Source organism: Hemiscyllium ocellatum, chromosome 34 (assembly GCF_020745735.1).
Source record: "Hemiscyllium ocellatum isolate sHemOce1 chromosome 34, sHemOce1.pat.X.cur, whole genome shotgun sequence".
In the NCBI taxonomy this organism is placed as follows: Eukaryota; Metazoa; Chordata; class Chondrichthyes; order Orectolobiformes; family Hemiscylliidae; genus Hemiscyllium; species Hemiscyllium ocellatum.
This window is the reverse complement of record NC_083434.1, coordinates 4,582,910-4,654,998: the sequence shown is the minus strand read 5'-3', so window position 1 is coordinate 4,654,998 and position 72,089 is coordinate 4,582,910. Positions and strand designations below refer to the sequence as shown.

Genomic DNA, 72,089 nt, shown 5'->3' with positions numbered 1-72,089 from the left:
ATATGTGTGGAAAGTTCTTTACGCAGAGGCTGGTGGATGCTCGGAACGCATTGCAAGCGGAGATGGAAGAGGCGGGCACGATAACATACCTAAGATACATCTGGACAGATATATGAATGGGCAGGGAGCAGAGGGATATAGATTCCTACAAATTAGGTGACAGGTTTAGATAGAGGATCTGGGGATAGGCGCAGGGTTGGAGGGCCAAAGTGCCTGTTCCTGTGTTGTAATTTTCTTCATTCTTTGTTCTAATATTACCATTCTCTGGCTGTTACTGGGTCAAATTCTTTGAACTTCCTTCATACATCATTCAGACAGCAGTTGCTCCAGACAGCAGCTCTCCCCCATTTTCTCGAGGGAATTTATGGATGGTCAATAAACGTTGGCCTAGCCAGCACTGATCACAGCCCATGATTGAACAAATGAATAAAAAAATGAATGGATTGTGAACAGTCTATTTTAATTGTCATGTGATTCCTCTGATTTTGCTTTTTATTTTCCTGTGTACTCCATCACGATAGTGAAACATTGTTCAATTTTCAACAAACAATAATAATAGTATGGCTTTCAAGCTTTGTTTTCAATCAGCAATACTCCTGTGTCTTTCCAGCCTATTTTAAATGGTGTTATGAACATGCTTCATATGTCATATTTCTTGAAAACTTAATTTTTGAAGGAATGTAAGAAATTAGATTTATTTCAGATTATATGAAAGTGTCTGGAGCCAGGTCATTAAAATGTCACTGTGGACCATGGAGATGTACTTTTAACAAGGCTTCCTAGAAATCACTTGACTGATGATAGAGTCGGAGTCATAGAGTCATACAATATGGAAACAAGACTTTCGGTGCAACTTGTCTGTGCCAGCCAGACATCCCCATGTAACTAGTCCCATTTGCCAGCATTTGGCCCAAATCCCACTAAACCCTTTGTATTCACATATCCATCAAGATGCCTTTTAAATGTTCTAATTGTACCTGTCACCATCATTTCCTCTGGCAACTCATTCCATACCCACATCACCCTCTATGAAAAAGTTACCCAATCAGATTCTTTTAAAAATCTTTCTGCTTTCACCTTAAACCTAAGGCCTCCAGTTTTGGACTTGCCCACCATAGGAAAACAACCTTGGCTATTCACCCCATCCATGCCCAACATGATTTTATATACCTCAGCCTCTCTGCAAAGCTCAAATCTTCCAGGCTTGACAACATCGTGTAAATCTTTTCAACACCCTTACAGGTTTAACAACATCCTTCCAAAAGAAGGGTGACCAGAATTGTACACAGTATTCTAAAAGTGGCCTCAACAATGTCTGTACAACTGCAACATGAACGTCCCAATTCTGATCAACAGAGGCAAGCATGACAAACATCTTGAGGGAGTCGAAGGGTGGTTCAGTAAATTTGCAGATGATACGAAGATTGGTGGAGTTGTGGACAGTGAGGAGGGCTGTTTGTCGGCTGCAAAGGGACTTAGATATGATGCAGAGCTGGGCTGAGGAGTGGCAGATGGAGTTCAACCCTGCCAAGTGTGAGGTTGTCCATTTTGGAAGAACAAATAAGAATGCGGAATACAGGGTTAACAGTAGGGTTCTTAGTCAGGTGGAGGAACAGAGGGATCTTGGGGTCTATGTACATAGATCTTTGAAAGTTGCCACTCAGGTGGATAGAGCTTGTAAGAAGGCCTATGGTGTATTAGCGTTCATTAGCAGAGGGATTGAATTCAAGAGTCATGAAGTGATGTTGCAGCTGTACAGGACCTTGGTAAGGCCACATTTGGAGTACTGTGTGCAGTTCTGGTCGCCTCACTTTAGGAAAGATGTGGAAGCTTTGGAGAGGGTGCAGAGAAGATTTACCAGGATGTTGCCTGGAATGGAGAATAGGTCGTACGAGGATAGGTTGAGAGTTCTCGGCCTTTTTTTCGTTGGAACGGCGAAGGATGAGGGGTGACTTGATAGAGGTTTATAAGATGATCAGAGGAATAGAGTAGACAGTCAGAAACTTTTTCCCCGGGTACAACAGAGTGTTACAAGGGGACATAAATTTAAGGTGAAGGGTGGAAGGTATAGGGGAGATGTCAGGGGTGGGTTCTTTACCCAGAGAGTGGTGGGGGCATGGAATGTGCTGCCCGTGGGAGTGGTAGAGTCAGAATCATTGGCGACCTTTAAGCGGCAATTGGATAGGTACATGGATGGGTGCTTAATCTAGGATAGATGTTCAGCACAACATCGTGGGCCAAAGGGCCTGTTCTGTGCTGTATTGTTCTATGTTCTATGTTCTATCTTCTTTACCACCCTATCTAACTGTGATTCCATTTCAAGGAAACGTGCACCTGCTCGTTGTTCGGCAACATTCCCAAAATCCCTACCATTCACTGAACAGGTCCTGCCCTAGTTTGCCTTACCAAAATGCAACACCTTACATTTATCTAAATTTACTCCATCTGACACTCCTTGGCCCACTGGTCCATCTGATAAAAGTCCTGTTGTACTCTGAGATAATATTCTTCACATTTCATTACACCACTTATTTTTGTGTCATTTACAATGTTACTAACCATGCCTCCTATATTCAGATCCAAATCATTTGTATAAATGACGAAAAGCAGTGGACCCAGTACTAATACTTGAAACACACTGCTGATCACAGGCCTCCTGTCCATAAAGCAACCCGCCACCACTGTCCTCTGCCTCCTACCCTCAAAACTAATTTTGTATCCAATTTGCTAGCTCATCCTTTCTGGAGTTCATATGATCTAATCTTAACCAAACTACCATGCAGGACCTGGGCGCGGTGGCTCAGTGGTTAGCACCAGGGATTCAGATTTCATTCTAGACTCAGGTGACTGTCTGTGAGGAGTTTGCACATTATCCCTATGTCTGAGTGGGTTTCTTCCAGGTGCTGCAGTTTCCTCCCACAAGTCCAAAGATGTGCAGCATGGAAACAGACCCTTCAGTCGAACTCGTCCATGCCAACCAGATATCCCAATCCAATCTAGTCCTACCTGCTAGCACCCGGCCCATATCCCTCCAAACCCTTCATATTCAATATGCAGGTTAGGTGAGTTGGCCATGCTAGATTTCCCCTAGTGTTCAGGGATGTGTAGATTAGGTATATTAGTCATGGGAAATGTAGATTAATAGGGTCGAAGAATGGATCCTGGTGGGATACTCTTTGGAGGGGTCAGTATGGACTTGTTGGGCCAATTGGCCTTTTCTACAATTTCTACTGCTATGCCTTCATCAATCTTCTTTGTCACCTCTTCAAAAAAATTCAATCAAGTTGGTGAGACATGATTTCCATGCAAAAGCCGTGTTGACTATCCCCAATTAGTCCTTGCCTTTCCAAATGCATGTAAATCCTGTCCCTTAGAATCCCTTCTAACTTACCCACCACTGACATCAGGCTCACTGGTCTGTAGTTCCCTGGCTTTTCCTTCCACTTGTTCTTCAATAATGGCATCACATTAGTCAAACTCCAGTCTTTCGACTCTTCACCAGTGGCTTTCAATGAAACAAATATCTCAGGAAGGTGCCCAGCAATATCTTTCTAAGCTTCCCACAAAGTTCTGGGAAATACCTGATCAGGTCGTGATGCTAAATGTCTTCAAGGCAGAGATTGATAAATTCTTGATGTCACAAAGAATTAAGGGCTACGAGGAGAATGCGGGTAAGTGGAGTTGAAATGCCCATCAGCCATGATTGAATGGCGGAGTGGACTTGATGGGCCGAATGGCCTTACTTCCACTCCTATGTCTTATGGTCTTATGGTCTTATATGTCATAGGGATGTATCTACCTTTATGTGTTTTAAGACCTCCAATATCACCTTTTCTCTAATATGAATTCTTTCAAGACATCACTAATTATTTCCCCAAATTCCCTAGCTTCTATTGTACTTCTTTGCAGTAAATATTGATGTGAAATATTTATTTAGTATCTCACCCATCTCCTGTGATTCACACATCTATGGCCATGTTGATCTTTAAGGGGCTCTATTTTCTCCATAGTTTCGCTTTTACCCTTAATGTACGTCTAGAATTGGATTCTCCTTAACTCACTTTGCCAGGGCTATCTCATATCCTCATTTTACCCTCCTGACTTCCCTCTTAAGTATACTCCTACTGCCCGAATACTCCTCGAGGGATTCACTCGATTCCAGCTGTCTATACCTGACATAGGCCTCCTTCTTTTTCTTGACCAGAGCCTCAACTTCTCTAGTCATCCAGCAGTCCCTACACCTATCAACCTTGTCCTTCACACTAACAGGAACATACTGTTTCTGAACTCTCATTATCTTATTTTCTAGGCTCCCACCTCTCAATCGTCTCTTCATCTGTGAATAGCCTCCCCCAATCAACTTCCTGTCTAATACCATCAAAATTGGCATTACTCCAATTTAGAATTTTAACTTTTTGATCAGTTTTATCCTTTTCCATAACTATCTTATGATCAATTGCTCTAAAGTTGTTCCCCACTGACACTTGCCTTATATCCCCACAGAAGGTCAAGTATTACTCCTTCTCCAGAGGTACATCCACATATTGAATAAGAAAGTTTTCTTGTACATACTTAATAAATTTCTCTCCATCCAAGCACTTAACACTGTGATAGTCCCACTGGAAAGTTAAAATTCTCTACCATTACAATCCTACTATTCTTACAGATATCTGAGATCTCCTTACAAATTTGCTTCTCAATTGACCACTGACTGTTAAGTGACTTACAATACAACCACAATAAGGTGATCATTCCTTCCCTATTTCTCAGTTTTACCCATATAACTTCACTGTATGATCTCCCAGGAATATCCTCCCTAAGTATAACTGTAATGTGATCCCTAACCAAAAATGCCACTCCCTCTCCTCTCTTGACTTCCTTTCTATGCTTCCTATAGCATCTATACTTTGAAACATCAAGCTGCCAGTTCTGTGCATCCCTGAGACACATTTCTCTAACAGTGATGATATCTCAGTTCCATGTTTGCTACCATGCCGTACGTTCATCTGTTTTACCTGTCAGGTCTCTTGCATTGGAGTAAATGCAATTTATCAGTCTTACCTCGTTCGCTGCCAAGCTTTCATCTGCCTTGGGTATTTGACTTGCTGTCCTAATCTACTGTACCAGCCTCAGTTGTTTCTGTTTTCTCACTCTCGCTTTGGTTCCCACCCAACCTCCCTTGCTAATTTAAGGCCTCCTGAGTAGAACTAACAAATCGTCCCATGAGGATATTGGTTCCCTTTCAATTCAGGTGCAACCCATCCCTCTAATGCAGGTTGTTTCTACTCCTGAAGAGATCTCAATGGTCCAAAAATGTGAATCCCTGCCCCCTGCACCAGCTCCTCAGCCACGTATTTGTCATCTGTATCCTCCTGTTCCTACTCTCATTAGCACATGACACCAATAGTAGACCAGATATTACTATCCCCACGGACCTAATTTTTAACCTCCTGCCTAATTTCGGATATTCTCTCTTCAGAATGTAAGCCTTTTCCTTACCACCAGCCTAAGTCTCTCTAGCTGAGGCCGTTCCCTAGTCCCAGGCAATTCACAAATGAGGAAAACCTGTTATTTACATTCTGAGAGTTAACAATGGATGCCCATTCCCCCCACTCCCCATTCATCTTAACCACAGGTATAACCACCCCCAATACAAAATCAGAAGGACAGCAGTAAAAAAAAGGGCCCTAGATAATACCCAATCAACCGATATATAAAATAATTCTTGTATTACAACAAGGCTGTATGTATAAAGCCATTAACCACAGAAAAGAAAGATGGAGAGAGAAGTGAAAAAAAGGCGCAATAAAAAAACCCATAGCATTGTCCGCAACGATGCCCCCTCCCCTCCCACCCCGACTCAAGTCCTTCAATTCAAAGAATTCACAAAATCCTTTGCTTTTCTTCCCCCATGGGAGAAACGCAACACAGCCAGGTGCCTCAAGGAATATTGAATGCTCAGGTCCCTTAATTCTTTCTTGACTTCATCAAATGCCCTACTTTTCTTAATTAGGGCTCCTGAAAAAAAAAACATTATATTTGAGCCTTTGTACATTAAATCCTGTGAATTTTTCCCAGTCTTCTCGCTGTTTCCACTATTAACTGTTTTCCTCTATAATGTAGGAGCTGCACTAGGACTGCGCAGTGGTGCGGGTTCCCCTGAGCATTATGATCTCGTGGGCCCACTCCATGCTCACCAGGCCTGACTCCAACTCCAACCCAGGAACTTCGGGAGCTACACCTCCAGAAAGTCAATGAGGTTCTTGCCTACCTCGTGTTCCGGAAGACCCACGAGCCATAAGTTTTTTCTCCTATTTTTGTTCTTTAAGTCGTCAACTTGTTCCTGGAGGACCCGAACCTGGTCTTCCAGCGTTTGTATTCTTGCTTCTGAGACCTCCGTCATGGTCTCCGATGCCACGGTCCTCTCCTCCACTGCCTCCACTCTTCGGTCCAGCAGCTGGATTTCCTGCTCATGTGTTTTTTAACCTGGCAGATAGTGGCTCAACTGCGGCTTCAATCCACTCTTAGAGTTTAGCAAACTCCAAGAGTAACTGCTGCTGTCCTGTTGGATCCAAAGGGTCTGCCACGGGAGTATGAGCACTGGCCATAGACACCCCCCCAAGCAGTAGGGGAGTACCCTGTCTGCCTCTTTCCTTTATTCAATTTCATCCTGACCTTAAAGCTGTCACACACGATGTTAGCAGCTCCAGATGATCAGTAAGTTCAAATTAATACTTTTTTTTCTCCCGTGGGTAGTTGGTGAGGGGGTGTAAAGGTCCACTTTGTCCGAGGGTATGGCACAGAGCCCAGCACAGCCGACCACTCAGACCGCCACCATTTGGAATCTCCCATCCCTTTTCCAAACTATGTCGCTGGTACCAATGTGCTCAATAACTTCCTGCTGGTTGGTCTTTGCTTTCAGAATACTCTGTACCCTCTCTGAGATATCTTTGACCCTAGCACCAGGGAGGCAACATACCATTCTGATGTCTCGCTGATGGCTGGAGCAACATCTGTTAATGCCCAGACAGACAGTCCCCATTACAATCGATCGCTTGGAACCTGACATACCCCTCATGACTGTAATGCCAATCATAGTACTAGAAACCTGACTGTCAGAGCTATACTCCACTGGGAGGCCACTGACCCCTAGACTATTGAAAACAACATTCCTATTTGAGATGGGGATAGCCACAGGCGACTCCTCCACTAACTGGCTACCTCTCCTACATTCCTAGCAGTCAGCTATCTACCTGACTGTAACTGCAGTGTCTCCACCTTCCTGGAACCACCATCCATCACACTTCCTTACTCTTGTAAACTCCTCACTATCTCTAATTGCCACTCCAACTAATCCATGTGGTTTGATAGGTACATTCAAATTCTCTTTGATCACTCACATTTCACAGGAAGAGCACATCACCCTATGAAAAGCCATTTCTGTTTCCAAAGTTGCCTAAAAACAAACACTCAGAAAGAACAGAGGGAGCAGGGCAAAAAGTTATAAGACTAAGGGACTTGCAACAGAAGGACAAGACGATAAAAGATGTATGTGTGGATGTGTGCTCCGAAAAGGAGGTAAAGAATATTCCTGAGGTATTTGGGTTGGAGGATTTGAGATATAGGGAGAGGCTAAACTGGCTGGGGTTTTACCTGGTGCATTGGAGACTGAGGGGTGACCTTATAGAGGTTTATAAAATCATGAGGGGCATGGATTGAGTAAATTGACAAGGTCTTTTCCCTGAGGTGGTGGAGTCCTGAACTGGAGGCATTGGTTTAGAGTGAGAGGGGAAAGCTTTAAAAGGGACCTAAGTGGTAACCTTTTCACCCAGAGGGTGCTGCGTGTATGGAGTGAGCTGCCAGAGGAAGTGGTGGAGGCTGGTACAATTATAACATTTAAAAGGCATCTGGATTGGTATATGAAAAGGAAGGGTTTCAAGGGATATGAGCCAAATGCTGACAAATGGGACTAGATTTAGTTAGGATATCTGGTCTGCAAAAACGATTTGGACGGAAGGGTCTGTTTCTGTGCTGAACATCCCAAATGGAAGGTGAAAAATTACAGGTTACAGAATTCACCAGCTCCCTGTCTGATATGCTGTGAACAAATTTCCTGTTTGATTGTTTTCCTCTGTCCTGATCAGAATAGGTGCGCTACTTATGAGTATCAAAAATTTATTTCAGTGACAGCACAGTGAAGCAATTCTGTCTTTCATCTATGTTCCTGTGCTGTGCTGATCTGCCCATTGTTAAAAATGAGGCCGGAAGGGCACACTATCGCTCTAGGTCCACTACTCATTGGAATATAACAGAAATAGAAAATAGCTTTCATAGTTACCAAGATGACCAAGTAAATACATTATCCAAATCAGCTTTAAATATAAAGTTCTAATAAGGTTTCCTCAGTACATTCAAAACTGTTGGATTAGTAAATTTATTTGATGACAAAAAAAGCAACTGGTTAGCACACACAGTTCTGAATTTGAAAGAACAATAGCGCCTCGACATACGAACGACCCCGTTCACGAACAAATCGGTTTACGAACAGGATTGTACGCAAAATTTTACTTCAATGTACGTACGAAATTCAAGGTACGAACGCAAAACGCCCGTGTGTGTTTCAGTGTTCTGCTTTGCTACGCGCTTGTTGAATGCAAAAGCTCTCGGGCCCTGCGTGATCTCATTCAGTTCGTCTTTGGCGCGTGCGCTGTGAACAGCGTTTGTTGCTACGTTCAAGCATTCTTACGCTATTCGAACAATGGGAAAAATTGATTCAGTTTGTGAACATTTCAGTTCGCGAACTGGGTCCCAGAACAGATTCAGTTCGTAAGTCGAGGCGCTACTGTATAATGTTTTTATCCCTCTAAATAACCCAGAACACACACAAAAGCACATGCTCACAAATGCTTAAAGAGAAAAAGGCAAGAACCTCTCTAAGCAAAGACTAACCTTAAGAGAAAGAAAAACACTTTCTGACCATTAAGATTGTTGTTGAAAGCAAAACGTATAAGGCATAGAAGATTACAAGTCTGTTGTTCTAATCATAGAATCTCTGCAGTTTGGGTGCAGGCCATTTGGCCCATTGAGTCCACACCGACCCTCTAAAGAGCATCCCAGCCGTCCTGCTGCGTTGACACATGTGGTCAAGTCACTGATCATGCATGATTGTATCTGGAGTCTTGGTAAACACAGCTTGCTCAGGCTGTACAATACTGAGATCCTCCTTCAATCACTCTCCTGGAACAATTCATACCTTTCACCTTGAGCTCAACAAGGTAGGTTTCTTCAGAAATAGGTGAGATTGATAGATAGCTCTCCTTCAACTATTTTCAGATATCAAAGCACTGTCCGTCCTACTATTCTTGAAACAGCCCCAGCAGGAGTCTACAGTTCCAAAACAAGGTGGATGGGAGAGGATGGTGGCTGTGAGAGCTGCACTTGGTCTTAAGATTTTTTTTCAGTGCTCAGGTGGACGTATTCACGGCTTTGGGGCAGTAATTGCTGTTTTTCTAAGTTTTACATTGTTTTGGACTTTCAAAAAAATCAAAACAAAGGAAGTTTAAAAGGGAGGGGGGGGAGAGAGAATTTCATGCATAAGGCTAGGAGACAGCTTTTTATGAGGCAGAGAAAAAGTGGAGGTTCACACTTGTCAGACTCAAGTTAACAAGGACTCTGGATATCGGTTCACTGAAATAACAAGCAAGCGGCACAGTTTCATCGTTTACGAGGGAAGTCAACTATAAACAAGGTTCACATGCAGCTGGAGAGGTATTGATGATGAGGAGGATGACCTTCAGGTTTTGAGCTTAATCAGCTAATTATTTGATTTCAACTTTTTTTATAGTTCTATAATTGTGAGTAAGGTGAGGACTTTTTTAAAAAAAAATTATACTGATTGACTTTTAATAGTTAATATTAATAGTTAATATTGTACTTGCAAGATGGTGGGATAGGACTCCTCTGTTCCATCCATTTTTTCCTCTCTCTCTTTTCATGTTTCTTTTATCATTTTTGTTACCTCCCGACCTTGAGCCTCGAGTGAAGTCACCGTGGACTCCCGGACTCAGGGAGGACTCAGCCTTCTCCCGGCCTCCAGGTGAATCTAAAGCGGCCCCATAGCTTGGAGAGGTTCCAGATGAAGCCCAGCATGGTTTGGAGGGAAGGGCCAGTGCAAACTGAAGGTGACGCACAATATGGTCTGATAGGTGTCATCACGGATCAGGTTGGAACTACTATTACTCTGAACTTCTTATTTCTTTATTTATTGATTTTTTTTTCCTGAGGATTTGTACTTAAGAATCTGTACCTTGGCACATTTGTACCTCAATGGTGTTGTAAATGGTAACTTATAAACTTTTCATTGTAGTCATTTGCATACATGTAATAGTGGGCCTGGCGTCAATCCTTGTGACACCACTGGTCACAGGCCTCCAGCCTGAAAAGCTACCCTCCACCATCACCCTTTAGTCTTCTACTTGCACACCAGTTCTGTATCGAAATGGCTGGTTCTCCCTGTATTCCATGTGATCTAACCTTGTTATCCAGTCTACCATGTGGAACCTCGTCAAATGTTACTGAATTCCATATAGATCGCGTCCACCACTGTGCTCTCATCAATCCTCTTCTCTTCTTCTTCAAAACACTCATTCAAGTTTGTGAGACATGATTTCCCACACACAAAGCCATGTTGACTATTCCTAATTAATCCTTGCCTTTCTAAATAAATGTAAATCCTGTCCCTCAGGATTCCTTCCAACAATTTACCCACCCACCGATGTCAGAATCACCAGTCTATAGTTCTCTGGCTTATCCTTACCACCTTTCTTAAACAGTGGCACCACATTAGCCAAACTCCAGTCTTCTAGCACCTCACCTGTGACTATCGATGATGCAAATATCTCAGCTAGGGCCCAGCAATCACTTCCCAACTTGATCAGGTCTTGGGGATTCATCCACCTTTATGCGTTTTAAGACATCCAGCAGCTCCCCTCTGTAATATGGACATTTATGAAGATGTCACCATCTATTTCCCCACATTCTACATCTTTCATGTCCTTCTCTACAGTAAACGCTGATACAAAATACTCATTTAGTAACTCCCCCATCTCCTGCAGTTCCATACGTAGGCTGTCTCATTGATCTTTGAGGGGCCCTATTCTCTCCCTAGTTATCCTTTTGTCCTCAATGTATTTATAAAATCCCTGGGGAGTCTCCTGAACCCTGTTTGCCAAAGTTATCTCATATTCCCTTTTTGCCCTTTTAACTCAGTTCCTATTGCTGAACTTGTTTTTGTTCCAAAGTATTTTCTAACCTTATGTCTGCAAGGTCTGCATAGATCAAAGCATATCAGATTTGATCACAATGATTTGAGTAAGAGAAAAGCAACAATAATGCTCATGCCATTCAGCATTACTATTACAGTTTGAACAATATCTTTCTCAGTGAATAGATTTGTCTTGTCAATTCAAATACGAATAATTTCAAAAGTTAGTATTTCAGAAATAATGCCAGTGTCTGTTGAAAAACAAAGCATTTCAGTGTGCATTGTACTAAATACTTTGCTTTTGGCAATTTTTAAAAATTCAGTATTGCAACATCACTCGACTAACAAAATGGCAGCCTGAGGCTGAACATTTATTTGGCTGGTCCTTGCTTTCTCAGAATTTTTGTTTTTGTATGTATGGTTCACTGATTTTCCTTTTAGGCTTTGGAGCTGCAAATTATAGAATTTGTTTCCAAGTTCAATTGTATGCTTATATTTAAAATGACACTTGCACTGTATACATTTTACAATTGTAAAATTAATTAATCAGAGAGCTTTAAGAGCCCCACTGATTATCTTCAGCATAAACATGTGCCAATAACAAATACTGAGAAAAGTTGCTGCATGATAGTTCCCGGTTCAATAGCTGGATCCACAAATATTAAGCAAACACTATCATTTACCTAAGGAGCATGCAATCTAATAGTTTGGATTTTTAAAAAAATGATTAAAAAAAGACTCTATAAAAGATCTTAAAGTAAGGGAACCCTTAGGAAGTAGCGATCATAATATGGTAGAGTTCAGTCTGGAGTTTGAAAGAGAGAAGGCAGAATCGGATGTAATGGTGTTACAGTTAAATAAAGGTAATTATGAGGGCATGAGAGAGGAACTGACAAAAATAGACTGGAAGCAGAGGCTAACCGGGAAGACAGTAGAGCAAAAGTGGCAGGAGTTTGTGGGTATAATTGAGGACACTGTACAGAGGTTCATCCCCAAGAAAAGAAAGATTATTCGGGGAGGGATTAGACAACCATGGCTGACAAAGGAAGTCAGGAAATGTATTAAAGAAAAAGAGAGATCCTATAAAGTGGCTAAGAACAGTGGGAAATCAGAAGATTGGGAAGGATACAAAAACAAACAGAGGATAACAAAGAGTGTAATAAGAAATGAGAGGATCAAATATGAAGGTAGGCTAGACAGTAATATTAGAAATGATAGTAAAAGTTTCTTTCAGTACATAAGAAACAAACGACAGGTAAAAGTAGACATTGGGCCACTTCAAACTGATGCAGGAAGCCTAGTGATGGGAGATAAGGAAATAGCAGAAGAACTTAACAAGTACTTTGTGTCAGTTTTCACAGTGGAAGACATGAGTAATATCCCAACAATTAAAGGGAGTCACGGGGCTGAGTTGAGTATGGTTGCTGTTACGAAAGAGATAGTGCTAGAAAAGTTAAAAAGTCTTAAAATTGATAAATCTCCTGGCCCCGTTGGGATACACCCTAGAGTTCTGAGAGAGGTGGCTGAGGAAATAGCAGAGGCATTGGTTGAGATCTTTCAAGAGTCACTGGAGTCAGGAAAGGTCCCAGATGATTGGAAGATGGCTGTTGTAACCCCCTTGTTCAAGAAAGGATCAAGACAAAAGATGGAAAATTATAGGCCAATTAGCTTAACCTCGATTGTTGGTAAAATTCTAGAATCCATCATTAAGGATGAGGTTTCTAAATTCTTGGAAGAGCAGAGTCTGATTAGAACAAGTCAACATGGATTTAGTAAGGGGAGGTCATGCCTGACAAACCTGATGGAATTCTTTGAAGAGGTGACAAGTAGGTTAGACCAGGGAAACCCAGTGGATGTGGTCTATCTAGACTTTCAAAAGGCCTTTGATAAGGTGCCACACGGGAGGCTGCTGAGCAAGGTGAGGGCCCATGGTGTTTGAGGTGAGCTGCTGGGATGGATTGAGGATTGGCTGTCTGACAGAAGGCAGAGAGTTGGGATAAAAGGTTCTTTTTCGGAATGGCAGCCAGTGACGAGCGGTGTCCCGCAGGGTTCAGTGTTGGGGCCACAGCTATTTGCATTATATTGATGATTTGGATGAGGGGACTGGGGGCATTCTAGTGAAGTTTGCAGATGATACGAAGTTAGGTGGACGGGCAGGTAGTACTGAGGAAGTGGAGAGGCTACAGAAGGATCTAGGCAGTTTGGGAGAGTGGTCCAGGAAATGGCTGATGGAATTTAATGTGAGCAAGTGCGAGGTCTTGCACTTTGGCAAAAAGAATAAAAGCATAGACTACATTCTAAATGGTGAGAAAATTAGTAAAGTCAAAGTACAAAGGGATCTGGGAGTGCTGGTCGAGGATTCTCTAAAGGTAAACATGCAGGTTGAGTCCGTGATTAAGAAAGCGAATGCAATGTTGTCTCTTATCTCAAGAGGGTTGGAATATAAAAGCAGAGATGTGCTACTGAGACTTTATAAAGCTCTGGTTAGGCCCCATTTAGAGTACTGTGTCCAGTTTTGGTTCCCACACCTCAGGAAGGACATACTGGCACTGGAACGTGTCCAGCGGAGATTCACACAGATGATCCCTGGAATGGTAGGTCTAACATATGAGGAACGGCTGAAGATCCTGGGATTGTATTCATTGGAGTTTAGAAGATTAAGGGGAGACTTAATAGAGACGTACAAGATAATACATGGCTTGGCAAGGATGGACGCTAGGAAATTGTTTCCATTAGACGAGGAGACTAGGACCCGTGGACACAGCCTTAAAATTAGAGGGGGGTCAATTCAGAACAGAAATGCGGAGACATTTCTTCAGCCAGAGGGTGGTGGGCCTATGGAATTCATTGCCACGGAGTGCAGTGGAGGCCGGGACGCTAAATGTCTTCAAGGCAGAGATTGATAGATTCTTGATGTCTCGAGGAATTAAGGGCTACGGGGAGAACGCTGGTAAGTGGAGTTGAAATGCCCATCAGCCATGATTGAATGGCGGAGTGGACTCGATGGGCCGAATGGCCTTACTTCCACTCCTATGACTTATGGTCTTATGGATAACAGTTTACAATCTGTTGTCTTCATAAGAATATTCATATTATTAAACTGGCAAATTAGCATCTGAATATTAATACGGCTGGAGGAAGAGCGCCTCATCTTCCGCCTAGGAACCCTCCAATCACAAGGGATGAACCTAGATTTCTCCAGTTTCCTTATTTCCCCTCCCCCCACCTGTCTCAGTCAAATCCCTCGAACTCAGCACTGCCCTCCTAACCTGCAATCTTCTTCCTGACCTCTCCGCCCCTGCCCCCACTTTGGCCTATCACCCTCACCTTGACCTCCTTCCACCTATCGCATTTCCAACGCCCTCCTCCAAGTCCCTCCTCCCTATCTTTTATCTTAGCCTGCTAGACACACTTTCCTCATTCATGAAGAAGGGCTCATGCCCAAAACGTCGATTCTCCTATTCTTTGGATGCTGCCTGACCTGCTGCGCTTTTCCAGCAACACATTTTCAGCTCAATTTTAAACAGCATGGTGTATCCAACATTGGGACAGGGTCATAGTCATAGAGTCATAGAGATGTACAGCTCGGAAATAGACCCTTCAGTCCAACTCGTGCGCTACCCTCTGCATGAAAAAATTTAGTATTGTGACTAAAATAATGAGTGACAGAAAGTAAGGACTGAGACTGCTTGTAAATGAGGAATTCTCATTGTGTTGAGTAGAATTACAATTGCAGACAGCCAGGCCAGACTGGGTTGTCTAGGTTTCCTTTTCTCTTTTCCATCTTCTAGACCTTTCTTTTATTCCTCCTTCTCATTGTCCTGCTATTCAGCTGCTTGCCATGTAGCTGGTGACAAGGATGCTCCATTCATTATGATGAGATTGTGCAGTACGTAACACATCACAGTTAATCTCAACACCAGCTTTATGGTACTGCAGGATGTTTCTTGTACTGCCCAAGCAGCAGGAATGGGGTTTCAGTAAGTCAATGGTCTACTCTATCACATTTCCTGTAGCAATGCGGCATTTAAAAATGGATGGTGACCCACACACACGAATTACACACCAGAACCAACAATCACATGCTCAGTAGACAGTTGCAGATGTACAGTAGCTATGCTTTCATTTTCCATGGTGGCTACAGAGTGAAGGTATGATGATTGTTGCAGAACACCAGGCATTGATCTGTATAATCATCTGCTTACAATCGCATGTGCAAGGAGTGGGTTTAGTATAAGGCAGAGTTGATATGCAGAGCTTGCAATGGAGGATGCATGTAGTCAAAGGCACCCTACGCTATAGGGAGACCTATGCTCAGTCTTCCTGTTTATCTCTGGCAAGAAAGCATTAAAATTGGTTAACTCTTTTTGATCAGAGAGCTTCAGTGAACTCCTATATGCAAACTGGACAGCAAGCCAGGAGATGTTGCAAACGTGGCCTGCTCCAGTCTGGAAAGAGCCAGGCACATATAAGTTCATCACCATAGTCACCTTCATAGCTTCTGGTAATGCAATACCTTGTTCCAGAATAGGGTTGTTGTGGCTACAGCAGGTGGCAGTTTTCAGTGAGGTCTCAACACTTGTTTTCATTATGTTCGGATATGCGGATTCTTCCATGAACACCTTGGGTAGACATGGCCTCCTGACTGACGCCCCTTCTATTCCTCCTCCATCTTCCAGCAGCTTGCCATGCTCCACTTGGATTCTGTTCATTCTCTAGATATTTTTAATCAACTGTTCAGAGATGTTGTGGTACTCCTCTGGGAGAGGTGGGACTTGATCAAGGCTTCCTGGCACAGAGGTAGAGGTACCATCAGTATGCCACAAGAACCGTTGTGTTCATCCTCTATGCTGTATTCCAGGAAATGTTTATTAAAGAGTCTATGTCTGGGAGTAACTAGTCTGTGTAGCCCACATGAAATTAGCAAAAGCTCCTTGAGCATTCAGCATATCACTCCCTACAAATTTTGACAACTTAAAACAACAAATGAATGTAGCAAATAATGAAGTGGTGAATCAACGCAAGGGGAAATCAACCAGAAACTAATCTGTATATTGTTGATGATCTGTTTAAAGTAAGCTGTTGGGATCCTTCCTGCTGCTGAACTCATGTTCAGCTGAATGAGTTTAAGAGTGCCTTAGCTGCAGCATCATAGAGCTCAAATATAGCAGTTTTATAACACATCAATTTTATATGTTAATTGATGTCATGATTTTCCTGATGTGCAAACTTTTGGCAGCCATTTACTGCACACATTTTAAGGCTAACACTAATATAACCATTGGTGCAATTGGCTTCAAGCATTAAATTTCACTCATCCATCACACTATGATCACAGCCTATATTATTGACTTAAACTTGCACCTGGTCAGGCAAAACCTCAAATTTAAAATTCTAATTTTTATCCTCTAATCCACCATAGCTTCAACCATCCCCGTTGTTGCCATTTCATCCATCCCTACAACTCTACATGATCTTTGCATTTCTTCCTTATCCATGTCTTCATATTCTATTGATGTCTGGGATGGCATTCAGCTTGAACTTGCAATAACTTCAGTTCATCCTAACCTCTGATGGCTTAATTAAACTTAATTCAACTTGTATTAAATCTCATTGAACCATCACCCTATGATTATATGAGCACTTGGTCAGGCAAAGCTTCAAGTTTAAAATTCTTATTTTCATGCTCAAATCCATCCATTGCCTCAACCATCCCTATTTCTGAGATTTCATCCAGTCCTATAACTTGCCATAATCTCTGCATTTTTCCACTTTGGCCTCTTTAGTTCCCCGCTTTCCAACTGCCATCACTAGCAACTGTGCCTTTAGCTTCCCAGCCCCTACATATGATAATCCTCCTGCAAATTACACTGGAAAGATTTACATATTCTGTTAAATGTGCTAAAGAAATGTCACAACACAAACAATGAAGGTAGTAATAGTAGCAGTGTGTAGCACATGATAAGAAGGAAAGGATGTAGAAGAGATTTACATGGATGCTACTAGAACTGGAGGATTTGAGTGATGAGGAGAGGATTTATACAATCATGAGGGGCATAAATAAGGAGAATTGCAATGATATTTCATCTAGGGTAGGGGAATTCAAAACTAGAGGACATAAGGGCAGCACGGTGGCACAGTGGGAGGCACGGTGGCATGGTGGGCAGCACAGTGGCACAGTGGTTAGCACTGCTGCCTCACAGCGCCAGGGACCTGGGTTCAATTCCGGCCTCAGGCAACTGACTGTGTGGAGTTTGCACGTTCTCCCCGTGTCTGCGTGGGTTTCCTCCGGGTGCTCCGGTTTCCTCCTACAGTCCAAAGATGTGCAGGTTAGGTGAATTGGCCATGCTAAATTGCCCATAGTGTTAAGTAAGGGGTAAATGTAGGGGTATGGGTGGGTTGCGCTTCAGTGGGTCATTGTGGACTTGTTGGGCCGAAGGGCCTGTTTCCACACTGTAAGTAATCTAATCTACTGTTAAGGTGAGAGGAGAAAGATTTAAAAGGGGCAACATTGACATAGGTGGTTATTCATATGTGGAAGAGGAACTGTTAGAGGAAGTGGTAGATGCAGGTACAGTTATAACATATAAAAAATATTTGGGCAGGTACATGAATAAGAAAGTTTACCATATTGGTTTGAAATGATTCTATAGTTTTCCTGTTTCCCTTTAGCATGTAATCATAGTCGAGAGGATCAAACCATGGGTTTGATAGCCAGTGTGTTTCGCCCATGCATATTCAAATTCTAGGGATCAAAGGTTGTGGGGAGAAAGTGGAAGCAGAGCACTGAGTTGGATAATCAGACATGATCATATTGAATGCTGGAGCAGGTTTGAATGGCTTATTCCTGCTCCTATTTTCTATGTTTCTATGTTTTTAATTAATTTGTACACAGCAGGTGTAATTTTAATTGAGTTCTGACTCTGCCTTCTATGTGCTTGTTGAATCATAGAAATCCTACAGGCCATTTAGCCCATTGAGTCCACATGACCCTCTGAAGAGCATCTCACCCAGACCCACTCACTTGCCACAGAATTAGAGAATGAATCTCTCCTTCCTTACTGATACATCATTTGCAGATTTACAACATATCCATGCTTTTTAAATGCTTTGGCACCTGTGTCATTTAGAGACCAGTACAGTTACAAAGGCAAGCTTATGGATTTAGTCTTAGTACAGTGTTTGCCAATTAGGAACACAAAGATGTTAACATGTAAAATGATTTCCATACCACCTACATACGTTACTCTGCAACTGGGGAAAGCAAATCTCACCTCAATTATACCAAAATACATGTACAGAACTGTGATTTCCAGCAGACAGTACATTTTCAATGTTAGGGACAAATTTACTAACCTGATTACTGATTCCTCTAAGAAATCACTTTAACATTTACAGTAGTCTGCTAGACTATCTCAGTACTGAGACAAAATCCACACACAGCTTGGATTATATTTATAATTTTGCACACAGTGCAAAAGTTGTAAAGTTGAATATTAAATTTATGGATGCTCAGATTAAATGATTTGACTCATGGATGGTCCTTAACTGCCATTTATAGTTTTATGTTCGTAGAAGACAATCTCCTCATACCACTAAATATTATTAGGGAGAAAAATTTGAACAACAATTAATAAATTGCATTTTTGGGAAGCTCAGGGATGAGTTTCATCTGGGATTAAACCAGTAAATTGGAACTCTAGATCTGTTTTGATGATTTAAGTTGGTTCTTTAACCTTTCAAAAAGTCTAAATTCATGAGCATCCTAATCCAATCAAAGCATGATGATGAACATAATTAAATATCTTCAACCTTCATCATCTGTGAGTGTCAGTCATGAACGACAGTGCAACTTTCTAGTTCAGGCCCTTGGAATTTAACTGGTGATTCATACAGATGACTTGGGTGAATGATTTTATTGTCACTTGTATTGTATAGTGAGGGAAAGAGTGAAATACAATGAAAAGCTTTTCCACTGTCACCACAATCTAGCACGATTTTGAATAGTTTTAAGAACAAGAAAAGAATAGAAAGCTATGCCTTAAAGAGAGTTCAATAGCATTGAGAGGCCAGCTCATCATCAATGACATCTGCACCACTATCCCCCTTGCAGTCAACTACATCAGACACAAACAATGTTGAAGTCATCATTCTTCACATGCCATCTTTCGCCAATGGGACGATTCTCCTCCAACACCACCTTGCCACTGCCTGCACCGGACTCACCGACATCAGAGTTGCACCTCTAGCCACTGGGCCCACTTTGTCAATATTGCTGTGATGCCCTTTCGCTGCCTCCAGTGCCAGATCCAACCAATGACAAAGTAGCCAATCTTCAGGAGGCATCTTCTCATCAATGTCACCTTTGCCAATGTAGCAGCCATTGATTTCACACCTGCAACACCTGCCCGTACACCACACCCCTCACCTTCATCCAGGGCCCCAAATAGTCCTTCCAGGAGATTCACCTGCATCTCCTCCAACTTAGTCTAATGCATCCAGTGCTTCTGATGTGGTCTTCTCTACATTGTTAAAAACCATGCAACACTAGGTTATAATCCAACAGATATATTTGGGAGCACTAGCCTTTGGGGTACCGCTTTGCTCTGAAAGCTAGTGCTTCCAAATATATTTGTTGCACTATAACTTGGTGTTATTTGATTTTAGCTTTGTCCGCCCCAGTCCAACACAGGCAACTCCAAGTCATTCTCTACATTGGTGAGACCCAATGTAGATTAAGTATCACCCTGAGCATCTTTGCCAGGCCCAGAACGGCCAGCCTGACCTTCTGGTCACCACCCATTTCAATTCTCCCTCCCACTCCCCCTCTGACATATCCATTCTCAGCCTCCTCCATTGCTGTGGTGAATCAGACTGCAAATTGGAGGAACAGTACCCCATCTTCCACCTGGGCAGCCTACAGACTGGAGGGCTTAACATTTGAGTTCTTGAATTTCAAATAATCTTCCCACCCATTCCCCTGCTCCCTTTCCAGCCCCACCTCCTCCCTTCCAATTCACCTACTGACCCTTCCTTCCAGCTACCAATTGGATTCATCTTTCCTATTGACCAATCAGAACTACCTGTGTTCACTTATCATGACTGCAGCATTCTGCTACTCATGCCACCACACCCCATCCTCTTTAACTACCCTCACATCTAGTCCTGAAGAAGGATTATACCTGAAATGTTGATTTCTCCACCTCCTCATGCTGTCAGGCTTGCCTTGATCTTCCAGCCTCCTGTTTGTCAATCTTGAATTCCAGCATCTGCAGTTGTTTTGTTTCTAACTGATTCTGATTCCAAGTCCCACGCTTGCTTCAGAAAAGTAAGTAGGGGCTCACTCGCTGCTGCTGCCACAAAGTCCACACTGAGCCCACTTGCCGATTGGGGAAGGTGGTTCCAGGAGTGGGTAATATGAGTGATAGTTTAGCAGTAACACAAAATAAATGTAACTGCAAGAAAAGCACTTGTTAGAATACATTTTATCTGTAAATTGGCATAAAACTCAGCAAACAATTGGGACCCAAGGAAATGCATTTTGCTTTGAGTTTTAAGGTTTCAAAATTCAAAGTTCAGGGTGCATGGTGGCTCAGTGGTTAGCACTGTTGCATCACAGCATCAGGGACCTGCCTCCTCCCATGTCATGTGTGGGTTTCCTCCGGGTGCTCTAATTTCCTCTCATGATCCAAAGATGTGTAGGTTCAGTGAATTGGCCAAGCTAAATTGCCCACAGTGTTCAGGCATGTGTAGGTTAGGTGTATTAGTCTGGGGTAAATGTAGAGCATAGGGGAATGGGTCTGGATGGGTTACTCTTTGGAGGGTCGGTGTGGACTTGTTGGGCTGAGAGGCCTATTTCCACACTGTAGGGATTCTATATCTTAATTAATGTACCCATTTGTCATGTGCGTCAGGCATTTTTAAGAACCTGCAATTGCAGAGGCTTATCTTTTTTTTTATTTTTGAGATATACTTTGTAGTAAAACTGCACTCAAAGGAAGATAATACAGTTACAGATCTCAGTTAGGGTAAGTCTTCAAAATTTGCTGTTTCAAGTCTGAAAAAAATAAGTTCACTCCTTGGTCTTTTCTCAGGCGTGGGTGAGTCTAGAAATAGAGGGTATATGTTTAGGGTGGGGGGGGGAAGAAATTTTAAAAGGAACCTAAGGGGCAACGTTTTCACGTGTGTGTGTGGAATGAGCTGCTAGAGGAAGCGGTGGAGGCTGGTACAATTACAACATTTAAAAAAGGCATCTGGATGGGGATATGAAAAGGAAGGAATATGGGCCAAATGCTAGTAAATGGGACTAGGTTAATTTAGAATATCTGGTTGGCATGGATGCGTTGGACCAAAGGGTCTGCTTCTGTGCTGTACATCTCTATGACTCTATGACCTGGAAACCTGGAGGCAACAGACACACCAGTATGGGATACCTTAATTGGCAACTCAGGATGTTATAGTTAGCTTTGGGGTGAAGATTTGTTTTTTGAAGAATTGGATGAAGAATTTGATGGGCAGAACTTAAAACAATTTTGAACTTAAGCTTTTATAATCTTTAGAAAGAGTTACTGGGTTGACCACAAGATGTGTTTGAGTGCAGAACTAGAGACTACTCCACATAAAGGAATTTCTAACTTCCAGGCGGAGAGTTATTTGTCCGTATTGGCAGTTTCGAAAATGCAATTTGAAGTTTATTCCAGCTTTGGGGACTCTACCTACTTTGTTGGAGTATTTGTACTCATTGTCTTATTATTTGCTCAATTTATTTCCGAATGTTGGGTGATTTTAGTCCTGTTAGAGGATTCGTATTGGTGCTGAGCGCATAGTTAACAGGACGGTGAAATGCTGAACTCCTCAGGGAACAGCTGACAGAAGGATAAGGCGAACACACACAAGAAACCACATGGGACCCGTCCGTGTGAGCGAAGGTGACAACTCCATCCAGAGCTGCTGCGTCACAAGATACACTGTAATCTCTGAGGTGGATTTGCAGCGAGTAACATAGACATTGCAGGACATTGGGTACGAGGCAAGCGGCGTTGGCTGGTGCTTGCAAGGCGGACAGCTTTTGGTGGGATGGGAGACCAGGGGAGGGGAGGGAAGAGGAGCCTGTTCCACTGAGAACTTTGCAGTTTGCCTCTGATTTGTACGTTCAGGAGTCCGCCCCCACTGCTGCCTGAACACGGTGTGTATGGGAGGGAGAGTGAGCGGGGCTGAGAGCACCCAACAACTGTAATCGATGTGTCCTCACTTGCAGGCGCCTTTGGTATCGCGGGTCGGGCGAAGTTGTGGAGAGCAGCGAGCCGTATGCCGATCCAAAGCAGCAAGGTGGCAGATGAGGGCACTGCGAACTCAGCCAGGGACAGGGAGGAGTGCAGGGCGCTGGTGGACTCGCTCAGCAAAGTGACCGGCTGCTACAGGCACCTGGCCACCGGGCTCGGGGGCTCGGCGGACTGCAGCAACCTGAGGGACGAGCTGAGGTTAACCCGGGAGAAGAGCCAGGAGGTGGCCGGGCTCCTCCGGAACAAACTGACGGCGGTGCTCCGGGACAAGGCGCTGGGCAAGGAGGAGCGAGCCGAGATGGAGCGCCTCTGGGTCATCTTCTCCTCCAACCTGGAGAGCTTTCAGATGGACATGTGCAAGGTGTTGGAGCTGGGCCAGGGCTTCCCCCTGTCGGGCAGCGAGAAGCCCCTGATCCAGACCGGGGTGTCCGGGGGAACCTCCGGGGTGGCAGCCCGGGCTCTGAGCGTCCAGAATCTAGCCCAGGACACCGCGCTGAATGTGGAGAGGCTGGAGCTGCAGGAGCTGCAGGAGCACATCGACAAGGTGGACGAGATGATGGAGAACATGGAGATGAAAGTCAACGTGCTGAGGTGGACGGTGGAAGCAAAGGGAGACGCGTACCACTCGGTGCTGAGCACAGACGCCTCCTCGATGGCCCTGCTGTCAGAGGAGGGGGAGACGCGGCGCCACGGCCGGTGTTGTGACCGTGAGAAGTGTCTTATGTCGGTGCTGTTCTGCACAGTGGCTCTGATAGCTGTGGGCTTGTCAGTGTGTGTGGTGAACCTTTCATGACCGATGCCCCCACCGATCTCCCTGGAATTCAGGAAGGCTGACTGACTTTGCACATGAAGGAGAAGCCGACCTCGAATTATTTTTCGATGCCCTGCACAGACATGGCAAAGTGTTTTTTTTGGAGGGGGGGAGAGGAAGTTTTCTTAATCTGTATGCCAAAAACAAAACTGTGACCTGAATAGGGCTTTGGAAGCTGTGATTGGTTCTCCTTTTGTAAGTCTGAAGTGATGTGAGTTACATTTCATTGAAAGCTGAGCTCAATTAAAAATCATAAAAGAAAAAATAATGACATTTAAATATCGCTTTTCTAGGCTTTCAAGAAAGAGTGGAAAGTCACGTTTTAAAAGACTAGGGAAGGGAGGACCTTTTTTAAAAGTATCGCTCAGTTGTTTACACGGGAAGAGATTAATAACGATTAAAATGAATTTACATGCTGAAGAACTGATTGATATAGCTCACCTTAAAAGAGTGATTTAGTTTGCGATTATATCCGAGTACAAGCTGCTCTAGGTTATTCATCTTTTTTTGTGATAATTACTGTTTTAGAGTAAAACTTAAATAATAGAAAGTGGAAATTTAGAACAGCTAAACCTATTTGGCAGATAACTCGGATTAAGGACACTTCAATTTAAAGGAATAGACTGTATTAATACAAGTGCAGAGTTTAAAACATTAAAAATATCCATGAGACAAAGGAATGATGTTACATGGCGCTTCCTTTGGTAACATCACACTTCTGCTGTGATTATTAAATCCTAAAGGTTTACTGACATTTTATGTCTTATTAAAAATGCAGCAAGTTGTCATGATCTGAACTGCACTGACTGAAAGAAGGATTAAATCAAATTAAATAGAACTTTCAAAAGGTGTATAATGGGAAACTAGGTATTTGCAATATGATGTTTGAAGATTGATGTGGAGGAGCTGGTGTTGGATTGGGCTGACAAAGTTAAAAATCACACGACACTGGGTTATAATCCAACAGGTTTATTTGGAAGCACTAGCTTCAGGTGATTATGATGAAGAAGCAGAGCTCTGAAAGCTCGTGGTTCCAAATAAACTTGTTGGACTATAAACAGGTGTGGTGTGATTTTTAACTATGCTTGAAGATTGGGCCTAATTTTGAAGAGATGGTGTGTGTATGATGGCCCTTCGTCTGAGCTGTATAATTCTATGTTTCTCTGATGAAGAGAGGGAACGTCCCATTAGCTTAATGAGCAAACACATTGTTTGCAACGATGAGTATCACACTACACAATGAAAGTAGGGTTCCAGATAAACAATCATCACTCACAGCAGTTACATCTGATTGGATTACATATTGGGAATCCAGATGAAGAAATCAATGGACCTTGCTGTACTAGCTGCCGTTGTCTGACTAGTATCCCTGCCTGTCATGCAGGAGACTGGGGTCAATTCCCTGACAGGGAATGACTGATATTTCTAAGATGGGCAATACGCAACTTAGGGAATGTTTTACAGAATAAACATGAAATTCATGGTGAATGGCAAGACCCAAGGAAGTACCAAGGATCAGAGGGACCTTGGTGTGTATGTACACAGTAACTTAAGGTATCGGGGCAAGTGGATAAAATGGTTGAGAAGGCATACATTATACTTACCTTTATCAGTTGAGGCATGAGTTTAAGAACAGGAAGGGTACATGGGAACTGTATAAAACATTGGTTATGCCACAGCCAGAATATTGTTTATGGTTTTGGAATTTGGAATCCACATTATAAGAGGGATGTGATAGCACTGGAGACAGTGAAGATGAGATTTATCAGGATACTGCCTGAATTGGAGAGTCTTAGTTATGGAGGAAGATTGGACAGACTGAGGTTGTTCTCCTTAGAGCAGAGGAGATTGAGGTGTACAAAATTATGAGGGGCATAGGTAGGATTGACAGCAATAAACATTTCCTTGTGATGGAAGGATCAATGACCAGAAGACATAGATTTAAGGTAAAGGGCACAGGTTTAGAGAAGATGTGAGGAAAAACTTTGAACACCTAGAGGTTGATGGGAATCTGGAACTCATTGCCTGTAAAGATGGTAAAGACAGAAACCCTCATGACAATTAAGAAAATGAGACATGCATTTGAGCTGCCAAGGTTATAGGCCTCGTGCTGGAAAATAAAATTAGAACAATTAGGTAGCTGTTTTTGACTATGATGAATGCTGGGGTTTGAAGGAGGTTTTCTGTAGATCTCTGTGAACTTAGCGCATAAATCGTCAGTGCAAAATTGTTAAAGCAAACTTCTGTAACATAAAGCTGTACACCAGACAGCAAAATCAAAACAAATGTATCATAGATTGTGACCCTGCTCACTGCTGTTGTGGAGGGCAATATTCTTTGTTTCTGTTATTTCTAGTAAGGCACAGGAAAATAAAGTCTTCTGATCAACATAGAGTCATTCCTGCTTGAATTGTACTTGTCAGACGACCTAGTAATGACAGGATCAAGCAAACCTGTTATCCTCTTATAGTTGAAAAGCCTGCAAAAACTTACTGTCAGTGTTTAGATTGGAAAGATAGTCACTTGAGCAAGATATCAGCTTGCTGTTGATGTGTGTGTGGAGCTGTAACACAACATAGGTGAACACCATTAGAGGAAATTAACTTGTTAAGTTGACGGAAAACAATATTTAGAACCTAATCCTTAAAGCTCCTGCTACTTTGTTTATTTGAAGATTTATTACAAAGTTATACTACCACTTGCATGTCAAACATACACTCCAAATTGCCTTCTAGGAGCTGCAGCCAATAATATCCAGTCAGGAGTTTAGTTATTATTCAAATTCACCACTTCCAAAAGCAAGATTGAAATACTTTATGTATGGTATTGAATATGATAATGCATGCAAATAGCATCAACATGAGGAAAAGAATAAATTAAACATTTTGGAAGTAGTATAATCCTTGATACACGAGGTGTTTTCTTTAACCCAATATCAAAATTACTGACTACAGAGAGTTAGCATAAGGGCACAGATTTTGTTATTAAATAAGTATTCCACTTGAAAAGGTAAATCACTTTGTGAAGTGTTTGAGATGTAAAAGACAAAAATGAAAGTCAAACATTCCATCATTGCCACAAAGTTGCAATAAATAGTGACTTTAAATGAGCAGCAACAAGAAAATGATGCATTAAAGAAAGATTCTAATCCAGGAAACACTAAACAATGCAGTAAATATTCTACAAAAAAAACAATAAATATAATACTAGCTGCAGTAAGAGGGTTCAAAAATACAGTTCACAACTCTTTCTTGGTATGCAATTATAAGTTTGGAAAACAGTTTACTTATATAAATAGATTATATAGTTGGATGTATTCAAATTATATGAATTAATTTCACTGTCACAACCCATAATTTTACATCTCTAATCAACTTCATTAAGTTCACTCCTTAGTCCACAGAAATGTTGAAAATAGCTACAAATGTGATAATCTAAAGCCAATGAAGACATAGAATTATTCACATTTTGTTGCCACATAGAGCAAGATTCTACATTTTATTTCAAATCCTCCACAAGGCTTTCATGCAAGGTAGCATTTGTACTATATGTATGCAGACTTTGTTCATGAGAATTTATAGGATAAAAAGATAGTGATTACAAACAGGATTTAAGCGTGATATAAAAGGTGAAGGTAATAGAATTAGTGACCAGGCTTTAGCTTTAAAGCAAGAAACTGGAATGTTTTAGATAATTATTAAAAGAACCTCACTCATTGTATTTACATTTTATAGTAGTAAGTTGCCTTTACCTTTGCTCACAAACAGAAAATTAGTATTTTATTTTTTAGTATGTAAGATGACAATGCATTTAGAAAGATCTCTAGAACTAACTCCATAGTACCATCTAGTGGACATAACCCATGCTATTAAAGTTGCAAAAGTGGATAGGAATTGATGACATTGGAATTTTCAATGTTGGAATAAATCGAGTGATCAGAAAATTGTGTCAACAGGAAGTCAGAATGCATAGTCGCACCATGAAGCATCTGTTGCTGACATAGACTGGACATTTTTTAGGATTAAAACCAAAAGGTCCTGAGTTCACGGGTTTGCATGATACATAGCATTGATGCACCCTATTTCACCATCAAACTTGCATGGTGAACTAATGGTTCAGGCCCTAGTTAGTCGGCTGCCAAGAAGGTCAGTTTTATACTGTGTATAACAATAGGAATCCCAATGGGTATAATGACCAGTAAAGGTAGGCTTGTGGTAGGATCTCAAGGAAAGCATATTCATGTGCCTTGTCTATTTAAAAAGCTGAAGTTGAGTGCAGGATGGAGCACATTGAGAAGGGTAAAGTAACCTCTTATATGCAGCTGCAGATTCAAACGTATTTTTATATTTCTTGTAAATTATCCTGATGGGTGCAAGCTGAAAAGGTTTGCCAAAATGTATCTCTTTTCAGCAATACTGAAGTTCTATACCATGAAACCACAGAGGAAGAGAGTGAAGCACAAAGAGAAGAGTCAGAGATGACCATGTGATCATTCTATTTGAAGAATAGAAAGGAATTGCAAGTATGATGAGACAAGGGTTTGGAGAGATATGGGCTGGGTGCTGGCAGGTGGGACTAGATTTGGTTGGAATATCTGGTCGGCATGGACGGGTTGGACCGAAGGGTCTGTTTCCAAGCTGTACATCTCTATGACTCTGTGTCAGAGTTGGAGGAGAACTGAAACAAAATAAGTGTTCTTGATATTCTGAAAAAAGACAGGTAAAGTCAAGACCTACGCAGGTTTGAGGGGAGGCAGCTTTTCTTTCAGGAAGTGAATGGAATTAAGAGAAGTTATTCAAAAAGAGGAAGTGAAACATAATATAGGACGGTGACAAATTGGTTGAACCGATATAAAACAAAGAAGCAGATGAACCAGAGAATGATCAGGAAATGGAGGGCGAAGAGGAAATCATGGGCGTATGGAGTAAAATGAAGTCAAATGGGCCAGGGAATATGACATTATTTAAATTGTAGAAGGCATCAAAATTGTCAAGAATTAACAGATAGCAATTGGGCAGGGGGCACAGGATGAATCTTAGATTGCAGGAAATACATTTCTGGTCAGGAGCATGCTGAAATGAGTGTAAAGGTGCATTCATTAAAAATTTTAAAAAGCTAATTGCACTACAATAATTTTATATAGCATATTCTTACAATACTTTCTGAAAATAATGTCAATGAGCTGTTGAGGAATAGGTTAGATAGGTTGATTTGAATGCAGATTACAGGGTTAAAGACAGGATTCTTGGCAGGGTGGAGGAACAGAGGGATATTGGGGTCCACATCCATAGATCCCTCAAGTTGCCACTCAAGTTGATAGAGTTGTTAAGAAGGCATATGGTTTGTTGGCTTTCATTAGCAAGGGGATTGAGTTTAAGAGCTGCGAGGTTATGCTGCAGCTCTACACAGTCCTGGTTAGATCACACTTGGAATATTGTGTTCAGTCTGATCGCCTCATTATAGGAAGCTTTGGAGAGCGTACAGAGGAGATTTACCAGGATGCTACCTGGACTGGAGGGCATGTCTTATGAAGAAAGGTTGAGGGAGCTAGGGCTTTTTTCATCGGAGCGAAGAAGGATGCGAGGAGACTTGATAGAGGTGTACAAGATGATGAGAGGCATAGATAGAGTAGATAGCCAGAGAGATTTTCCAAGGGCGGAAATGGCTATCATAAGGGGCATAATTTTAAGGTGATTGGAGTAAGTTTAGGGGAGGTGTCAGAGGTAGGTTCTTTACACAGAGAGTCATTGATGCATGGAATGCATTGCCGGCGGTGGTAGGAGAGTCAGAAACATTAGGGATATTTAAGCAACTCTTGGATAGGCACATGAATGATGGTAAAATTAAAGGTATGTAGGTTAGTTTAATCTTAGGGTGGGATAAAAGGTCGACACAACTTCAAGGGCTGAAGAGCCTGTACTGTTCCCTGTTCTATATTTGTGGAAGGCAACCACCCATGTTTATGAATGGAGATATGGGCCTGTGCAACTGCACTAGGGAAGATACTGAAAAGATGCAACTTCTGAATTGTTGCAAGAAACAAATTATAAACACAAAATCAAAGAGACAAAGATAAGGATGTCCTTTGTTGGAGGAGTTCAGAATAAGGGGGTGTAACTTTAAAGTTAGAACTGAACTATTCAGGTGATGCATGGAAGTACATTTTCAAACAAAACATTTAGAGCAGAAATCTGGAATTTGCTCCCTCTAAAAGCTAGAATGATAAGAGTATTAAACGAAATAAAATCAATATGGGTAAATTGCTTTATGATGTAGATCTGCCATGAAATAATTGAGGTTAGAGGGCTTCAATTCCCTACTACTGTTTCTATGCTTCAAAATCTAGAAACAGTCCTGAACAGAATCCAAAGGTTCCAATATTCATTGACATTCTAATCTGTCAACTTTTTCATTTGTGAAATTTATCTTTGTTTTAAGTTTCCTGTCAAAATCAAACATACAATTGAGATCAAAATTCAGAGTTGTTTTTACAGGATACACTGAAAAACTTTCAATTAGAGTCATAGAGATGTATAGCATGGAAACAGACCCTGAGATATTAAAATTAAAAATTGAATGTAAAAGATTTTCGCCATCCATGCTTTGCTTGAAAATGTGCTTCCAGGCATCATCTGAATAGTTTAGTTCTAATTTTAACGTTACATTCCCTTATTCTGAACTCCTCCACCAAAGGAAATAGTTTCTTTCTCCTGTAAACTCCTTCGGTACCATAAATATCTTGATCAGTTCAACACTTAAATCTTCTATTCTCAAAGGAATGACAACTCTTTTACAAACACAAGCAGAAACTGCTGGAAAAAACTCAGCAGTCTGACAGCATCCATGGAGAGCAATCAGAATTAATGTAACTCTTCAGATGTTATAAAGAATGGGCAATGAACCCGAAGGGTTGACGCTGGTTTCTCTCCGTGATGCTGTCAGACTGCTGAGTTTTACCACCAATTTTTGCGTGTGTTTGTAAAAGAGTTGTTATTCTTTTGAGAATCAGAGATTAAGAGGGACTTGAAAACAAGAATAAGAATGTTATTTATCATATCTCTAGAACCATCACAAAGTAGTCCACAATCAGCAAATTACCTTTAGCAACATAGCAACTTTTTATTTGATTAAAGATGGGAGCCTATTTATGGTAATGTTGAGGAAGATATCTTTACCAGGCAACTAGGAGAATGTCCAAACCTTCTTCAAATGAAAAACTGAATGAACTGTGGATGATAGAAATCAGAAACAAATATAGAAATTGCAGGTAAAACACAGCAGTCGGACAGCATCCTTAGAGAGAAACCAGAGTTAATGTTCTGGTCCAATGTCCCTTCTTCAGAACTCCTGAAGAGTTTTTTCCAGCAATTCCTGTTTTTGTTTCTGATTTCTAACATCCGCAGTTCATTCAGTTTTTTTATTTAAGGAAGGTTAGGAAATTCACCTGGTTGCCTGGTGAAGATATTTTCCTCAATCATCAGTGTGGGATATAGGTAAAGTAGTGTTAATTCTGCAATTATAATTACTTATGCAAGGTAAATGAACTCACACCAGTGTGTAATTGTTTCAACTAAGAGCTGAGTCAACAAGAATGCAAACTATGTGGAGGAAATACATAACTGTGTTTGTATTAGCTAAACTTGTATGCAAGAATGAAACGTGACTGTAAAACAATGGTAGATGTTACAGACAAATAGATAAGGTGCTGTGAGGATGTAGGTTAAGCCAGATATGCTTGTACAAGCAGTAATTATAAGCATCTGTTTCCCACTTTTACAGAAACACAGGAACAAACCCCAATTAGAAGGTCACAAGGATCAGTATGGTTGGGAAAGCACAGATGGAGGGAGTAAATAATACCTAACAATGGGCCACAGCGGGATATGGTCAAACGGCCTTGTGAGGCCAGAAATAAGCATTTTGTCACAGACAAGGCCGGATAAGGCAAGAGATAAACAGGAGTCATGGGTGCCAGTCTTAGAGAAGTGGAAGATGTAAACGGGAGGAGCAATGGGATAAAAAAAAGGAACCAAATTACATAAATATCGTGTATTCGTTGAATCCAGGGTGTTTGTGTCCCTGCCTTGTAGACAGTGGACATCGCACCCTCTTGCAAGGGTAAAATAAATGACACTACTGATTCAGATCATGTCTCAGACTGAAATTATTGAAGTGAGTGAGTTTGTTTCTCACAATTGGGGGCTGTCTGGGATGTTCTTCCATTGCCGGGGGCAGTGGCTGGCCCTGGACACTGGGAAGATGCGACCCGTTCCCAATTGAGGAGCGGTCTCGTGTCCCAGTTTGGTCCGCTCCCTTGGGCGACTGGTACGAATCCCACAAGAGAGATATCTGAATCAGACAGTGACAGGAGGTCAATAGAAAATACGGCGAAAAGGGGCCAGGCAACTCTGTGCACAGACCAGGGTAAGAAAACTGACTTTTCAGTACAGCCTTGGTGGTCGGGATTGAGTTTTAGTAGTTAATAAGGGACTAACGAAGGAACTCAATATGGGTTGTGCCGTGGGGAAGGAAAAAGCCTCCGAGAGAACAAAAGAAGAAAAAGACAATGAAAATGGAGTGGGCTCCCTTATAACATACCTCCAGAAAGTCCGTTGGGCAGGATGTTGTGGAATTGGAAAAATAATACTTGTACAAAGGAAAAAGATGATTAAATACTGTTGCTTTGCATGGACTAAGGAATCCATTCTTTGTCCCACTGTCTTCTGGCCAAAGTATAGGTCGGACAAAGACTGGGTTTATAAATATCTGAATTTATATGTCAATGAAAAACAGCCTTACAGTCAGGAGGAATCAGATTATGCTTCAAGTCGGAAGGGCTAGTGGCTGAAGGGCTACTGAGGGTAGACTTTTGTAACTAAATCATGGCCAGACATCCAGAAAAATATTCAGAAGATACAGGGCTGAAGCGAAGAGCACCCAGAGGTGTTGTTGCGAGAAGCTCAGAAAGTGTCTATGAGATATGGTGTGTGTGAAAGAGAGAACGAAAAGAGCTGTACAGCTGATAGAAAGTTTAACCCTTTGTGATTTGGTTTGAATGCACATTTGTTTGTTGGTGATTGAATGTTTGCGCTTTATTCCCTGGAGCTTGAGTTCCAGGACTGTTTTGAATCTGATTTTTATTATGGAAACTTAACATGATTTCTTTTAAGGTTAAGGATTCTATAGTGATTATGAAAAAAAAATGACAACTCCTGTTCTTTTTACAGGTCATGACTGCCTTACTATCAGTTTTTAACTAATCTCTTTTATCCTTACATAAAAGCGATTTATGGAGGACAGTTGAAGTTTCAGTTCAACATTAGATTGTAGTTAAAAACAAAATCCTGTGGTTAATATCTGTGACCTTGGATTCGGCCATTGTTCATGCATTAGAAGTTTTTTTTTAACTTGAATAGACAAATTCTTTTAAGGCAACTCTGATTATTTCACGACCTAAAGCATTGTAATTGAGCAATGATTGGTCAGGACTACTTAAGAAAGCTAATTTTGGATTTAAATTAAGGGACTAAAACGGGATAATTATAGTGGATTTCAAAGTTGGGAACTGTATGCATTTTACATTTTAAATTTTAAATACTGAATAAATGAATGTAAATATATAAATATATTTACAAGTTAGGAACAGGCTCTAAAGTTAGTCAAGCATGAATTGATGAATTGGTATTTGAAGTTATGGGGAGCAAGAAATATGGCAATTTCTTAAAAAAAAATTCTCAAGGTCTAAATAAAACATTGGGTGATGAAGAACGGCCATTGGGTGGCCCTAAGGCTGTTTAGTTGGTTAAAACCAGGGCAGCAGTTGATCTGGCAACGTAACATGAGAAGTGGAAACAAAAGGCAAAAATAATGACAGCCCACGGTTGATGAGATAATAAAGAAAAGGACAAAACTAAAAGGAGAAAGAAACCGGAATGGTCAGGGAGGAGATGTTAAGGGGTCTGGTGGACAGGAGCAAGGATCGAAGTGGAAATCTCCACAGGTGGGATGTTGTTACTGTGAAAGGACGGGTCACTTTAAGAGAGAGTGTCCAGATTTAAAAAGGAAGTAAATACAGTACTGTTTATGAACTTTGATGAAAGATAGAGGTGTCAGGAGTTCCTGCCCCCGGGGACCCACCAGGAACCCTTGATAAATTTAAAGGTGGGACTTTATAAAGAGGTTTCCTAGCCGATACAGGGGCAGCAAGGTTGTGTATAATATTTATTCCAAGGCAGGGGGAACGAAAGAGTTAATTGGATTATGGTGACAGTTTTGTGATGGGAGGCACGAAGAATCAGTTTTGCGCTCATGACAAAATACTGCCACCAAATTGGGACTGAAGTAACTGCAAATGGTGCGGTGGAATCTGTTGAGGTTCTTAAAAATGAATGTGCTCGAGGAAAACAATTACAGAAACAAAATGAGAAAGCACAAGTGACTGGTTAACAAATAGAACTGCGCAATTACAGTTTTAAAAATGTTTTGGTCATTTGTTGCGTTTCCACCCTGAATTACAGATAATGATTTTTATATTTATATAATATATAATTAATAATTAATATTTACAATAAATCGATTGTGTTAGCCTGAATCAATATTAATTGGCAGGATCCCTTCACGCAGTCTCAGTGACCTGTCAGATTGATTCCTGGTTAATTTAAATCATGACTGCATTAATTCATTGTTAATTAAAGAATGGAAAGCTACATTACTGGCTGATGAGGTAACGAAAGAAGCAGCTCTGAATCCACAGGAAGCGGTGGTTTATTCCCTAATACCTACTGTCCCAGGTCCTCGGGAAGTTCCTATCTCTGGCCACTGCCAATCCCAGAAACTAAAGAATTGTCCTTAAAGCTGTATATACTGGGCTTGTCCTCCTCTTTGTTTTTCCTCGGGAAACAGGCTTTATTGGCACAGACCCCACCCCTTGAATTTGCTCTTCATCTGATTCGGCCGGGAGATTGGGTCTTAGTAAAATCATGGACAGGGACTCAATTACAGCCAGATTGGGAAGGGCCGTACCAGGCTCTTTTGACCGAACTGGCAATACGGATGGCGGAGAAAGGCTGGACTCACTACACTCAGATCAAAGGGCCAACGGAATCTCCAGTTGAGGAAGAAGTCTGGGCAGCTGAATCAACGCAAGAATCACTGAAACTCAGACAAAAGAGACTTTGAGTAACTGATTATACAGTGGCGACGCGAGGGCGGGATTATTTCTGTAGGATTGTATATTAAGTCTTTTTGTGCTTCAGCATGATTTTTAGAATACTGGGAATGCTTAGAGTTATGATGCTAGCTCTGTTAGTATTGGGATTTTATCAAATATTATTTTCATATGTATTATTAACGGTTCCTGAGCCTGATAATCCACAAGTAATAGACACTGATGCATGCAGCTTAGTAAATTGTGGGGATGTAGATAATCAGAGACAGTGACGCAGCTCTGAGATACATCTTAAGTCCTATGGGGATGGCCTTGGGGATGGTACTTGGTATAATGGTCTCGTCACAGTACACCGGGCCCCCTTCCGACCAGCTCGCGATTGTCCAGATAAAAAGTGTAACCCAGTATACCCAACGATAAAGAAAACCACATGGCACGAAGCAATTCTGGGGTGGGGGAGTGGGGAGCGGTGGGGGGGGGGGGGGGCACCTATGAGATACAATTAGATGAAACATTTGGGATAGAAATGAAAGCAAACGAGAAGGACGGGAAGGATTTCTCGGGATGTTGTTTTCAAATTAGTGTAGGACAGGGAAAACGGGTAGAACTAGTGGATAATAAGGTACAACCTTTCACCCCTCCCGATGACCCTAAAGTAGTAAAAATTATAGAGGTAAAGGACTTGAAACAGACCATCGAAATAGAAACTGGGTACGGGGATGCAAATGCCTGGGTTGAATGGGTAAAGTATACTGTAAAAAGTCTGAACAAAAGCAATTGCTATGCATGTGCCTCCGGTAGGCCAGTGGCCCAGGTGGCTCCCTTTCCGCTTGGGTGGAAGTGAGACAGGAAGGGCATGAAATGTATGATAGCCCTGTACCAGGATGAGTCTGCATGAATGATAGGAATTGTACCTCCCTATCTCTGATGTTCCCTCCCTTGGAGAAGAAAGATTTAAAAGCCCCCCTCCCCATGTTTTCAGCCGCAGTCGGAAATCACACGTCGTGTGTGCATAGACGAGGTACAAATCGGTCTAGAGATTTGGGGGAGATGAAATTGTCTACAGAGATTAAGAATGTCACCAAAACAGACAAGGGAGGGAGCTACTCAGCACTGAATGTTCCCCGAGCGGATCTGTGGTGGTACTATGGAGACAAACTATAGAGACCCACCCTCCTTCCAGATTGGAGAGGGATATGTGCAATTGTACAATTGGCAATCCCATTTACCCTGGCATTTGAGAAGGAAAAGACAGTAGGGAAAAAGGGAAGGGGTAAGAGATCACTGTTAGACACTTCTTTCGATGACAGGATTTTTCTCGATTCTGTAGGACTCCCTCCGTGCGGGATTACCTGATGAGTTCAAGGCTCGTAATCAGATTGCAGCAGGCTTTGAGTCAGCTCTCTTTTGGTGGGTAACAATTAATAAAAATGTAGATTGGATAAATTACATTTTCTATAATCAACAGTGATTTATAAATTAAACAAGAGATGCGGTTAAAGGAATATCAGAACAGCTTGATGCGACAAGTAGGATAGCATGGGAAAACAGAATGGCCCTTGATATAATTTTAGCAGAAAAAGGGTGTGTGATGTTAGGAAGAAGCTGTTGTACCTTGATTCCTAATAACACTGCACCTGATGGTTCAATTAGTTGGGCCTTAAGAGGATTGACTACCTTCGCAGAGGAACTGGCTGAGGATTCAGGAGTAGACACATCTCTCACGGGATGGTTTGAATCCTGGTTTGGAAAATGGAAGGGGGTGGTGGTTTCCATCCTTACTTCCCAGATAGTAGTAGTCGGGGTATTGGTGGCCATTGGCTGTTGTATCATACCCTGTATATGAGGGCTCACCCAAAGACTGATTGAGACAACCTTAATGAAACAGATGCCCCTAAAAGGGAATCAGGCAGAGGAACTTTATCGATTAAATAATGAGGGGATGATTGAGACCAAGATGGATGAAATCTCCGGAATGATGCTTGCAAATTTTGGAAGCGATGCTTAAAAGAAAAATGCAGAAGGTAACAAATGGTAATTAAAGAAAAAGGGGAAATTGTGGGATATAGGTAAAGTAGTGTTAATTCTGCAATTATAATTACTTACCCAAGGTAAATGCACTCACACCAATGTGTAATTGTTTCAACTAAGAGCTGAGTCAACAAGATGCAAACTATATGGAGGAAATACATAATTGTTTTTGTATTAGCTAAAATTGTATGCAAGAATGAAACGTGACTGCAAAACAATGGTAGATGTTACAGACAAATAGATAAGGTGCTGTGAGGATGTAGGTTAAGCCAGATATGCTTGTACAGCAGTAGATATAAGCATCTGTTTCCCACTTTTACAGAAACACAAAAACAAACCCCAATTAGAAGGTCATAAGGATCAGTATGGTTGGGGAAAGCACAGATGGAGGGAGTAGATAATATCTAACAATGGGCCACAGCAGGATGTGGTCAAAAGGCCTTGTGAGGTTAGAAATAAGCATTTTGTCACATACAAGGTTAGATAAGGTAAGAGATAACAGGGTGCCAGTCTTAGAGAAGTGGAAGATGTAAAGGGGGAGGAGCAATGGGATTAAAAAAATAAACCAAATTACATAAACTTTGTGTATTCATTGAATTCAGTGTGTGTGTGTGTGTCCCTGCCTTGTAGACAGTGGACATTGCACCCTCTTGCAAGGGTAAAATAAATGACACTACTGATTCAGATCTTGTCTCAGACTGAAATTATTGAAGTGAATGAACTTTGTTTCTCACAATCAGCATAAATAGGCTCCCACCTGTATTTAAATAAAAAGTGGCTATATTGCTAAAGGTAATTTGCTGATTATGAAATAGTTTGTGATGATTCTAGAGACATGATGAATAACATTGTTATTCTTGTTTTCATATACCTCTATGGCCTTGACTTCCCCATTTCAGTACTTTCCTGCAGCCTGACAACTCTAAGATATCTGCACTCTCCGGCCTTGTAACTGCTCCATCATTGATGGCTGCACCTTCAGTTCCTGTGTCCTATGTTCTGGAGCTCCATTCCTATAACTCTCCACTTCTTTAATACATTCCTTAAAACCTAAATCTTTGGCACATGGATTAAATTCCAGAATGTGGGATTTGCTTCCTCCTCTGCTGCCACTCTGTTTCATCAATTGTTCAAATACAGGAGAAACACAGCAGACCTGGCAGCACGTTTTGGGAGAAAAAGAGTGAATGTTTCCAAACTTTTCTTCAGTTGAGTTTTTTTCCTGTCAGGAGATGCTGCTAAACCCGCTGTGTGTCCCCAGCACTCAGCCTTTTTCTTTCAGCTTCCAGCATCTGTAGTTCTTCATGCTTATTTTAATAATGTTCTCGCTTTTTTGAGCGACTGATAAGAAGCTCCTCCAAGTCATTAATGTCAATTCTGCTTCAAGCTGCGATTCAAGTTTTTTTTAAGAAGGAGTCACTCTAATCTAAGAAACATCATGAAACCGCCACATCTGCATTAGTAGGCGCTATGTAAATGGACCATGGCGCGCTTCGAACCGTTAATGACATCATCGCATAATCAATGAGCGTCTGACGTCAGTGCGGCCGCACGCGGCGTGATGATGTCAGACGCAGGACTGGCGGCTGGAGGCGGATCGGGCAGTGATGAGGGCCCGGGGCCTTCTCTCCGGTTGTGAGGTTGCGGATCTCACGTTGGACTTGGCTTCTTCTCGGTCCCGGGTCTGTTCGACGACCGTTCGGACAGGCGATGGTGTTAGTAATCCTGGGCTCGGTCCAGCGGGACGGCCGGGCCTGGGCCTAGGTCTAGGCCGGGGATGTGTACAGGTGGTCCTCCACAGGATGAGGCTCCAGCCCGGCCAGGGCCAGGGCCAGGGCCAGGGCCAGGGCCAGCGGCAGCGGCAGGACGTGCTCCGGAGAGGTGAGTTAATGTGTGAAAGGGTGGTCCTCACCACCAATGACAGTTACTTTCGCTGAAATTATTTTAAAACACTTAAGCAGTTTGATCAACTTGCTTTAATTTGGTCTAATTGTCTGCGGTGACGGCACCTTTTAAAGGGAGATTAAGAAAATGAAACAAATTTTAAACGAACATAGTCAAATTGAAATGCCATTTTTTGTATTAGCTGGATGTACAGTAAACGCAGGATAAAAGTACACTCTCCCGGATGACGACTGCAAACTTCTGGGCTTCACCTCCAGATCTATTTTGTGGGCAAAAGTGAGGACTGTAGATACTGGAGATCAGGAACTAGATCAGAGTGGTGCTGGAAAAGACCAGCAGGTCAGGCAGCATCTCAGGAACAAGAAAATCAATGTTTCGGGCAAAGGCCTTTCATCTGTTTTGTATTATATCACCCCTTCAGATGAATTTGATTCCAGCGACTGTGACATGTCTTGAAACGGTTAAGGGTGGATAAATCCCCAGGACCTGATCAGGTGTACCCGAGAACTCTGTGGAAAGCTAGAGAAGTGATTGCTGGGCCTCTTGCTGAGATACTTGTATCATCGATAGTCACAGGTGAGGTGCCAGAAGACTGGAGGTTGGCAAATGTGGTGCCACTGTTTAAGAAGAGTGGTAAAGACAAGCCAGGGAATTATAGACCAGTGAACCTGACCTCTGTGGTGGGCATGTTGTTGGAGGGAATCCTGAGGGACAGGATGTGCATGTATTTGGAAAGGCAAGGACTGATTTGGGATAGTCAACATGACTTTGTGCATGGGAAATTATGTCTCACAAACTTGATTGAGTTTTTTGATGAAATAACAAAGAAGATTGATGAGGGTAGAGCAGTAGATGTGATCTATATGGAATTCAGTAAGGTGTTTGACAAGGTTCCCCATGGGAGACTGATTACCAAGGTCAGATCTCATGGCATACAGGAAGAGCTAGCCAGTTGGATACAGAACTGGCTCGCAGGTAGAAGACAGAGGGTGGTGGTGGAGGGTTGTTTTTCAGTGGTGGAGTACCACAAGGATCGGTGCTGGGTGCACTACTTTTCATCATTTACATAAATGATTTGGATGCGAGCATAAGAGGTACAGTTAGTAAGTTTACAGATGACACCAAAATTGGAGGTGTAATGGACAGCAAAGAGGGTTACCTCAGATTACAACAGGATCTGGACCAGATGGGCCAATGGGCAGCACGGTGGCACAGTGGTTAGCACTGCTGCCTCACAGCGCCAGAGACCTGGGTTCAATTCCCACCTCAGGCGACTGACTGTGTGGAGTTTGCACGTTCTCCCCGTGTCTGCGTGGGTTTCCTCCGGGTGCTCCGGTTTCCTCCCACAATCCAAAGATGTGCGGGTCAGGTGAATTGGCCATGCTAAATTGCCCGTAGTGTTAGGTTAGGGGTATGGGTGGGTTGCGCTTCGGCGGGTCGGTGTGGACTTGTTGGGCCGAAGGGCCTGTTTCCACACTGTAAGTAGTCTAATCTAATCTAATGGGCTGAGAAGTGGCAGAAGGAGTTTAATTTGGATAAATGCGGGTGCTGCATTTTGGCAAAACAAATCTTTGCAGGACTTCTACACTTAATAGTAAGGTCCTAGGGAGTGTTGCTGAACAAAGAGACCTTAGAGTGCAGGTTCATAACTCCTTGAAAGTGAAGTCGCAGATAGATAGGATAGTGAAGGCGGCATTTGGTATGCTTTCCTTTATTGGTCAGGGTATTAAGTACAGGAGTTGGGAGGTCATGTTGTGACTGAACAGGACATTGGTTAGGCCACTGTTGGAATATTGCGTGCAATTCTGACATCTTTCCTATCAGAAAGTTGTTGTAAAACTTGAAAGGGTTCAGAAAAGATTTACAAGGATTTTGCCAGGGTTGGAGAATCTGAGCTACAGAGAGAGGCTGAACAGGCTGGAGCTGTTTTCCCTGGAGCATCGGAGGCTGAGGGGTGACCTTTATAGAGGTTTACAAAATTATGAAGGGCATGGATAGGATAAATAAGCAAAGTCCTTTCCCTGGGGTTGGGGAGTCCAGAACTAGAGGGCATAGGTTTAGGGTGAGAGGGAAAAGATATAAAAGAGACATAAGGGGCAACTTTTTCACGCAGAGGGTGGTACTTGTATGGAATGAGCTGCCAGAGGATGTGGTGGACGCTGGTACAATTGCAACATTTTAAGAGGCATTTGGATGGGTATATGAATAGGAAGGGTTTGGAGGGATATGGGCCGGGTGCTGGCAGGTGGGACTAGATTGGGTTGGGATATCTGGTCGGCATGGACAGGTTGAACCGAAGGGTCTGTTTCCATGCCGTACATCTGTATGACTCTATTTATGAGCCAATCAAAGCACAATGGAGAAGGTTGAGAAAAACCTGCATGCCTAACATGCCTAATAATGAACAAGTTACTCTTTGGGGATGTAGATCCTGTTGGAAGAAAATACTTTTTAAAGAGCGAAAGACAGGATTGTCATTCTTTCTATGGTATGCATAAATCTTCACTAGTGGCTGCATTAATAGCATGTCTGTTTTTCAGAAGTTGAATACTATTGATTATTTTAATGCTGCATGGACTTTTTTCTTAATTTATCTTCCACACATGAGAATTACAATATATGAAAATAAAGGTTAATAAACTATATGTAAAGATGCAGAAAATAGTTAGCACTAAATTTATTTTTGATCAAGGCAATGAAAATCTGAATTTCTTTTCAGAAGAATTAGGAGGAGTAGGCATTTCAACTTTTAGACCCAGCTGTGCCATTTGACGTGATCATGGCTGATCTCATCTCAACTCCACTTCATTTTCCTGCCTACTTTCCATAACCATTCAATCCATTACCAATTAAAAATCTGTTTATCTCCTCAAATTTACTCAATGTCCCAGCATCCACCAGACTGCGATAGTGAATTGCACAGGTTCATGACCCTTTGACAGAAGTAATTTCTTATCAACTGTTTAAATCTGCGACCCCCTATCCTTGAACTATGAGCTCTCTTCTAGATTGCCCAATGAGGAAATATTCTTTGTCTACCTTGTCAATCCCCTTCAACATCTTACATACCTCAATTAGATCACCGCTCATTCTTCTAAATTCTGGAGAGAATGATATATAAATTGTTCAGTCTCTGTTCATAGGATGAACTCGTCATCTTTGGAATTGATTTCCTGTGAACGGTCTCCAGTGCATCTGTCCTCAAGGTGACTAAAATTGTATGCAGTACTCCTGTCTCATTAATGCTTTGTATAGTTTCAGCAATACTTCCCTCCTTTTATACTCTATTCCTTGAGCAATATATGGCAAAAATTTTTTTGCTTCTTTATTGGCTATACTTTCATACTAATTTTGTGATTCATGCAGAAGACACCCAGATTCCTTTGCAAAGAAGCACTTTAAAGTTCCCCTCCATTTAAGTAATAAATTGCCTTGCTATTCTCCTGACCAAAATGGGGCACAGTGGTTAGCACTGCTGCCTCACGGCGCCAAGGACCTGAGTTTGATTCCTGCCTCTGGCGCCTGTGCAAATTTTGCACATTTTCCCTGTGTCTGTGTGGGTTTCCTCCAGGTGCTCCGGTTTCCTCCCACAATCCAAAGATGTGCAGGTCAGGTGAATTGGTAATGCGAAATTGCCCATAGTGTTAGATGCATGAGGTAGGGGAATGGGTCTGGGTGGGTTACTCTTCAGAAGGTCGGTGTGCACTTGTTGGTTTGAAGCGCCTGTAGAACTTCTGGCAGATGAATGAATGTGTAAAAGAAGAACTTGTTCCTGAAGAATATTATGTTCCCTCCATGAAAATTGATTGTGACTATAGAGGACAGATTATCATTTTTTTGCGGAAATTGATCAAATCAGAAGGCTTGGTAAAATTTTTGTGTTTATACATTACCCAAATGTTTTACAGCAAATGGCTTCAATTTGGAATGCAGTTACTAATTAAGTGGGTTTATAGGGCAGGCAATCTAGAAATGGCAAAGTGGATTGATAGGTTTTTCATGATATTGATTTGAGAAAGGGATGTTGACCAGATCAATTAAAAAAACACTTCACTCTGTGAATCTGCTTAAACACCAGAAGATGAAGGAGCAGAAGTAGGCTATTCAGTCCATCTAGTCTGCCATGCATAATTCAATGGGATCGTGGCTGAGCTTATAATCCTCAACACCACTCTCTTCCCTTTTTCCCATAAACGTTTTTTAGTGATTTAAAAATCCGTATCTCTGTCATAATTGTATTTAATGGCCTGGTCTCAACAGTCCTCTGCACTAACGTATTACTGATTCACTTTTGTAAATGAGGAAGTCTGTACTTCTGTCATTGTGATCAAGCTTGCACTTATCATGTGGCTGTGTGGTTAGCACTGCTGCCTCACAGCGCCAGAGATCCAATTCCCGCTTCAGGCAGTTGTCAGTGTGGAGTTTAGATTAGAGTGGTGCTGGAAAAGCACAGTTCAGGCAGCACTCTGCCCATATTCCTGATGAAGGACTTTTGCCTGAAACGTCGATTTTACTGCTCCTTGGATGCTGCCTGAACTGTGCTTTTCCAGCACCACTCTAATCTAAACTCTGGTTTCCAGCATCTGCAGTCATTGTTTTTACCTCTGTGTGGAGTTTGCACATTCTCCCCCTGCCTGCATGGGTTTACTTCAGGAGCTCTGGTTTCCTCTCACAGTCCAAAAATTGACCATGCAAAATTGCCCGTAGTGTTAGGTGAAAGGGTAAATATCGGGGAATGGGTCTGGGTGGGTTCCTCTTCGGAGAGTCGGTGTGGACTTGTTGGGCTGAAGGGCCTGTTTCCACACTGTAGGGAATCTAATCTAATCTTATTTGTCACCCACTGGTATTTCAGAGGAACATTATGAAATGTGGCGTTGAACCATATGAGGTATCAGGGCAGGTGACCAAAAGGCTTAGTCTAAAGACTAGATTTTCAGAGGTGTTGTAAATGCGAAAAGAGAACTTTAGGAATGTATAGATGCAGAAGCCGGAGCTTAGGCTGATTAGAGCAAGAACATCAACGGAAAAGTTCTGAAAATTAGTTCTCCTTAATCCTACACTATAGTGTTTTTGTAGGTGAAGCTCTTCAGCATTATAGTTTTGCATTGAGAATGAATGCCGCTAACTTGAACAAGACTGACATTTAATTCTTAAAAGGGAATGTGCATTTAAAGCAGTACAATTATAAATTTTATACTGACTTAATAAAAAAATTTCTGATACTGTCACTTTGCTCTTTGCTTAATTGTTGTTAAGACAGCACATTCCTACAAGTGCAGTTGGCCCAAGAGCTTAACTGAGGAAATGAAATGAGAGAAAGAAAAATCACAGTTCCCAAGGTTATGTAGCCCTGGATCAACTTGATGTTCTAAAATTGCAGAGTTTGGCGATGCATGCAATGCTATCTGTTGATGTCAATTAATGCTTATTGAGGTCTTGACTTCTAAACAAGAAAATTGAAGTTTACATTTTTACTGGAAGAGTCAAATCAAATATAAATACAATTTTCCAGAATTGGACAAATAAAAGTACTTTTGGCTTCCACAACCTTTCCCTTGTTGATTAATCTTCAATATCTATTGTCACCTACTGTTGGATTTCACTTCATGATCCTGCTAGATGAACAGATAAAATGGTTGAGTAGAAGACCAGACTTCATGAAAATCATTCTTTGCATTGTTGTGATAGTTTTAGTCAAATAATATTTTCTAAGTGTATTCTTCCTTTATTTATCTCAAAAGATCAATGGCAGTTTTTCTAAATCTTGTCTTGATTTTAAACTAGGGTTCGCCGTGTCAGCAGCAGCATTGCAGTATAGCTTGAAGAAAATGGATCTGCCTCCATTAGAAAGTCGAAAGTTCTATTTTGATACTCATGCAGTCGTACGTGAATTGGAAGGATATGGTAAATATAACTGTATTTTCCTACTGCAAAGTTATCTGGATTTTGTTTTCTATTTTACCATTGCATTTCTCAAACAGTACTCCTCAGAAGTGAAATGACCCACTTGATTTAGATTTTTTGAAAAGACAAGTATATTTTGTTGAAGCTTTTCATCTTGTATTCAGGACCAAGAGAAATACCAAATTAAAGGTAAAGATGTTTACATGTATGAGGACAGTGCTGATTAGCGAGCAGACTCTATTAGACAAGCTATGAATGCATCAGTTACTGCACTGTCCTTTTATGCAGTACAAATATCACTTTCCTTTTTATTTTGGCATTCTTTGCAAATTATTCTGATCAGTTCAAAATGAAAATCTCAGTAAAAGATGACCTTTTATGGTTTAACATTTGTGAACTTGATGTACTGCAAAGATAGAACCCCAGCGAACTCTCAAGCTGTGGGGGGTGATCATAAATGACTAGCAGTCTTGGAAGCTGAATTCAAGAAGATTTAGCAGGAAGGCTTTTCCACCTAGAAATTGGATTTTCAACCTAAAGTGAATAAATCTATGCTTAAACTGTAATTGTTGAATCTAATGTCTTGCTGAAATTAATTGATCTTTCAGCAGCAGGATTATATAGCTGCCGTCCAGTGCTATCATTACTCCTTTGAAAATTAAATTAACTTCTGGATTCCACAAACCACACAGTTTCTTGTGGAAATCCTGAAGCTTCAGTCAGTAAAAACACATAGGATGTACTGTTGAACTCACTCTGCTTTCAATTTTTAAGATAAAAGTTGAGTTTCTGGCAATTTTATGTCCTCAGTCTTGTGATAAAAGACCTTGAAAATGTTGCATCTTGTTGAATGAGGATTTCACTATTTCTAACAGTGTATGAAATTCATGCTGCTCAAAAGAACTTTAGAAGTGCAATTTTGTTTGTTGAATGTTAAATTCTCCAATAAAGTTTTCAGTTTTTAACACTTTTGCTTTGAAATTTTAGCTTCCTTTACATTCCCATATAAATTCCAGTTTAATTTGTACTCTTTTTAAAATGTGAAGGATAATAAATGGATTTTACTTGGTTTTTGCTCTGAAAGCTTCAATGTGATTCCCTGCTTACCTTGCTAGCATCACATGCAGCTAAAAACCTGGAGATCCACATGACTTTGTGTTGGTTTCAACCTTCTAATCATAGAGATGTACAGCATGGAAACAGACTCTTCGCTTCAACCTGTCCATGCCGATCAGATATCCCAACCCAATCTAGTCCCACCTGCCAGCACCCGGCCCATATCCCTCCAACCCTTCCTATTCATATACCCATATACCTTCCTGAAGAAGGGCTTATGCCCGAAATGTCGATTCTCCTTCTCCCTTGATGCTGCCTGACCTGCTGCGCTTTTCCAGCAACACATTTTTAAGCTATGATCCCCAGCATGTGCAGTCCTCACTTCCTTCTATTCATATACCCATCCAAATGCCTCTTAAATGTTGCAATTGTACCAGCCTCCACCACATCCTCTGGCAGCTCATTCCTTGCATTTACCACCTGCGTGAAAAAGTTGCCCCTTGGGTCTCTTTTATATCTTTCCCCTCTCACCCTAAACCTATGCCCTCTAGTTCTGGACTCCCCGACCCCAGGGAAAAGACTTTGTCTATTTATCCTATCTATGCCCCTCGTAATTTTGTAAGCTTCTATAAGGTCACCCCATAGCCTCCGACACTCCAGGGAAAACAGCCCCAGCCCCAGCCTGTTCAGTCTCTCCCTGTAGCTCAAATCTTCCAACCCTGGCAACATCCTTGTAAATCTTTTCTGAACCCTTTCAAGTTTCGCAACATCTTTCCGATAAGGAAGGAGATCAGAATTGCACGCAATATTCCAACAGTGGCCTAACCAATGTCCTGTACAGCCGCAACGTGACCTCCCAACTCCTGTACTCAATACTCTGACCAATAAAGGAAAGCATACCGAAGGAAAGCCTTCACTATCCTATCTACCTGCAACTCCACTTTCAAGGAGTTATGAACCTGCACTCCAAGGTCTCTTTGTTCAGCAACACTCCCTAGGACCTTACCATTAAATGTATAAGTCCTGTTAAGATTTGTTTCCCAAAATGCAGCACCTCACATTAATCTGAATTAAATTCCATCTGCCACTTCTCAGCCCATTGGCCCATCTGGTCCAGATCCTGTTGTAATCTAAGGTAACCCTCTTTGCTGTCCACTTCACCTCCAATTTTGGTGTCATCTGCAAACTTGTGGGATGTGGGCGCTGCTAGCTAACAAGCATTTATTGCCCATCTCTAATTGCCCTTGAGAAGGTGGTGATGCGTTGCCTCCTTGAACTGCTGCGGTCCACCTACTGTGGGTTGACCTACAGTGCCATTAGGGAGAGAATTTCAGAATTTTGATGCAGCACCAGTGAAGAAGCAGCAATGTATTTCCAAGTCAGGATGGTGAGTGACTTGGAGGGGAACTTGAAGCAGGTGGTGTTCACACTGCTGGTATTGAGCACCAGTGTAGGAGAGAGTAGATGCTTGTGGATGTAGTGCCAATTAAGTGGGCTACTTTGCCCTGGATAGTATCAAGCCTCTTGAGTGGTGTTGGGATAGGCGTCTGCACCCCTAGATATCTGTTTGACTCCACTCTCCCAGAGCCCAACCATTAAGTATGTAAGTCCTGTCCTAGTGTCTTACCAAAATGCAATATCTCACATTTATCTGAATTAAACTGTGTGCCATTCCTTGGTCCACTTGCCCAGTTGAACAAGATCCCACTCTACTCTTAAATAACATTTTCCCTGTTCACCAAACCACCAATTTTGTCATCTGCAAACTTACTAACCATGCCTCATATCATCTCACCCAAGTCTTTTATATAAATGAAGAACAACAGTGGAACCAACACCGCTGGTCATGGGCGTCCAGTCGGTAACCAATGAATACGAGACTGTTTAAAAACAGTGGGAAGGCAGCACTTCATTCAGTTTTTGGATTTAGATTAGATTACCTACAGTATGGATTTTGTACTCTAATTTTCATGTTGGGCCAGCCAAAGTTGTTATCAACTTAGAAGCAGTTGTAACTAGAAGCAGCTGTATGGGGAGAATGCTGGTCAGTGGAGTTGAAATGCCCATCAGCCATGATTGAATGGCGGAGTGGACTCGTGGGCCGAATGGCCTTACTTCTACTCCTATGTCTTATGGTCTTAACTAACTTAGATGATTAAAAGAAAAGGAAATTTAAAATCAGTCTTATAATCGGTGGAGAGGATAGTTGCTGTTTAAATGTCTCTGACGGAGATGGTGTTGCATTAACTTATTAAAAATACTGCAGTTGAAATGAGAGAATGGAGGAAAATTCCTGCATACCAGCTGGTATGTTAAATTTTGGTAAGAAACTTTGTAGTATTGGCACTTTTGAGAATTGTGGATTTGTGGAAAAAAATTAGATTAGATTAGATTACTTACAGTGTGGAAACAGGCCCTTCGGCCCAACAAGTCCACACCAACCCGCCGAAGCGTAACCCACCCATACCCCTACATTTACCCCCTGCCTAACACTACGGACAATTTAGCATGGCCAATTCACCTGACCCGCACATCTTTGGAATGTGGGAGGAAACCGGAGCACCCGGAGGAAACCCACGGGGAGAATGTGCAAACTCCACACAGTCAGTCGCCTGAGGCGGGAATTGAACCCGGATCTCTGGCGCTATGAGGCAGCAGTGCTAACCACTGTGCCACCGTGCCGCCCACAATTGATTATTTTATGAAACCATCAACAGGAGAAGTGTGTTTTATTTCTGGGAAGCTATTATTTTTATGATCCACCACCTTTTCACAATTCTGATTACACCTTACGTTAATTTCTTTAATTAAAGTAGACTTTCCTGGTCAAACATCTTCCTGCTGTTTTTCTTGTAGGTTTCAGCAGTAAGCAGTCAGAAGTTGTGGTAGCTGCGCTACTGAGAGTCATGAACTCCAGTATGGAAGTTATGTATAAGGATATGGCGACCAAAATTCAACAAGTAAGACAGCCCCAGTGATACAGAAAGCAAAATACTGCCGCTATTGGAAATGAAACAAACTTTGAAAATATTGGAGTGACTCAGCAGGTCAGTCAGCATCTGACAGGAATATGCAGTGAGTACAATTGTCGACTGTCTCGTATTTTCCTAGTGGATGTTGTCTGACTTGCTGCAGGTCTCCAGTGTTTTCTTTTTATTGTTTTTGCCAGTCATATGGTATGTAAACAGACAAGTTTTCTTAATTGATAGGTGAAAGCTGAAATGTGTCATTATGGTTTGCAAACAGCAAAGGATACTGCAACGTTTTGCAGGTTTGTAATATAATCAGTGGATTTAAAATACCTCGGACTAGAATGGCAACATTCTGTTAGTTAAACTTGATGCTGAAGTTATATTATTTCTACAATGTTTTTAAAATATACTGCATATGTTTCTTTAATTGCCAAGTCTTAGTCCTTTTACCATTTTTATCCACAAACTCTGTGCGCCTCCATACTAAAAAATTGTGTAAATTCCATGTTTTAATATTTTTGAATTTTTTAAAAACAATGAAGTGGGAATGAAAGTTTCATAGTTCCAGAGGACCACCCACTGTTCTCATTAGAGAAGGGGCAATGACTAACAATAAGTTTAGTGTGAGGTTCACAATGAGGTATGTTGTGGCATGAAACAGCTGGGCCTTCATGGTGACCTCAGTTGGTACTGAAATTGAACCTATACTGTTGTCATTACTCTGGCACAAACTAGCTATCCAGCCAACTGAGCAAATTGTCCCCATCTTTTCTAAAGGTTCCTGCAGTTAATCATTAACACTGTAAATTGAGTTAGTTATTTTTAAACTACAGTGCTTTTGTATTTGCAGACTTCTGTTCTGAAAAAGTTCAGACACTTGTGATAAACTGACAATGAAGTTTACATAAGTCAGGCTGGTTTTTGGGTATCTTGGCAACAGTTACATTATTTTCTCTAGTAATTTCCATATTCTGTGTACAGTGTTAAGAATGTGCATGTCTTTTGTTGCTGAAAGGCTTACATTGGACTTTAATGTTCTTGTGGAAACCACCAGAGTATATAATTTTGAATTACAATACAAACAGGCCTTTCACTCAATTGAATCCATGCTGCTGTTAGCTCTTCGGCAGTATATATCTACTGAAAATTTCAATTCCTTCTGTTTTAAATATTTATCCTATTCCTATTTCAAGTATTTTTAAGTCTGCTATTCAATGCCCCTTTTATTATGGTTGTCCTGCCAGTGGGCACAATCTTTTACTTTGTGTGTTAGAATCCCTGCAGTGTGGAAAAAGGCCCTTCAAAGAGTATCCCACTGAGACCCATTCCTCTACATTTACCCCTGACTCATGCACCTAACCTATATATCCCTGAAAACTATGGGCAATTTAGCATGGCCAATTCACCTAAACTACACATCATTGGTTTGTGGGAGCAAACTGGAGCACCTGGAGGAAACCCACGCAGACACAGGGAGAATGTGCAAACTCCCCACACAGTCGCCTGAGGTTTGAATCGAACCCGGGTCCCTGGTGCTGTGAGGCAGCAGTGCTAACCATTGTGCCACCGTGCTGACCACAGTGCCTTCTTGAAATGTTCGATAACTTGGGAGTAAAAACATCCCAGTGATTCCTTTCTGCTTTTTTAATTGCTCTTTCCAGAGGATGTTAAAAAAAGAAACTATTTTTCAAGCCTGCTTATGGTGGCATGATGGCACAGTGGTTAGCACAGTGGTTCAATTCCCGCCTCTGGCAACTGTCTGTGTGGAGTTTGCACGTTCTCCCCGTGTCTGTGTGGGTTTCCTCCAGGTGCTCCGGTTTCCTCCCACAGTCCAAAGATGTGCAGGTTAGGTGTTTGGCCATGCTAAATTGCTGTTAGCTGAAGGGGTAAATGTAGGGGAATGGGTCTGAGTGGGTTGCTCTTCGGAGGGTCGGTGTGGACTTGTTGGGCTGAAGGGCCTGTTTCCATACTAAGTAATCTAATCTAATCACTCTGATCTAAACTCTGGTTTCCAGCATCTCCAGTCCTCACTTTTGCCTATTTTTCAAACCTGTCAACTTCAATGAAACCTCTAGGCACAATTCTATAAAATAATTTCTTTACCCCTCTTAGTCTCAATTATTAGTAGCTTTCTTTTATCAGTATCTTTTACAAACCTAGTATCAGTTCCTTATTTTTATGTTAATGGTTTTAATATAGTAAATTTGGAATCATATTTGCTTTTTTAGTGGAGAGAAATCAGAGCTAGCATTTCGGGTCCGTTGACTGTTTAGGGTTTTTGTTTTTGTTTCTGGTTTCCAGCATCCATGGTTCTTGTTTGCTTTCTTGTGGCCTTTTATCAATGTGGTGATTTTTTTGTTTTGCAGGCTCTGTTTGTTGCAATTCCTCAGCTTCATTTATATTTCCTTAATTGCATGCCAGTGTTTACTTGGAGGTCTTGATGGGCTCCAGGCTGGGGGGGTCAAATTCTCCTTTTAAAATTAGCTCCCTTTCCCTTAATATATTATATTGCCTATCACAAGCTTATCTTGACTAACCCAAGAGATGGGATGGGATTCCTACAGTCCTGTGACCACATCACCAATCTGTAAATTAGATTAGATTAGATTACCTACAGTGTGGAAACAGGCCCTTCGGCCCAACAAGTCCACACCGACCTGCAGAAGCACAACCCACCCATACCACTTCATTTAACACTACGGGCAATTTAGCATGGCCAATTCACCTGAATTTGCAGTCTTTGGACTGTGGGAGGAAACCGGAGCACCCGGAGGAAACCCACACAGACACGGGGAGAATGTGCAAACTTCACACAGTCAGTTGCCTGAGGCGGGAATTGAACCCGGGTCTCTGGCACTGTGAGGCAGCAGTGCTAACCACTGTGCCACCGTGCCGCCCTAAATAGTGCAAGCTGTTTGGTAACCATGCATCAAAGCTATTCTGTAGGACAGTGGTGACCATCAAACCACTGTGCTTCAAGCAAAACCATTTTATTTATACGCTATGGTTGAAACACTAACAAAAAACACAATTCAGATTAATTTAACTTATTTGATAACCCAACCGACACTATTGCAACTTCACAAAGCTGTTTTAGTCCCTGCAACATCCCGTAAATACACGTCTTGGCAAAATTCAAAAACAGGCAGGAGAGGTTTCAGAGGGAAAGTCCACCAAGAGCTCTGTTGAAGCATGAAACCCCTTTTTTCACTAGCTGCTTCTTTAGGTCCCCAGCAGTTTTCTGACCGCTTGCTAAAACTAAAACCTGAACTAGGAGAACTGGCCACTCCTCTCCTCTTGTTTTCAAGTAACCATTTCCAGACATCCTCAGAACCTCTGCCTTTACAACCTCACCTTGGGAAAAAAAAACAAGGACAACATAACCTTGTTAAGGAAGCACCATCATCACACTACACACTAGTCTTGAAATCCCCCTTCGTTATTTTTGTAAACCTCTGTAAAGTCACTTCTCAATCTCCCGCACTCCAGTGAAAACAGTACCAGTCTATTCAGCCTCTCTTAATAACTAAAACGGTCTATTCGCAGTAACATCTTGGTAAATCTCTTCAAATCCCCCTCCAGCTTAACAATATTCTTATAACAGGGAGACCAGAACTGGGTACAGTACTTCAGAAGAGGCCTCACTAATGTCTTGTACGGCCTCAACATAATGCTCAAAGGTCTGAGTAATGAAGGCAAACATGCTAAACACCTTAGTCGCCCTATCTGTATGTAATGCAAACTTCAAAGAATTATGTACCTGAGCTCCTAGGTGTCTATTCCACAATACTGCCCAAGGCCCTACTTTTAATTGTATAAGTCTTGTTTGTTTTACCAAAATACAATGCTTCATACTTATTCAAATTAAACTCCATTTGGCACTCTTCAGCCCATTGACCCGATTGGACAAAATTTCTTTGTAAACTGAGAACACATTCTTCATTGTCCACTCTACCATGACTCTTCCACAAATTTACTAACTATGCTTTCTATATTCTCACCTAAGGCTCTGAGCAATTTATGCATTTGTTTTTATTTCGGGTTAATGGGTTAATTCAAATTATGTTAACTTCGCAATTCTCAGTGGTTCTGGATGCAAGTTTGCTCGCTGAGCTGGAAGGTTCGTTTTCAGATGTTTCATCACCACACTAGGTAATATCATCAGTGAGCCTCTGGTGAAACATTGGTGGTTTGACCTGCTTTTATTTGTGTTTAGGTTTCCTTTGGTCATGTCATTTCCTGTTTTTTTTAAAAAGGGAGAGGTAAATGGGATCTAAGTCAATGTCATCACCTGAGAAAAAGAATAGGAAGTGACATCACCAACCCAAGGAAACCTAAACACAAATAAAAAGCGGACCGTACCAGGAGTGCTTCACCGGAGGCTCACCAATGTTATCGAGTAGGGTGACGAAATGTCTGGAAATGAACCTTCTAGCTTCGTGAGCAAACTTGCATCCAGAACCTCAACCTGAGCTACAGGTCTTCTCAAAACTCACTAATTCATACTGGTTCTTTGTAAAGCTTATCAAGTCCTCTTCAGTCACCATTTCGGAATTGAATACAGCAGTCTTTTAAAACCTAATCTATTTTGTTTATGCTACAATGTTAAATAATTCCTTCAATTTCATCAGAATATTCTCCTTACATCAGTTAGTACTGGAATGCTTTTATCTCTTTTTAATAAATTATTCTATCATGTATTTTAACTACAGGAGGTAATGCTTCAACAGATTATGTCACACATAACTGCTGTGAAAAAGGATATGATTATTCTGGAGAAGAGTGAGTTTTCAGCAATACGAACTGCAAATGAGGTGAGTATGTGTCAGACTGAAGCTGGACGTTAAGTAGATGAGATTTAGATCACAGCTGCCTCAGCAAATGAAAGCAAGGATCATGATAAAATTTCTTCTTCCTTTTGATTCTATTCCCATTAAACTGCTTGTTTCCTACCTTATCCTTTCAACCCTAAAATTAATTAATGTTGTAAACTATTCTCTCTAATGATCTGATTTAGAAATTGCTCCACCTCTTACCTCAAAAACAAAGCCTTGACCTTACCACCTTTGCAATGTACCATTCCATTTCCCATCCAGTGTCTTTATTCATATTGTCACCTTCCAAAACCACTCACATTTTTATTTAAACTCCATACTTGATTTGCTCCAATCTGATTTCTTCCTGGTATAACTCTCAAAATTACAAGGTAGTTCTATGTGACTGACAAATAAAAACATTTCTTTTTAATTCTACGCATGTTTGACCACACCATTGTTCTCTTTACACCCTCACCAGTAGTGTCCATTTGCAGAGACCTGCTATCACCTATTCGTATGTATCTAGCCATTATGATGAAAGATATGATGTATATATAAATATAGCTTAAGAAATTTGGATTTCAAAATAGAGGCAGATTGGTATTAGTTACATCTGTGATTATTTTTTAAATGCTAAGTCAGTCTGGAACAGCACTTGTCATAAGGCAGGTGATCGCAGACCCCTGTATTTTAATGTGCTATTACTATTCATTTTACAATAAGTGGGGTAACCATATAAAGCCACAGCAGTGGAGTTTAATTTGTGATACCTCCAAATCAGGAGAGTTTGGTTTAGAAATATTCAGGTTATTAGAACTGAGAAAGTTTAGACATTCAGATTGTGAAATGTTCATTTCAGCGGATTTAGAAAGAACTCATCAAATTGTCTCCATCGTAAAGAAATAGTAACGAGTCAGATAGTTGAAATAAGATTGTAATTTCTCTGGACTTTAGTATCTGTAATTTATAGTGTTGCAAAACCAGATTTAAACTTTGTTTTTCTTTATATTAAGATCATTATCACTGCTTTATACACTTTATATAAAAGAAAAAAAAAACTTCTTTCTATTAAAATCTGCAGCCTTGAGCATATTTCAGTAACTAACTATCACGTTAACTTAACAAAATAAAACTACGATCTATAAGTCCGATTTCATTCTGGGATCTGAATTGTCCAGTAGTACCATCAGCTGGGAACATAACAGCCTCCATTAATTACTTCCCTTCTTTCTATACCCACTCAGTTGCTTCTGGCTTCAACCAAGGGTCTATCAATGACCCGTCCAATTTTCTATCTATGTGCTGCCCCATGGCCATAGTATTCAAAGGCACAATGCTGTTTTTAAAAGAATGCTAATGATACACGCCTCAATCACGCTCCACACCTACAGTAGCTAAATTATCAGTTGGACATCCAGTACTGGATGAGAAACGTGTTGCCCAATTAAATGTTATGATGACTGGAGCCATTATTTTGGTCCATGCTCCAAATTTAATTCCCTAGTTACATCTTCGTTCTCAGAAATTATCTGAAATCAACCTAAGCTACTTGCAACCTTGCTATCACATTTTATCTTGAGGTGAACATCCAACCTTGTTCTTGCAGTTGGCAAGACTGCTTGTTTCCGTCCTGTGGTACTGTTCAACTTTGCCTGTTCCCAATTTGTCTGTTATTGAAACCCTTAATCATACCTTCCCAACCTCTAGACTTGACCATTAAAATGTATTCCTGACTGGTCTCCCACATTGCTTCACATCTATGGAGAATGCATTCAAAAATTCTGCCCACGTGTTGGCTGTCAGTTCCTTTATCGCTCCTAGGTTTACTGACTTACAACAGCTTTTGACAGCAATGGGTTAGGGCTACACATAGTTCTTAGTTAACATAAAATGGCTGAAAGCAATTCTTGGTTGACATAAAATTGCTGAGGGAGATTTTTGGCTAAAGCAGTATAGTTTAAACTATAATCTAGAATGATTCTAAGCTTCATAGAAATAGCATACCCAATGTAACTAGATTTGCAAAGGCACACCGTAAGATCCTGTTAAGTAAGAAGCCAAGGTGTAGCCAAATTTTGCACTGTTTGATAAGAACATCCTTGTGAAATTGCGGTAGAAGCCCCTGAAAAATAGTAAAATGTTTGCTATCTAATAAGAGATGGAAGGGGAGAAGCCTGACCCACATTCATTCCCGAAGAAGGGCTTGTGCCCAAAACGTTGATTTCCCCTGCTCTTTGGATGCTGCCTGACCTGCTGTGCTTTTCCAGCAAGACATTTTCAGCCACATTAGTTGAGATCCTTTAGATGGTTGGAACTGCATATTATGCACATGTAAATAAATTGGAGTTTTAAATGTAACCAACATTAAGGTATTAACTCAATTGCTGTGGTCATACTGTTTTAGACATAAGAAAAGACCCCCTTTCTATTAGCAGATGGGTACTAAATAACTGGTCCAAGAATTAAGGGTGAAATGTGTACTTTTTTAAAACTTTCTTTCAGAAGAGAGTTATCAAGTCATAGTCATACAGCACGGAGACAGATCTTTTGGTCCAACCAGTCCATGCTGAACATAATTCCAAACTAAACTAGTCTCACCTGCCTGCTCCTGGCCCATATCCATCCAAACCTTTCCTATTCATGTATCTATCCAAATGTCTTTTAACTGTTGTAATTGTACCCACTTTCTCAGGAAGTTCATTCCATACGTGAAACACCCTCTGTACAAAAAAACTCATGTCGTTTTTAAAAATCTCTATCCTCTCACCTTGAAAACGTGACTCTCGTCTTGAAATCCTCCATCTGAGGGCAAAGACAACTACCTTTAACTGTATCTATACCTCTCATTATTTTATAAATTCCTATCAGATTGCCTCTTAACCTCCTATGCTCTGGTAAAAAGAAAGGTCCTAGCCTATCCAGTCTTTCTTTATAACTTATGTACTCCCCTAGTTTCATTTTGAAACATATGTCTCAACCATTTTTGGGACAGTGAGTTCTAAATCATAACCATCTCTGATAACATTATGTTGTCTTATTTATTGAATGCATGTATTAACTATTAGTCATCTGTTTCCTTTATTGTGACAGAATCTGACTTTTATTTGTACAATGATCCTACGAGAAACACTAGGCAATTAAGTTGCAGGTCAAGTCCACAATTGACCCTATTTGGAATGTACTGTCCTGCAGATTGTGTTGAGTCAATTTATCATTTTTCTCTTAAATTTTAGTGTAAAAAACCTGTGACAGTTTAAAGCAAAAGATGTTTTTAAGCATAACTTCAAAGTATTTGAATGATGTTTTAGGATAGAACAAGGCAAGATGCTCTATAGAAGAGAACAAACGTCTGAGTAAGGGGTCAAGCCATATGTTATTTAGTGATAAGTGTCACTCTGCCACTACAATGTCTCAACCAGGAAAATGGTGGAAGGTGCTGTCAAGTATAAAATTATCATTAAAATGTGTTTGGCAGATTGGAGATGAAAAGGAGTGAGAATATGAAATTCAGGAATGGAGGATGCACTAAAATGAAAATAGTGAAGCCCTTACATGAGGGAAGAAGCTAAAATGGAACAATTCAAATTCACACTAGAGGAACAATTACTGATCTCTGTATTGATATTGAATGTTTATGGTACTGCAGTGGAATTTTGCTGACTTTAGGTTGGAAACCCTTGCTCTTTCTTATGTACCTTGGTGTACAGTGCAGAGTTTCAAAATTTAGACTATTGAAACTTCAGATACATGAAGTCCTGTGTAGAATCTAGCATAGAACATCTAAAGACAAAGGATTGAATAGACAATTGGCAGATTAAATTTAAAGCAAAGAAGCAGGAAGTTCTTCTATTTTTGTTTGGAAGAATGCTGACAGTGACATGAAACAATAAGGCACAATTTTAATTTCTAAATGGGGCACAAGAGCAGCATGATATAGATAGCAGGATATGTGGATAATGGATGTAGATTCCTGCCATTGTTGGCAAGGGCACAGAGCACAAAAGCAAAGAGACTGTTATTCCAAGGCAACTTGTAATTGAGCTAGTGCTATACTGTGTGAGCAATTCAAAATCTGATTTGCTCCTCCAGTGAGAGGCAAAATTAATACAACTTTACTTGTTATCTGATCTAAGAGGAATTAAAGTATATGTACCACATTTATTCCTTAATTTGTTTTTAGCACAGAGCAAACCTATTTTCGTATTTACTTCTATGGTTAAGACTGTAACTGTTCCAATGTTTGTCCCCTTGCCTAGTAAAGGAAAATCAGCCTCTTGAATGAGGTACTGATGCAACATGATGTCCATGAGCCTTATCCTGCCAGTAGTGAGTGGTGTCAAAATTATGCATTTGGAAGGCTAATTGAGTAGGTTATTAATGTAAAGGTAGATGTTTTTATATGTCGACATGCCAATTCCACCAACTTGCACTATGATATTTGATATCTGGAGATGAATAGTTTATAGCACTGAATGATTAATGGTATTTAGGAATGGTGTAAAATAATATTTCTATCTGTGGCCCCTAAACCTCTCTGCATGTTTTGAAAGTACTGATTTGAAATGTTCATTTTCAGAAACTAAAAATTGAATTGCAACAGCTCAAAAAACAGTTAGTGGTAAGTTCATTTTCTAAGGTTTTTTTTACAAAAGTTTTGACTGGATAGGTTGAAAGCTGTAAAAATCTTTGCTTAAAGAAATTGAGTAATGATTTTAAATATTTCCTAAGTAAAACTATATTTTGGACATGTTCTGGAAACCAACATTTTGAGCATTTCTGAAACAGATGATAGTGCTGTGCAAATACAGAAATCTCTACAGTTCTGTCTCTTCCTCCCTCACTGTCTAGCTAGTATAATAGTGCTTGATCATACTATGGGATAATCCACTGCGGAATTTAATGTTTGAAATTTTGTCAGAATGGTACAAATATGTATTGTGGCTGTTCAAAATGTTGGGAAAGTTACAATGTTACAAAGCTGCAAATGATGTGCTGTATTAACTCCTCTCTTAGTAGATATGTGGTCATTTAAAATTAATTGTGTGGTAAAATAACCTTTAAGGACGAATGACCTTAATATAGAGAATTACAGGTGTTTGAAAGTGGAGAATTCAGTCTGAAGCAAAGGTGTTGGACTTGAATAAGAGAGATTATGGAACTGTGAGGCACAAGTTAGCTGAGTTGAATTAGGAAAATACATCAAAAGGCATGACTGTATATAAGTGGACAATCTTTAAATAACTTGGCTGACAGCAAGTATACATTCCTTCAAGGTGCAAAATACCTCAGTCAATTGTGGCTGACAAAGGAAGTTAAGGATTGTATAATGTTATGAAGATGTGGGTGTACTATGCCTTTTTAAGAGTATTAAAAGCTAGCAGAGCTACCTTACAGAACCAAATGTTCTCAATAAGGTAACAATGTAACTCTTGGTCGAAAGCTAAATTAGCTGGTTGCCTGGAAATGACAAAACAAATTTGAATTAGGCCAATCAATTTAAATTATACCCCCACAAATAGCAAACTCCAATTCAGTTTGAATTTAGTATATTGACAATCTCAAAAGCCAGTGACACAATCTGATGCTTGGGGGGGTAGGGGTAGGGGGTATATGACTGGGGAAAATTGAACAGTTGAGAGGAGAACTACCCAGCTACCAGTATTTAAAAAGACTGCCTGAAAAATAGCTTTCTTGAAGGCACCTTTATTGATCAGTAACCTGTGAAGCAGAATCCCTAAGAAAAGAAGACACAGGAAGATCCAAAGGCTGCCTGGTTTTGAGAAGTTTTATTTTGTAAATCTTAATTGGGAGTTTTATCGGACTAGTATTGTGGAAGAGGGAAGGTAAACGATAGGTTAGATGATGGAGTGGTAAATAGTGGTTAGTTAATTATTTAATTATACTTTAAGGAATAAAGTTGTTAAGTTTTACTTCGAATTATACTTGGCCTCTCAAATTTTTACAGATTGCACAGGATAAATCTTTTGTGTTGCTGGTTTTAAATTAAGCAGGAGAGTTCACCCTGTGTCGTAACAATAATATTAAAAGAAAAAACTTGTGTGGCCAGCAATAGTAATAGATTTGAGGATTGAGAAGTTTTAAAATACAGCAAAGGAAGACAAAGAAACCGATTAGGAAAGGGAGAATAGAATGAATGTAATCTAGCAAAAGCATGAAACTGAACTGCAAATGCTTCTATAGATACATTAAAAGGAACGGTTTGGCTCCACAGATATAGGTCCATTGAAGGTGGAGTTACCAGCATTTATAATCTGTAATTGAGAAGAGGCAGAGAAGTTAATTGATTCTTTGTCAGTTTTCAGGTGTAAGAAATTTCCAAAAATTAGGAATATAGGTGACTAGAAAGAAGGAGCAGCTAAAGGAAATTAGTGAGAAGGTTCTACTGAAAGAATTAATGGGACTGAAAGTTAAGTCCCAAGGATGTAATGTTCTGCATTTCAGTGTTGAAGACCGTGGATATACAGTTTCTGCACTGTGATTAGCCTTCAAAACTCAACAGATTCTGAAATGACTCCTGCAGATTGGAAGTTTGCAAATGTCACCTCAAATTTGAGATGAAGGAAAAATATCAAAGGAACAACAGATCAATCAGCTTTACATGAATAGTGGTATTTTTCCTACTGTTTTAGTGATAAATGGATAGTTATGGAGGGAGGGAAATTATATTATTTGCTAAAATGACCATTACAAATGGAGCATTGTGAACATGTTGCTAATGAAATTGATAAAGGAGAATTGATGGATGTAGGATATTTGGATTTGCAGAAGGTTTTTCATAAAATCACCATGTGAGGTTTATTCACAAAATTAAAGCACACAGTACACAAGGTAATGTACTGGCATGAGTTAAGGATTGGCTAACAATTTGAAATCAGAGGAAAAGTAAGTGACTCATTCTAGCATTGGCAGGCTATGGCCAGTGAGATTAGTAATTGGGTCTCAGCTGCTTTCAATGTACATCAATGATTTGGAGATGGTTTGGTGGGGGGGGGGGGGGTCACATTTAATATTTCCAGATTTGCATTTAACAGAAAGCTAAGCAATCTTTTATTTTACATCTTCATAACACATATTTGGGAGGATTTTGACAGGCTTTGTAATGCAGCAGGAACATGGTATATGTAATTTAATGTGCAATAATGAAAGGTTATCCACTTTGATAGGAAGAATAGATTTAGAGTCCTCCTTGTAGTGAGAAATTGGCAAGTGTAGATGTGCAAAGTGACATAGGTATCCATGGCCCTAAGTTTCTGAAAACCAACGTGCAGGTGCGGTAAGCTATTTCAGAAGTCAGATGGAATCTCAGCCTTTATTGCGAGAAGCTTTGAGTTGTGAAGTTTTGCTCCAATAGAGTCATAGAGATGTACAGCATGGAAGCAGATCCTTCGGTCCAACTCGACTATGCTGACCAGATATCTTAACCTCATCTAATCCAATTTGCCAGCACTTGGACCATATCCGTCTAAACCCTTCCTATTCATATACCCATCCAGTTTTAAATGTTGCAATTGTACCAGCTTCCACCACTTCCTCTGGCAGCTCATTCCATATGCACATCATCCTCTGTATGAAAACGTTGCCCCTTAGGTCCACTTTAAATCTTTTCCCCCGTCACCCTAAACCTATACCTTCTAGTTCTGGACTCCCCTACCCCAGGGAAAAGACCTTATTTATTTATTCTATCCATGCCCCTTGTGATTTTATAAACTTCTATAAGGTCACTCCTGAGCCTCCGCTCCAGGGGAAACTGCCCCAGCCTGTTCACCCTCTCCCTATAACTCAAATGGATAGGAGTTTGAAAAGACAGCACTTGGAGTACAGTGAATAGTTTTGGTCTCATTATTTCAATTGAAGATATTGCCATAGAAGGAGTAAAGCAGAGTTTCACCAGATTTGTTCCTGGAATGACGAGACTTTCCCATGAAGAGATTGGGCAAATTTTCAAGGAATGAGAGATGATCTCATTGAAACTTCCAAAATATTTAAAGGTATAGAAAGAATAGATGTAGGCAGGATGATCCCCCAGTTGGGGCACCCAGAACTGGGAGTACAGTTTAAAAATAAGAATGTCATTCAGTTCCGAGATGAGGAGATATTGGCTGTTTGACAATTTTATCTAAAGTAATAAAAATAATAATCAAAGCTTTTTATATAAGGTTTTCAAGGTACCACAGTACACAGCCAAGAGCACCATGAAGACCAAAAACTCAAAGCATTTTTCATGATTTTTTTCATGATTTTTTTCATATCTTGATGGCTGTTCAGCACTTTCAAGCTTTGCTTTCTTGCTCAATGATGAGATTTGTTTTCTTGGTTACATTTCATTTGCAGGTGCAGAAAAGCAAAAGTTTGCTGTTTGAGGACAGTTCAGTATTTCACTTAACATTGTTGTATCACAGCCATTACTAAAGAAGACATCGAAAAATTTGCTTTCTTAGAATCCCTACAGTGTGAAAGGAGGCCATTTGGCCAATCGAGTCCACACCAACCCTCTGAAGAGCATCTCACCCAGTCCCAACCTCTTACCCTATCCCTGTAACCCTGTAATTCCCATGGCTAACCCACTTAGCCTGCACATCCCTAGTCACTGAGTAGTTTAGTATGGCCAATCCACCTAACCTGCACATCTTTGGACTGTGGGAGGAAACTGGAGCACCTGGAGGAAACATGGGGAGAATGTGCAAACTTCACACTGCTGCCTGAGGGTGGAATTGAACCCAGGTCCCTGATGCTGAGATACTGAGGCACTGTGCTGCTTCTTAAGGAACTTCTAAGACTGCCTTGGACGTTTTTATAGTTTATAATGCTCTTCACTTTTTACACTTATTGCTGTAAGCATCTGCTTTGATAGATGTAGTTAACTTAGTGTGGAAACAGGCCCTTCAGCCCAACAAGTTCACACCGACCCTCCGAAGAGCAACCCACCCAGACCCTAACACTACGGGCAATTTAACATGGCCAATTCATCTAACCTGCATATTTTTGGACTGTGGGAGGAAACTGGAGCACCCGGAGGAAACCCACACAGACACGGGGAGAATGTGCAAACTCCTCACACAGTTGTCTGAGGCAGGAATTGAACCCAGGTCTCTGGCGCTGTGAGGCAGCAGTGCTAACCACTGTTGTTAAATCTAGTATCTCTACAATACTTAGTTGTCAGGGGAATAATTTGTATGATGGTGTGATTTATGCAAGTTGTCTACCAAGAAATGCCATTAAACATGGGTGTTACATGTGCACTTAAAGGCAAGGTCACCATAATATTACCAGACCATGGGGCTGCGCTCTCTTTAGAGGTGGTGAAGGAATAAAGTGAGGGTCACCATGCCTCGGGTGCAGAGAGAGGTTGATGGTAATTCTCACCCAGTGTGGAAATTGAACCAATGCTGTTGTCATCATTTTGCATTGTCAACCAACGAATCAAGCTTAACAATCTATAAATGTTTTTTTTTACTGTTTCTTCTGTAAATATAACTTAAACTGCTCAAAATCGAAGATTTCCAAAAGATTGTGTACTATCTTTGAGTATTTTCAGAGTCCTGCAAGGGTAGCTACAACTTTGTAAGAGCAGCATTAAGGCATTCAGTCCCTCAAGCCTGTTCCACTGTCATATTTGATCATGATGATGTGTCAAATCTACCTACTCACCTTGTTTGTTTTGGATTATTAAGTCTATATTAGGTATACTGAAGCATGAAAATTTGAAAATCCATAGTACAGCAGTAGTACTGAATGTCCTCTCTGGAGTTAAAACATTTTTAGGATACACAAAAATTGCATAGCTTTTCCTAAATTAACAAAGCAAACAGGAATTGTCAAAATGCAGTTGAATTTGAATAAGCTGTTTGTCTCAAACTTCAGCAATTTCCTGTTTTTAACACTACTGTTTTAAAATGTTTCTTTTAGGATGAAGTTGTCAAGATATCATCAAACAACAAATTAGACATGAATTTGGAAAAAAGTAGAGTTCAAGAAATGGTAAGTTATTTTTTGTTGCTGAATGCACATTTTGTTGAGATTTTCTTAACTTTTGAATGCTGGTAATGTTGAATGGCATTTCTATATAGGGTTGTTACCTATTTCCAATTTAGTTGCATTTCTAAATCTCGTGGAAGTTAGTTGCATTAGCAAATTGTTTATCTCGGAGACAGCTGATTGAGGTTGTAGCTTGATCATTTTGTAGGTTGCTGGAACGATGGGAGATTTAAATTTAAGAGTTAAGTGTCTGTGTATATGTGTGAGAGAGATGTATAAAAATCTGTATATAGAAGAAAAAAAAGTAATCATTAAGAGCAGCAGTCAAATAAAGCAATTGAAATGCTGAACTGAATAGAAAACAGTACAAGTCCAAAAGGAATCCTACTGAAACTGTACGTTGCTGTAGATATGCTGCAATTTGAACACATTCTGGTCATCAAGGCCCAAAGCAACATGAAGGAATTTGGGTTGTTCCAAAGACTACTGCTGATGCTTATCCATCTTACTGGATATGAGAATAAGGAACGCAATCTTGAATTTCATCTCTTTATAAGGAGAAGTGAAAGATGTATAAAATTGTAATTGATTATGAAAACAGGACATCAGAAAATTATCTAAAAATAGTGAGACAGGTGGTACGGTTGGATCAAATAAAAGTCAAATTTGGAATAAGTACATCACATTTTCTTTAAAAGTAATGATCAATACTGAGTCAGATTTCCATTCAGCAGAGTGGAAGGGCATGCTGCTGACTGTGGTTTAAACCACCCACTTAGCTCTTTAGGTTTGAGCTTCAGATCTTTGTATTGGGCCCAGTTTGGATGAGTGGCAATCAGCATGTGAAGGCAGTTTCAAATAAAACTATACAAACATACTATTTCAAATATACAGTAAAGCTACGACCTTTTGTCATGAACTGCAAACTTGCGGTGTTATAAATGTTCTTCTCAAATCCACCACTGCAGACATCTCCTATACACATACACGAGCGCATGCGCACCTGCATAATGGGGAAAAAGATAGGCAGGTGGGTGTTGTCAGGTGTGGATGGGGAGAGATGATGGGCAAGCTTTATTTGAAGTGATCAGATGGGCCAATGGGCTGAGGAGTGGCCGATGGAGTTTAATTTAGATAAATGTGAGGTGTTGCATTTTAGTAAAGCAAATCAGAGCAGGACTTATACACTTAATAGTAACATCCTGGGGAGTGTTGCTGAACAAAGAGACCTTGGAGTGAAGTTTCTTGAAGGTAGAGTCACTAAGATAGTGAAGAAGGTATTTGGTATGCTTTCCTTTTATTGGTCAGAGCATTGAGTATAGGAGTTGGGAGGTCATGTTGAGGCTGTACAGGAAATGGGTTAGGCCACTTTTGTGTGCAGTTCTGGACTCCTTCCTATTGGAAGGCTGTTATGAAACTTGAAAGGTAACATTATAGAGGTTTATAAAATTGACGGTGTGGATAGGATAAATGGGCAAAGTATTTTCCCTGGGGTGTGGAGTCCAGAGCTAGAGGGCATGGTTTTAGGCTGAGATGGGAAAGATATAAAAGGGACCTAAGGAGCAACTTTTCCACACAGGGTGGTGTGTGTATAGAATGTGCTGCCAGAAGTGGTGCAGGCTGGTACAATTACTGCATTTAAAAGGCATCTGGATGGGTACATGAATAGGAAGAGTTTAGTGGGATATGGGCCAAGTGTTGGCAAATGGGATTAGATTAGGTTAGAATATCTGGTCGACATGGTTGAATTGAACTGAAGGATCTGTTTCTGTGCTGTATATTTCTTTGACTATGACTCTGTGGGGCAGGATTACTGGAGAGTGTTGAGTGGTAGGGAGCTTTTGGTTGCTGGAGTGTTTTGCCAATTTAATTTAGAGTTGTACTCCTGAGCATACTTTACATCTCCTAGGAAATACTGTAAAGTACATCAGTATGAAAACCAGTAAATCTGGGACGAGCAGTCCATGTCTATATGTTTATGGCCATCTCAGTTCACTATTATAGGCAATTGGAGAAGGGCTTATGCCTGAAACGTCGATTCTCCTGTTCCTTTGATGCTGCCAGACCTGCTGCGCTTTTCCAGCAACACATTTTTAAGCTCTGATCTCCAGCATCTGCAGTCCTCACTTTCTCCTAATTGGAGAATAGTCTATACAAGATAAAACTGGTGTTCAGCAGTTTAAACTTTCTGCAAATGTACAATGCATGTTGACATTTTCTTAGTGTCCTAATGCACATCAACTCCAGTTCAGTTATTCATTTCTCCCTGTATTAGAAGATATAGGACTTGAAATTTTACCGGCCCAGCAATTCCATTATAATTCAGCAAATCTATCCAGTAACTGTGCCATGTAATGAAGATGAGTTTGATTTCCTAACTAGTGCTTAGTTATGTTGAATGGTAGACCCAGGCTGCTTTTGTTGGAGGTAGTACTTATATTTCCATTAATGTGACCTAGAAAAAAAGTCCTCTGACATTTTCATTGTCCATCTTTTTTTTTGCATTTGTTGTACTGCAAAAGCAAATAGTATGTATATTTCAATAGTTCGATCCATCATTTCAGTGTTCATTTTATTTTGTCTATTGCCCCTTTAGAGGCCAGTATCTGTCACTTGTCTCACTGCTCTAATCAGACATGACATCACTATGAAGATGTTGTCATTGGGATCATGTATGGAGATGTAGTTTTTTTTAGATTAGATTAGATTACTTAGTGTGGAAACAGGCCCTTCAGCCCAACAAGTCCACACCGACCCGCCGAAACACAACCCACCCATACCCCTACACCTAACACTACGGGCAATTTAGCATGGCCAATTCACCTGATCCGCACATCTTTGGACTGTGGGAGGAAACCGGAGCACCTGGAGGAAACCCACGCAGACACGGGGAGAATGTGCAAACTCCACAAAGTCAGTCGCCTGAGGCAGGAATTGAACCCGGGTCTCAGGTGCTGTGAGGCAGCAGTGCTAACCACTGTGCCACCGTGCCGCCCACCTAAGATTAAAAATATGAACTAGAAGTGAAAAGCATAATTTTTCAAGGTTCTGTGTACAAGACCCCTTTATTTAAAAATGTGTGATATATTTATCTATGTAGTTTTAAAATATTTGTTTGACTGGGCAAGCTATTGTTGCCTATCCTCAATTGCTGCTTGAACTGTGTAACTAGCTAGGGTCATTTCGTAGGAGCAGTTAAGGGCCAACTATGGTTTTTGGTGTTGCTGGAGTTACAGTATGCCAGACCAAATAAGGGCAATAGATTCTTCCCAAAGGACATTACTGAATCAATTGGCTATTTATGAAAATCAGTTGGGATTACACAATAACCATTAGGTTAGCTTTTTAATTGCACTACTTTTTTAGTTAAATTTCTATTTTGTCATCTATCATAGAGGTACTCAAACATGTCATTAGGCCTCTAGCTTGGGCCTCAAGATTATTAGTTCAATGACATTGCCACTATGTTACCATCTTCCTCTACTAATTAATTGCTGTGATATTCATTTCTTTGATTATAACAAAATCCTTTGTATTTTGAAGTTGAATGAAAAGATTTGTTTGCATCTGTTTCAATTAGTATCAAATTTTGTGTCTTGGGAGTAACCTCACCTTAGCATAGGCTTGACCATATGGGACTGAATGAATATTCCCATCTCTAAGCAAAAATGGGAAATTGTGCCTTCTATCATGATTTCTTTTCTTGCTTTTATATAAATACCTTACCCTTTAGTTGTGTAGCTAAAACCTGTTTTTGATACAGGAATAGCAAAGTAAATCTGTCATTTTTTTCCCTGCTTTAAACTTAGAGAATATTGAATCCTTTTTTCCTCTCCTCATCTCAAAAGTCCATTTTTCTCAAAGACCAGTGACTTGAGTTCCTTGTGCCAATGTAGTTTTATTGGTGGATATCATCATTCTACCAATAGCTTTGAGAAGACAGTAGTTTAGTAAACTGTCAAACAAACCTTTCGCAATTTCCTTGTGTGGAACCTCTCCTGACACAATTGCTTTATTAACTTTGCCAGTCTTGCAGTTTATGGCAGAGTTTGCTAATTGATGAAAATCCTCATTCTTAAGGGGAATTAAATGTATGTGCTCATTATTCTTCAGCTTTAGACAGGATTTTAATTTTATCTAGCTAGCTGATTCATTCTGAGAGCCATTACAGTTGAAACATTAACACTGTATCTCGCTCCAAAGACATTGCCAGATCTGCTGAATTTCTCCAGCACTTTGTTTTTTGTTTTATTCCAAATCTCTGGATCTGCAAAGTCTCCTTTTTATCTTATACATTCATTGAGTGAATTTAAAGAAAAGTCCTTAATGACTCCGGAGAGTATATTTGAAGCAAAGAAAGATCTTGGGCTTGGTGGCAGGGATGTGGAGAATAGTAAACAAGTGATTGGAAGTTTCATCCCAAGTATTGTAACGCATCGGCTGATTGAGAAGTGGAATACACTTATCTTTCAGCCCATCAACATTTGAATCCCATCTTGTAAAGCCACAATTTTAGTTGCAAAAAGAGGCTCATAAGCGACACCCTTATCTGGTCCCTCTTTGTAGCCAAAATTATGTTATAATCTATGTTTAACAATGTTGGGATTCCATTACTAATGGCTATGGTAAATACACTATTGATCTGGAATGGAGCCATATAGACTAGGAAAGTCAAGTTTAGGTAATGTTTAATGGTGAATTAACTGATCTCAGTTTGAATATTAGTAAGGTTGTTGCAAATCGCCTCAGCATCTTTGATAAGAGAATATCGTCTTGTGTTACCAAACTTAATTATTATCTAGTGGCTCATGGTAGAAAATATATGTTGACTGAGGAGAGTAAGACAGAGGATTTATTCTGTTTCCACACACTAAAAGCCTAATTTGGCTGTAAGCAGCAGTCGGAGTTAAAAGTGTTAAATGGCTGTATAATTGCAGTATAATGTTCTTGATTTTAGGTATGTCATAACTATGACATAAGGTGCCCGGCATTACCATGATGCATTTTATATTTTAGACTTGAGTATCAACATCTTGAAGGAAGTGAATTAGTTTTTAGAGGAAGAAGACTAGAGCCATAACTGCTTGAGAGAAGGATAATCAGTCCTTCTCTTACAGATTTGATTATTTTCTCTTTTGACAATTTTTACATAGTAATTTCTGTTGCAGCAGGTTTGAGAGAAAAGGGCTTCACCCCTTTAAAGCTGACTTGGTTCTGTAGCAAGGAAACGTTGATTCTAAGGATAAAGGAGACTTCCATTTTGCAGTTCATCTGATCAACTTCACCTCTGATATCTAAAAGATAGAAGCTAGTACTATGTATGTTCTGTGTGATACTATTAGATGTAGTTGAGAGTGTGGTGTTGGAAAAGCACAGCAGGTCAGGCAGTATCAGAGGAGCAGGGGAATTGATGTTTCGGGCATAAGCCCTTCATCAGGAATGAGGCTTGTGGGTCGGGGCTGAGATCTCTCAGACCCGATCCACAGCCTCATTCCTGACGAAGGGCTTATGCCTGAAACATGGATTCTCCTGCTGTGCTTTTCCAGCACCACACACTCTATTCTGATCCCCATCCAGCATCTGCAGTCCTCACTGTCTCCTACTATTAGGTATAGTAAGGTATCTCATTTGTCTTTGTATCTAAGCCTCAAATTAAGTGAAATCTGCTGTCTTGATTTATTGTTTAATTTTATAATTAATAAACTTGACTTATGCTTTTGTGTTGCCTGATGGTATTTATTCTCTTTTCCATATAAACTAGATTGGAACTAATTTCATGTAAATATCTGACAACATTTGTGTATGCTGTGTATATAAAATTAATAATCTGAGACATGGGAGTGATGACGTGCTTTCAAGAAGAGAATTTACTGTCAGCTGTGAGCAAAGTATTTGATGCACTATATTTGCAACTATGTATGCCAAGTATAGAACAGGTTGTGTAATACTCAATGGACCTTTTCATAGCCAATACAGCTGTAAGAATTTTAGTTTATTTTTCTAAAGAACATGATGTATTCTCACTGGTCGCAAAATGATGTAATGTCCTTGACAGCATTGTTTAGATATTGTTTAATACACTAATTTGTTTACACAGAAGCAGTCAGTTTTTTAACATAAAACATCTCAACACCAATACTAAACAACACAGCTCTATTTGTACTTGGTAATCTACTATTGGTGTTATTTTCAGTATTACTTGTGACACTTTTTATCTGTCTCTACAGTTAACGGGGCATGAAAGGAGAGTACTGGAAACCAGAGCTGATATAGTTGAGTTGGTGAGAATTGTCTTTGAAAACTTAATTTTACATTTTGTACCTTGCACAGTCTTACTGCCTTTCATGACTTGAGGGCTAGAATTGAAAGACTTACATTTGGACTGCACTTTTCATGATCCTGAATGTCTTAAAGCATCTTATAGCCAAGTGGACTACTTTTGAAGCATGGCAGTGTAGGTAACATGGCACCCAATTTGCTCAAAATATCCATCAACAGCAATGATCAAATCTGTTTATGATCTTGATTGAGGGAAAGATACTGGTGAGGACACCAGGAAGAAAAAACCCTACCTTTTGGGGTATTACCATGGAATTTTTAAAAAACTTTTTATATGATGACAGATTGTCCTCTGTTTAATCTTTCATCCAAAGATGACACCTCTGATATTTAGTGCTTCCTTGGTTAAGCACTGGAGTATCAACCTTGATATCTGTTTCCACATTCTTGAACTTGAGTGGGACTTGAACCTGAACTTAGAAGCTGACACTCTATCGAGTAGTTCAGTTCCTGACTCTGTTCATAATGGTCTCTGACATTAAGCACACCAATAGATATACATAATATTTTTATTATATAAACTGTCTAATGTCACTGCCAGAGTTTTGATGTGATTCCTACCTAACTTACAGCATTCACAGCAAAACCGAGCTGTGACTCAAATAAATCGAAAGATAGACACTGAAGTAGCAGGACTGAAAACTCTGTTAGAGTCTCACAAACTTGACACAATTAAATATTTAGCAGGTAAGAAAACTGTTTATTTAATTGGTAGCAATTGCTGTACAAGTTGTAAATTCTGATATATGCACCTATGTATCTGGATGTGGGGGAGGGTGATCAGGTGTACGTTAGTCACAACTTTTGTAGTATATCTGGCACTGAAATTAGGTGGGATACAAATAAAGAATGAGTGAAAGAAAGGCACTTTTTATACTAGTTGCTTGTTATTTTTCTAAAAAAAATTCACAATTATTCATGAGCCAGCATTTATTGCCCATCTGTGATTGCCCTGAAGGCAATGTTGGTGAGCTGTCACCTTGGGCTGAAGAAACACACCTACTTCTGTTGGAAGGGAGTTCCAGAACTTTGTGTGATATTGACGGAATGGTGATAAAGTTTCATGCCAGAATGATGTGTTTCACTTGGAGGGGACCATTACTCCAGGTGGTGTTCCAATCAATCTGCATCACTACTTCTAGTTGTAGAGGCCATAGATTTGGCATATACTTTTAAGGAACCTTGATGGGCTACTGCAGTACATCTTGCAAATGGTAAAATGTGATAAGCAGGCAAAAGATTGTTTTCAGATGTACTTGTTAACTTGAATTGTTTGTAATATCCCAAGAATTTTTTTGATAGTATCAGTACCGTAGTCGTCATATTTTCAGACATCTTAAAAATCTGTGACATGTTAGTTAAAGAACTTTCACTCTGCAGCTTGTTTTGTTCAAATCATAATTTACTACATGTCTGCTGTTTCTCCTGTTTGTTACCAAAATTGAATCCTTTATTCCAATAGCAGAATCAGAGGCACTGATTTTCATTGGTCGATTATTTATTTATTGGAATAAAGAACCAGTTTTTGCAAAGTAAATGAGTACCCCGCATGTGGAGGATGATCCCTGATATAATTAATTAATTACGAGTTAAATTAATTTTCATTTTTGAAGAACTGTCAAGTTATTCAAATGGTGCATATTTAAAATCTGCTATTGATCTTTATCTTGATGGGTGTTTCCTTGTAGGTTCAGTTTTCACGTGTCTTACCATAGTACTTGGATTTTATCGTCTCTGGGTATGAAATTTAATCGCTAACTGGAACTTAGTTTTCATCTTCAAGTTATCAGGAAAAGGAGCCGTAGTGATTTAAATAAAAAGCAGAGGTACAATCATTTGAGAAGGTTTGAATGCCTTAATCAAGATTTTTATGTATTAATTTACTTCAAAGTGTAAACGTAATGAGTTTGTACTGTAATATATCAAATCTTAATTTTGTTACCAAATTTGTTGATAAAATGTGTATCACTTCTGGTGATGTAAATTAAGGATTGCACATGTAAATTTTGTATTAAAACATTTTGCATTTATTTTACTGTACTTTTATTTACTTTCAATCAAATTTTTCTCATTCTGTTGAGCAATCACAATTGTTATCAAAGCATTCAGAATTGCAATATTGTGCAAGTTCAAATATTGCTCTTTGTGAGGAATACCTTTGGATTCAAGGATATTTGCTTTAAAGCAAAAATGCTTCTAGGAGCTGTTCAAGAAGTGAAGAGAAAAGTTTGTAATGATTTCACATCTCCAGAGGGAAAAAAGCAAGAATTGAAAAGTCACATTTTTACATCTGCTTATATTGTTTTTAATTAATTTAACATAACTCATGACTGTTCAGGAATAATTTGATAAATTGTCATTTGCTAATGCTGTCATAGCATTAATGTCATAGCAAAACCACTTGAGGAATGATCTGTTGGTTCCCAGTGGTTCTGGAAAACTTCATCAATGAATTGTGTGCGTAGTGCAGCTGTTTCAACCACTATAGTTTCACATCTTGATGTCCTTGATTTCATAGAATCTGGCTCTACAGAATTTCATACTAA

General features: G+C 40.5%; 2 protein-coding genes across 4 annotated transcripts; both read left to right on the top strand.

Annotated features, from left to right (window-relative positions):
* Positions 1-22,570: 22,570 nt before the first annotated feature.
* Positions 22,571-23,338, top strand: LOC132832304 (regulator of G-protein signaling 9-binding protein-like). Its single transcript, XM_060850192.1, has one exon. It carries the CDS (start codon positions 22,571-22,573, stop codon positions 23,336-23,338), a length of 768 nt encoding a protein of 255 aa, XP_060706175.1.
* Positions 23,339-38,125: 14,787 nt separating this feature from the next.
* Positions 38,126-71,573, top strand: LOC132832233 (mitochondrial calcium uniporter regulator 1-like). 3 transcript variants are annotated; one of them, XM_060850041.1, is made up of 9 exons: positions 38,126-38,435; positions 44,244-44,363; positions 48,276-48,379; positions 53,104-53,205; positions 57,785-57,826; positions 63,136-63,207; positions 69,432-69,485; positions 70,116-70,230; positions 71,232-71,573. In XM_060850041.1, the coding sequence occupies exons 1-9, from the start codon at positions 38,162-38,164 to the stop codon at positions 71,285-71,287; spliced, it is 939 nt and encodes a 312-aa protein (XP_060706024.1). In that variant the 5' UTR covers positions 38,126-38,161; the 3' UTR covers positions 71,288-71,573. The 3 variants fall into 3 exon arrangements, with proteins under 3 accessions (XP_060706024.1, XP_060706025.1, XP_060706026.1); XM_060850042.1 differs by lacking the exon at positions 57,785-57,826; XM_060850043.1 differs by lacking the exon at positions 70,116-70,230.
* The last annotated feature ends 516 nt before the right edge of the window (positions 71,574-72,089 follow it).

What these genes read in the sequence shown, in the direction of transcription:
- LOC132832233 (XM_060850041.1), top strand. Translation starts at nt 38,162, where the DNA reads ATGAGGGCCCGGGGCCTTCTCTCCGGTTGTGAGGTTGCGGATCTCACG. An exon ending in AAAGTAGAGTTCAAGAAATG is followed by an intron (nt 63,208 to 69,431) that starts GTAAGTTATTTT and finishes CTGTCTCTACAG; the next exon opens with TTAACGGGGCATGAAAGGAG. An exon ending in CACAATTAAATATTTAGCAG is followed by an intron (nt 70,231 to 71,231) that starts GTAAGAAAACTG and finishes GTTTCCTTGTAG; the next exon opens with GTTCAGTTTTCACGTGTCTT.
- LOC132832304 (XM_060850192.1), top strand. Translation starts at nt 22,571, where the DNA reads ATGCCGATCCAAAGCAGCAAGGTGGCAGATGAGGGCACTGCGAACTCA.